Source organism: Mustelus asterias, chromosome 4, assembly GCF_964213995.1.
Source record: "Mustelus asterias chromosome 4, sMusAst1.hap1.1, whole genome shotgun sequence".
In the NCBI taxonomy this organism is placed as follows: domain Eukaryota; kingdom Metazoa; phylum Chordata; class Chondrichthyes; order Carcharhiniformes; family Triakidae; genus Mustelus; species Mustelus asterias.
Genome location: NC_135804.1, coordinates 17,817,316 through 17,878,263, shown reverse-complemented (window position 1 = coordinate 17,878,263; position 60,948 = coordinate 17,817,316). Strand labels below are relative to the sequence as shown.

The 60,948-nt window shown below is 44.9% G+C and overlaps 1 protein-coding gene across 7 annotated transcripts; it reads right to left on the bottom strand.

Annotated features, from left to right (window-relative positions):
* Positions 1–604: 604 nt before the first annotated feature.
* meak7 (MTOR associated protein, eak-7 homolog) lies at positions 605–50,596 on the bottom strand. 7 transcript variants are annotated; one of them, XM_078210613.1, is made up of 9 exons: positions 50,410–50,549; positions 36,372–36,567; positions 32,493–32,556; positions 29,712–29,945; positions 26,945–27,089; positions 22,307–22,750; positions 14,776–14,894; positions 8,124–8,303; positions 605–1,610 (listed from the first exon to the last, which is right to left on the bottom strand). In XM_078210613.1, exons 4-9 carry the CDS (start codon positions 29,925–29,927, stop codon positions 1,494–1,496), a joined length of 1,221 nt encoding a protein of 406 aa, XP_078066739.1. In that variant the 5' UTR covers positions 29,928–29,945; positions 32,493–32,556; positions 36,372–36,567; positions 50,410–50,549; the 3' UTR covers positions 605–1,493. The 7 variants fall into 7 exon arrangements, with proteins under 7 accessions (XP_078066739.1, XP_078066734.1, XP_078066741.1 ...); XM_078210608.1 differs by lacking the exon at positions 32,493–32,556 and having other exon boundaries at positions 50,410–50,564; XM_078210615.1 differs by lacking the exon at positions 32,493–32,556 and having other exon boundaries at positions 22,559–22,750; positions 50,410–50,560.
* Positions 50,597–60,948: the final 10,352 nt, after the last annotated feature.

Genomic DNA, 60,948 nt, shown 5'->3' with positions numbered 1-60,948 from the left:
AGGAGAACAGTCTCAACCTCTACGTTCAAATTCAAACCAACTCAGTGCTTTGTTTATATTTCCTTCCTCTCTCTACTGAGAAAATTGCCCTTCAATTCCAACAAGCACAAGGATGGGCAGGCACCATTTGAAATACAAGGAAAGTTTTAACTTGAGGGTGTAGTTTAATCTAATGAGACCTAATTATCAGGTGAAGCAAACAAACCATTAATAACTTTTATTCCTTGTCAGCACCAACCTGAACCTCTCCCTTAATCTTTACTGGCATGTTGCTGACTCTTGGATTCCCGATGAGCAGTAGGTAGAGCAAAATGAGGGAAACAAAAGGAAAGCTGCAGATATCCAACACAATGAGCTAGTTTACAGGCAAGTGGCAAGCGAGTTGAAGTGGCATTTAACAGATACTCCCTAATAATAAGATATATGAGAGTTGACAAAGTCTAGATGACTGTAAACTCTTGAGTTCATTAAAGATAGATGAGACTGCCCGATTAAACCAATAAATGAGGCATCATTCAAAATCTATAAAAGTTTTGTGCCATAAAATTCAGGTAATTTTTAACAGGGTGGCCTGGGCTCTTCAACACTCAGCCTGGATACAGTCTCTTTAAACACAGAACTTTATTGAGAAATCTGTAGGGAAGCACCACAATTTTACTTGAACAATTGACATCATAGGAAAATTTATATACATTGAAAAATACAATCATTCTGCAGCAGTATTAAACAATGCAAACTTTGCAGTTACTAATGCTGCATAAACAAGAGTGTTAAAATTGCCAACATCTAAATCCATGTGAAAACGCAGACTACTTTTAGAGAAAAATAAAAGCCTTATCTGAAACTGAATCACTTCCAATATCAAAATACTGTGGTTGCTGGAGACCCGAACTTGCTGTTTTGTGCTTCATTTTCTATATATCCTCCTGTCTAAGGTAAGTATCTCTTTGGTATGAACTGTCCATGGTTCTGCCTCCAAAAATGAAACAGCGCTGGTAACTGCAACTTAGCAACTGCAGGTCACGTAATTTATTTATAAAAACCTAAATAAACTGTTCAGTGCTTGGCTATGGATAAAAGTACAGAGCTAAATACATCAACTCCAGTAAAATTCCTCCTTGTAACAAAAAGTGAATCTTACCTATTTCTTTTCTAATGAACATGGAGTGTTACGGAAATAAGTGTCAGAGTAATTAGCCTGATACTTGTTTTTGCCCCACCAAAAAGTGGAAAATGGCCCAGGGATCAGCTGAAGGTGCACACCCCCTTGACTTTGTATTAGGCAAATCTTTTATTGTGATAAACGTGTTTAATTAGTATTCCACATGGAAAAACAGAAAATTCTGTCCTCATCTGCTGATTTACTAAGGGTTTGCCCTGATACCAGAGACTTGAACAATTGCGTCCTCTTTTTAAGGAATAAGGGTGACATTTATAAAGGCTTTACATTAAACTTTACTGGCTATTCTATGCTTTCACGTTGAGAAGCCACTTCATTTCTCCCCTTCTTCATTTGGATCTCGCAGTCCATCACTCATCCGCATTTTTCCAATCATGTGTAGCAAGGCTTGAGCTTCAGGTTCAGAATCGAGTACGCTCTTGGGTGAAGACTGGAAGTGAAAAGCACAACACTGTAGCACTTGAATTCAAGTATTTCAGCTGCAAGCTGCTTTACGTCTGATCGACAACACACATCATTGATAATGTAAATTAGGTTGTTCCATTTAATACAATTAAGCCTATCCACAAAGTTAAACCTTGATTTCAAAATAAATGGTGTAATCTTATGGAAAAAAAGTCTTAGGCTACGATCTTACCAGCTTATCCCCCTGGTCAATCAGCGAGGCGAGCCGGTAAGATAAGGCGCGAGGTGAAAAGTCAGAATCGCACCCTGTTTTTTGCCTCTTGTGATCTTACCGACACCGATTTGCCGGCGAAATCAGCTTTGCACCCAGAAAGGGCGCAAAGCCAATCTCAATATTCATGACATTATTTAAATGTCATTAGTCAGTCCAGGAAGAACCTCGACCAACGAGGTGGTTAAGGTAAGTGAGCCAGGACATTAGGGTCTGGGACTTGTTAATGACATGTAAACCATGTCATTCCAATTTTGACGGCAAAACAAGGCCGGTAAGATCAGGGCAGGGGAAAAACCAGACATGCCTCTGATTCTTTGTCTCCTGCCCAATCTTGCCACCTCACCTCTCCGAATATCGGGCGGGATGAGGTTGTGAGATTGCACCCAAAATCTTTACTGCCAGTTTTCATAACCATTATAGAAGAATGCCAGGAAAAATATTAGTCGATCATAAATATTTTTATTTAAGCCAATGAATGTTGGCAGCTGAACAATTTGTTTGCCAATCCACAGATGCTGCCTGATCTGCTGTGTATTATTTTTATCCATCAATAAATAATGATTCTGTCAGATTTGGCAACTCCTTTTAAGTTTCATCACTTTGAAGATTTAGCAGAAAGGAATTTATTTGAACTGTTTCCCCCACCTATTTCCTTAAAATGTTCAAAAATCAAAGTGCTGCCACTTAGAGCCAGATCTAGGTTATTAGATGCATAAGGAGCAGACAGCAAGCATTCTTGAATCAATCTAAGGGTTGGAAAATTTGTTTTGATTGCAATTTCCCAAGGACATATTTTTATGCAATAATTGTTATAAAGATCTGAGCAAACAGGTTGGATCAGATTCTAAATACTGCAGTCATGCCCAGATGTGACTTGATTTATTATTGTCACATGTATTAACATACAGTGAAAAGTATTGTTTCTTGCACGCTATACAGACAAAGCATGCCATTCATAGAGAAGGAAACGAGACAGTGCAGAATGTAGAGTTACAGTCATAGCTAGGGTGTAGCGAAAGATCAACTTAATGCAATGTAGGTCCATTCAAAAGTTTGATGGCAGCAGGAAAGAAGCTGTTCTTGAGTCAGTTCGTACATGACCTCAGACTTTTGTATCTTTTTCCTAACGGAAGAAGGTGGAAGAGAGAATGTCCGGGGTGCGTGCAGTCTTTAATTATGCTGGCTGCCTTGTCGAGGCAGCGGGAACTGTAGACAGAGACAATGGATGGGAAGCTGGTTTGCATGATGGATTGGGCTACATTCACGCCCTTTTGTAGTTTCTTGCTGTCTTTGGGCAGAGCAGGAGCCATACCAAGCTGTGATACCATCAGAAAGAATGCTTTCTATGGTGCATCTGTAAAAGTTGGTGAGAGTCGTAGCTGACATGCCAAATTTCCTTAATCTTCTGAGAAAGTAGAGGCATTGGTGGGCTGGGTCGGATTGTGGTTGGTGCAGATTTGATGAGCCGAATGGCCTTCTCCTGCAATGTTGGATTCTAAGGATGGACTAATGCCTAAAGACTGTAGAGTTTCCAGAACGGGTACATAATGAACTTACCAACAAAAGGATGTTACAGTTGCACAGTGGTTAGCACTGCTGCCTCACAGCGCCAGGGAGCCGGGTTCAATTCCAGCCTTGGATTACTGTCTGTGTGGAGTTTGCATGTTCTCTCCGTGTCTGTGTGGATTTCCTCCGGGTGCTCCGGTTTCTTCCCACACTCCAAAGATGTGCGGGTTAGGTTGATTGGCCATGCTAAATTGGCCCTTAGTGTCAGGGGGACTGAGTGTAAATGTGAGGGGTTACGGGAATAGGGCCTGGATGGGATTGTGGTCGGTGCAGATTTGATAGGCTGAATGGCCCCCTTCTGTACTGCAGGGATTCTAATCTATGAAAATCTTTACAAACTGGGCAGAAATAGGCTGTTAAGGTGATTGCTGCAAAGCATGTGAATTTTGGCATCTAGACTATAGACTTTGGCACATCGATGGCTTCAGAGTGCAGCCCACGATACAAAAGAATCATAGAAACCCCACACTGCAGAAGGAAGCAATTCGACCCATCGAGTCTACACCGACCACATCCCACCCAGGCCCTATTCCCATAACCCTGATCCCCATTACCCTGGCTAGTCACCCTGACACAAAGGGCCAATTCACCATGGCCAATCAACCTAACCCGCACATTCTGGACTGTGGGAGGAAACCGGAGCATGCGGAGGAAACCCACGCAGACACGGGGAGAATGTGCAAACTCCACACAGTCACCCAAGGCTAGAATTGAACCCAGGTCCCTGGCACTGTGAGGCAGCAGTGCTAGGCACTGTGCCACCGTGCCGCCCATCACTAAGGAGAAGGTTCTGGGGAAACTGAAAGATCTGAAGGTGGATAAGTCACCTGGACCAGATGGAATACACCCCAGGGTTCTAAAAGAGATAGCTGAGGAAATTGAGGAGCATTGGTGGTGATCTTTCAGCAATCACTGGAAGCAGGGAGGGTTCCAAAGGACTGGAAAGTAGCTAATGTAGCATCGCTGTTTAAGAAGGGAGGGAGGCAGCAGATGGGAAATTATACACTGTTAGCCTGACTTCAGTCATCGGCAAGATTTTATAATCCATTATTAAAGGTGAGATCGCAGAGTACTTGGAAGTGCATGATAAAATAGGACTGAGTCAGCACAGCTTCGTCAAGGGGAGGTCATGTCTGCCAAATCTGTTAGAGTTCTTTGAGGAGGTAACATGGAAGTTAGATAAAGGAGAACCAGTGGACGTGATTTATTTAGATTTCCAAAAGGCCTTTGACAAGGTGCCGCAAAGGAGACTGTTAAATAAAAGCCCATAGCGTTAAGGGTAAGATCCTGGCCTGGATAGAGAATTGGCTGACTGGCAGAAGGCAAAGAGTGGGATAAAGGGGACTTTTTCAGGATGGCAGCCAGTGACTAGTGGTGTGCCTCAGGGATCGGTGCTGGGACCACAACTTTTCACAATATACATTAACGATTTGGAGGAAGGAACTGAAGGCACAGTTGCTAAGTTTGCAGATGATACAAAGATATGTAGAGCGACAGTTGTATTGAGGAAGCAGGGGGCTGCAGAAGGACTTGGACAGGTTAGGAGAGTGGGCAAAGAAGTGGCAGATGGAATACAATGTGGAAAAGTGTGAGGTTATGCACTCTGGAAAGAGGAATGGAGGCATAGACTATTTTCTAAATGGGGAAATGCTTAGGAAATCAGAAACACAAAGGCACTTGGGAGTCATCGTTCAAGATTCTCTCCAGGTTAACATGCAGGTTCAGTTGGCAGTTAGGAAGGCAAATGCAATGTTAGCATTCATGTCGAGAGGGCTAGAATACAAGAGCAGGGATGTACTTCTGGGGCTGTATAAGGCTCTGGTCAGACCCCATTTGGAGTATTGTGAGCAGTTTTGGGCCCTATGTCTGAGAAAGAATGTGCTGGCCTTGGAAAGGGTCCAGAGGAGGTTCACAAGAATGATCCCTGGAATGAAGAGTTGTCATATGAGGAACGGATGAGGACTCTGGGTCTGTACTCATTGGAGTTTAGAAGGATGAGGGGGGATCTTATTGAAACTTACAGGATACTGCGAGGCCTGGATAGAGTGGACGTGGAGAGGATGTTTCCACTAGTACGAAAAACTAGAACCAGACAGCACAACCTCAGGCTGAAGGGGCAACCCTTCAAAACAGAGATGAGGAGGAATTTCTTCAGCCAGAGAGTGGTGAATCTGTGGAACTCTTTGCCGCAGAAGGCTGTGGAGGCTAGGTCATTGAGTGTCTTTAAGACAGAGATAGATAGGTCCTTGATTAATAAGGGGATCAGGGGTTATGGGGAAAAGGCAGGAGAATGGGGATGAGAAAAATATCAGCCATGATTGAATGGCAGAGCAGACTCGATGGGCCGAGTGGCCTAATTCTGCTCCTGGGTCTTATGGTCTTATTTTGTTGGCTGTTGCTCGCACAGGTTTGCCGCATTCTACTGATTTCCTTCCGCGTAGATTTTTTACTGAAGTGATAAGCACATAAAGCAAGGACAAGTGAAGTGAGATGCATGCTGATTGCACACAACATCAACTGGAAGAACTGTGCATTTCCTTTGCATTCAAAGTGTAAATATTTCTTTTGTTTTTATGATTTGAAGTTGATGATAGTTCTACTAATATATAAATGATTAAGTATTTCCTATAACTCGTTATTAAATAGTTGGCATCTGTTGAATGTATTTGATTGTATTCATGGGGTCATGGTTAGTGAACAAACCAGGTTTCAATCTTGTGGCCCACTGAGATGAAGGAAGGGCATTCATGCTGCCTAGGTTGCCCATCACTACTCTGGTGAATACCAAATTAAATATAGACCAAGATGAAGGTGCCTCACAGCCATCCGTGAATTCACACCCCTCATTGTTTAAGGATGGACCAATGCCTAAAGACTGTAGAGTTTCCAGACTGCCTGTCTCCATGTTTCATACTGGACAAAAGGGAAGATCAAAACCCAATGGTGACTATCAATTTCCCATTGTTTCACAATGGTCACCCCCTTCCAAACTAGTCTGGGTGGGCCTCAGAAATGCTAACCTAGTGATCATGCATTTGACACTGGTTTCTGGATTGTACCCTTATTACCCCAGGACCCAGCAGATCCATCAGTCGCCAGCCAGTCTCAGAATCAGATTCTGAAACTAGCTGCTAGTTATCAAACAGCCAAATACTTAACACCAATGCCAGTTTCAAAGATTATCTCAGAAGCAACTTCCTAGATATTTGACGGCAAAAAGCTTTCACAACCTGCTGTGAATCCTTTGTTTTACAAGACCATTATTTCAATGACCATTGATTGAGTCCATTCAAGCAATCATAGGCCTACAACATGAGAGATTGGAGAACGTAAAAGAGACCAAATTAACTGTAATCTGTAAAAATGCACTATCTTTATCTATATATTTGTGTCCTGTGTGTGTCCGTGAGCGTGTATGCTTGAGACCAGGTGCGTGTCTCAAGTTGAATGCTGTAAATTCGAAAAAAGCTTCTTTAATATGGTTAATATTTGGTAGCAAATATATATTTGTTGTAAATAATATTCTTTATTTTAAAATCACAAAAGCTTGCTACTGAATTATTTAATTGGAATGCACACTCCCAAGGTTAAAAGTCACAACTATTTCCACACTGATAATGTACTGATATTATATGTTGATTGTGGATAGTAAAAGAACACGTATATTCTGCCTACGTCAATACTCATGATGGAAGTAGGTATTGTTAGTTTGCTTCAGATTTCTAAAGTTGTTGGCAATAGCAATGTACAGCTTAATGACAAGAAGGCTCTCACAACCAGATGTCACAGGATAATGGCTAGATACTGTTTTCTCTTCCTTGTTTCTTCTGCCCTGTCATATCCCATTGATATTTGTGAAATTGCAAGTAAATCCCTAGAGCACTACGCTGCTGGGGCAACATCATGCAGATGTGTTCCCTTTGGAAAGAAAGGAAAAGAGTGCTACATTCCCTTGAAATGGTTTTCTGTACTCACACCGCTGAAACAAATGAAATACATAATGAAGCTTCTGAGTATCAAGGACAACATATAGTTCTAGAGGACATCTCTATCCATACCTTTAATATGGTAAAGTCGGGAGATACAAAAATAGGAATTCCAGTCTAGGAGATTTTATGGGATGTGGGCATTGCTGGCTGGGCCAGCATTTATTGTCCATCCTTAACTGCCCTCCATTTCTGAGGGTATTTGAGAGTCAACCACATTGCTGTGGCTCTGGAGTCACATGTAGGCCAGACCAGGTAAGGACGGCAGATTTCCTTCTCTAAAGGACATTAGTGAACCAGATGGGTTTTTACGACAATCGACAATGGCTTCATGGTCATCACCAGTCTTTTTAATTCCAGATTTTTATTCAATTCATATTTCATCATCTGCCGTGGTGGGATTCAAACCCGGTCCCCAGAGCATTACACTGGGTCACTGGATTACTTGTCCAGTGACAATACCACTACACCACCACAAATTTGCTACTTCATTTTATCACATTTTGACTGAACATATGCTGAAATGTAATGGGATGATAAATTAACTGAATTATGTCCACTTGAACACCACTTGACTGGCACAAACTAATCTTCAGTCTTACTCATTAAGTTAATCTCTTCAAATTAAAATTGTGACGGCATTAACAATAATTCAAACTGGACATCAGTCAGTAATGTGCGGATTTTTTTTAAAAGATGGATGAGAACTTACCACTAGATCTTCAGGAGGGTTCCCTACCCTCCACAGCTCCATTGTGTCAATGATAAAATGTTCCTGGGCAGATAACTGAGGGCTATTATAAGTCGTGCACCGTGGCTTTGCTTTGCTGTGTCCTCCGCCATAATCACTATCAATCCACAATCCAAAATAGTAAAACTGCCCTCCCATGCCCTGTGAAAGTATTGCAAAAGAATGTCAGTTTTATAATCATTGGGGTGAATTTTACCGTTCTGCCCACCACGAGAATTGTAGTGAGCAAGGAGTAGACCATGGAAACGACCTTTGACCTCAGGTGGGATTTTCCGTTTCGGGGCGAGCGCGGCCGGAAAATCCCGCCCATTATCTCCACTTCAATTGTAATATTTGAGATCACATAGAAACTTATAAAATTCTAACAGGGGAGATTCAGAAAGAATGTTCCTGATGGTGGGAGAGTCCAGAACGAGGGGTCATAGTTTGAGGATAAGGGGTAAACCTTTTAGAACTGAGGTGAGGAGAAATTTCTTCACCCAGAGGGTGGTGAATGTGTGGAATTCACTGCCACAGTAGTTGAGGCCAAAACATTGTCCGATTTCAAGAAGAAATTAAATATAGCTATTGGGGCTAAAGAAATATGGGGGAAGGGGGGGGGGTGATCAGAATATTGAATTCGATGATCAGCCATGATCAAAATGAATGGTGGAGCAGACTCGAAGGGCCGAATGGCCTATTCCTGCTTCTAGTTTCTCTGTTAATATTAATGTCACTTGTTGTCATAGAATATTTATAATGCATTGTTTCTAATTAGTTGGTAGCTTTTGTTTATCAAAAAAGACAGCCTACAGCCATTTCAGAGCTAATTCCATTTGCGTTTAACTCACATACAGTCTGCATAGAGGGAGGCATAGAGGTTTACAGCATGGAAACAGGCCCTTCGGCCCAACTTGTCCATGCCGCCCTTTTTTTTAAACCCCTCAGCTAATCCCAATTGCCCGCATTTGGCCCATATCCCTCTATACCCATCTTACCCATGTAACTGTCTAAATGCTTGTTAAAAGACAAAATTGTACCCGCCTCTACTACTACCTCTGGCAGCTTATTCCAGACACTCACCACCCTCTGTGTGAAAAAATCGCCCCTTTGGGACTTTTGTATCTCTCCCCTCTCACCTTAAACCTATGCCCTCTAGTTTTAGACTCCCCTACCTTTGGGAAAAGATATTGACTATCTAGCTGATCTGTGCCCCTCATTATTTTATAAAACTCTATAAGATCACCCCTCAGCCTTCTACACTCCAGAGAAAAAAGTCCCAGTCTATCCAGACTCTCATAACTCAAACCAAGAAGTCCCGTTAGCATCCTAGTAAATCTCTTCTGCATTCTTTCTAGTTTAATAATATCCTTTCTATAATAGGGTGACCAGAACTGTACACAGCATTCCAAGTGTGGCCTTACCAATGTCTTGTACAACTTCAACAAGACGTCCCAACTCCTGTATTCAATGTTCTGACATAACCAATGAAACCAAGCATGCTGAATGCATTCTTCACCACTCTGTCCACCTGTGACTCCACTTTCAAGGAGCTATGAACATGTACCCCTAGATCTCTTTGTTCTGTAACTCTCCCCAATGCCCTACCATTAACTGAGTAAGTACTGCCCTGGTTCGATCTACCAAAATATGTCATCTCCCATTTATCTAAATTAAACTCCATCTGCCATTCATCAGCCCACTGGCCCAATTGATCAAGATCCCGTTGCAATTGGAGATAACTTTCTTCACTGTCCACCATGCCATTAATCTTGGTCTGATCTGCAAACTTACTAACCATGCCTCCTATATTCTCATCCAAATCATTAATATAAATGACAAATAACAGTGGTCCCAACACTAATCCCTGAGGCATACCGCTGGTCACAGGCCTCCAGTTTGAAAAACAACCCCCTACAACTATCCTCTGGCTTCTGTCAAGAAGCCAATTTTGTATCCATTTAGATACCTCACCCTGGATCCCATGAGATTTAACCTTATGCAACAACCTACCATGCGGTACCTTGTCAAAGGCCTTGCTAAAGTCCATGTAGACAACATTAAGTGCACTGCCCTCACCTACCTTCTTGGTTACCCCTTCAAAAAACTCAATCAAATTTGTGAGACATAATTTTCCACTCACAGAATGTCGCTGTTCACCAAGGTTTGACTTTGGAAGACTGCATTTGTATAGCAAATTTATCTCATTGCTCAAATATTCCAAATGACTCCAAGTACGGATGAATAGTGTGGCAGACAAACGTAACCAGTGAATTAGTTCTTAATGTTTGATCAACAAGAAACATTGTCCATGGCACAGTTTAACAACTCCCAACAAAGCAATATTGTGCTGAAGTGTCAGTTCAGGTGGTAAACGTTAAGAAAATAAGGAAGACATTTATTTATACAGCGTGTTCCACAATCTCAGGACATCGTGAACTGCATTACAGCCAATTAACTCATTTTGATGTATAGTCTCTGTTGTAATATAGGAAATGTGGCATCCAATTTTCACACTGCAGCCTCCCACAACCAGAAATAAATGATCAGATTATCTGTTTCTGGTGTTGGTTCAGAGGTAAATATTGGCCAGTTCAGTGGGAGATCTCTCCTGCTCTCCTTCAAATAGTGCCACAGGATATTTCACATCCATTTGGGGCAGCACAGTGGTTAGCACTGCTGCCTCACAGCGCCAGGGACCCGGGTTCAATTCCAGCCTTGGGTCACTGTCTGTGTGGAGTTTGCACATTCTCCCCGTGTCTGCGTGGGTTTTCTCCGGGTACTCCGGTTTCCTCCCACTCTCCGAAGATATGCATGCGGGTTAGGGTGGATTGGCCATGGTTAATTGCCGCTTAGTGTCAGGGGAACTAACAGGGTAAATACATGAGGTTATGGGGATGGGGCCTGGGTGGGATTGTTGTTGGTGCCGAATGGCCTCCTTCTGCATTGTAGGGTTTCTATGATTCTATGATCCATCACCTCCAACAGTGCAGCAATTGGGCTGTACTGCAATGAAGCATCAGTGTAAATTGTAAACTCATATTTTTGGATTGGGACTACAAGCTTTTGACTGAGTCAGTGCTACCAGAATAGTTAAAACATGACACAAAGCTGAGAACAAAGGACAAAGAATTACAGCACAGAAACAGGCCCTTTGGCCCTCCAAGCCTCCAGAAATTCCAATAGTGCAGGAAGCAGGCTAGTGTCACAAGTTAGAACAAAGACAGAAAATGTCAGAGACACTGGGGGCGAGGGGCACTCCAGCGGAGGCTGTTTCACAGGCTCCCCGCTGGGTGCCAAGGCCTCCGTGCATCTCTGGCAGCCGGATTTCTGGCGCCATCAGCTCCGGAAATCGGCGTGAATCTGCATAATGTATGAAGGCCCTCATTACCATATATTTTAAATCTCATTAGTGGGCCCAGGACTGAAATCTCCAGACCCGCTAACCTCTCCCACTTGCGGGGAGCAGGCAGCCCGACCCCACTGGAGTGAAAGAGGGGCAATCAAGGCCCCCCCAGAGGGTCATGACCCGGGGAGGGGGGGGGGGGCCTGGACATTGCCACTTTGGCAGTGCCAGCCTGGCCCCTTGGATCTGCCCAAGGAGCACAGTGGCAATGCCAAGGAGGCATCTTGGCACTGCCCATCAGGCAGTGCCAAGGGGGAGGGGCCTGATGCGGGGTGATCTGTGAGGGGTGAAGGGTCCCGCTGCCACTCTGCACTTTGAGCTGAGTGACAGAGGGACGGAGGCAAGCGATCAGGGCTGGCCATCGGGGTTGGGGAAGCGGGGGGGGGAGAAATGGGGAGATTGGGTTGTGGGGGGGTTGTTCAAGGCTGGCCCAGGCATAGAATCATAGAATTCCTACTGTACAGAAGGAGGCCATCTAGCCCATCGAATCTGCACCAACAACAATCCCACCCAGTCTCTATCCCCGTAACCCCCACCTATATACCCCACTAATTCCCCCGAAACTAGAGTCAATTTAGCATAGCCAATCAACCCTAACCTGCACATCTTTGGACTGTGGGAGGAAACCGGAGCACCCGGAGGAAATACATGCAGACAAGGGGAGAATGTGCAAGCTCCACATAGACAGTGACCCAAGCCGAGAATTGAACCCAGGTCCTTGGCGCTGTGAGGCAGCAGTGCTAACCATTGTGTCACCGTGCCGCCCCCATGTTCGGTGGTGCCAGCAATGCGAGGGTCGCAGGGCTGGCCAGTGATCGGGAGGCCGGCAGACAGGGGCCACTGAGCATGCGCCGATCTCGGCACTGACAGATCAGCACATGTGCAGTGGCCCGCTCAGCACTATGCTGCCAGCCTCTCCAGCGGGAATAGGCCTCGTCCCTAGCTTTTTGGACAGGTTTATGCTAGTGCACTCTGCAGTGCACAGAGTGTGGGAGTGAGAGAAAACCACAGGATTTACTCCAGTGTTTACGCGAATTCCACACTTAGAATTTGTTTTGGGAGAATCGCCCCCACTGAGTGGGCCTGTCAACATATTGGATATTAATGATCAGTCAACATCACAGGAATGGGCCTTCACTCAGGATAGTGTTCATATCTGAAACATCATCTGTTTCCTTCACATCGATGCCTCAAACACACTTTAGTCTCAATGATTACCAACATCTTCTGCTTATTGAAAAGAACAGAGTATAGTGGCCTCTCTGCTGCCCTCTGTGTTGGGGAGGTGTAAATTCAGTTAGTTCAATAATGGCTCTGAGCTGTGAATCCACATGGTTTTTCTTGGTACAATACACAAAGATATTAATGTTTGCCGAACTTCAATTTTTTTTCCACCACTGTTCGGATTCCCAGTTACAAGTGGTTTGTGGTAAAGATGGTTGGTTTCAATCCCTCTTCAAATCCAGAGGCCATTAATCCTCTATATCTATGTACCATGTGATGCTACATATTATGCAGGGAGAAGAGGGATATTTTGTTTCAGTGTATTGGAATTGACGTACTCTTGTAATATAAGAACATAAGAAATAGGAGCTGAAGTAGGCCAAAAGGCCCTTGAAACTTATTCCGCCATTCAATAAAGGTATAGCTGATCTTCAACCTCAGCTCCATGCACTTTGCTGACCAATCTCTACATCCCTTGATTCCTTTAACCTGATAAAATCTTGGAATTCAAAGTCCAACAGGTTTATTTGGAATTACGAGCTTTCGAAGTGCTGCTCCTTCATCGGGTGAGTGATGCTCATTACTCATCTGATGAAGGAGCAGCGCTCCGAAAGCTCATGATTCCAAATAAACCTGTTGGACTTAAACCTGGTGTTGTGAGACTTTTTACTGTGCCCAGTCCAACGCTGGCATCTCCACATCAAGATTTTATCAATAGCAGTCTTAAATCAACTTGGCAATTGAGAATACTACTCTAATCTGTGTACAATGTGCACAAAAGGTGCCACCTAGCATGGTTCAGATGAGCTGGTTGTCAGAAGGAAAACCACACGTTTAGGATAGAAAGTATTACTATTGTGTTGTTAATTACAAGGCTGGAAATAAAGACTTGCAATTGCGTTTTTCACGACCACCGGCCATCTCCAACTTCTTCAGTGACTGAAATACTTTTGAATCATCGTCACTGCTGTCATGTAGGGCAGCCAATTTGTGCACAACAGGCTCTCACCAATGGCAAAATGATAATGGTCGGGTAGTCTAATTTCGGGATGCTGATTGAGGGCTAAATATTGCCAGGAGACTAGGGAAAACACCCCAGCTCTTCTGCAAAATAGTGCCACGGGAGCTTCTGTACCCAACCGAGACAGGGCCTCAGTTTAACACCTCATCCAAACTGTGGCATCTCGGACAGTGCAGCACTCCCTCAGTGGGGGATGAACCTAGAACCTTGAGACACAGAGGCAAGGGTGCTACAAACTGAGGCACAGCTAACACACAATCTTCTGAACCATTGGAATCAGGAAAAATCAGCTGTTTTCTCTGACTTTAAAGTTTAATTGGAAGTTTAAAAATTAATTCCTGTGAAATTGTTGAAAGGTTTAATGTAAATTGCATCTTGGTTGACTTCATTTGCAGTAGAATCTTCATTGCTACTTGTTTAGGTCCTCAGATCTGGAGATGCTTTTGGAAGGCAAGTGGACATTGCTTCCCTTGCAAATAGTTCAGTCACTTCCACTGGTGGTGTATGAGCACCTTACTAGAAAAGCCTCTACTCTGTTTTTTTATTGCTTAACCAATTGCAGCAATACTGTTTGCTGTCATGAGCCAGTTTAAGGCAAGTAGGCCTTTAAATTCTAATTGGATGCAACAATGGCATATAGGAAAGGTCTTGAGTGAAGGACCAAGAGTGCAATTCTGGCCATAATGCGTATAATAACATACACTGAGGAAAAATCATTACCAAGTGTAAGGAAATGAGGTATTTGGGAAGCTTAGAGAGCCTTAGCCCCAACAGTCTCTCACAAAGTATGTTAAGGGGTAACCTGATGGACATCAAAGCATGAGGTTCTCCTAAAATGCCCCTCAGAACAATAAGTGCTTACACACTAGTGATCACACATCAAGTTGTAACGGAGAACAGACTTTAATATATTGAGCTCAAATTACAGAAAGTGCTATGCTCACACATCACTTATTACTTAATTAGAATGGTTCAATACTCACAAGTCCGTTTGGCATTGTCTGTTGGCCGTTATTCAGATACATGTAGTGGTCATTGTAACCTGTACAGGTGTAGATCCCAAGTTGTGGACTGAGAGTAAACAAAAAACATTTGCTGTCCCCTGGGGGAAAAAAATTAAGAGAACAAAAAAAGTATTATTTTCTGTTGCTCAGAAAAGAATGAACTTACATTTCTACAACAACACATCACATTCTCGGGTGATCTAAAAAGTATTTAATAAGTGACAGATTGCTTTTTGAAATATAGTCATTGTTGGCATGTGGGGAAACATGACAACAATTTGTACACAGCAAGATTCCAAAATAGCTAAGAAATGAATTGAGTGGATAATCGGTTTTGAAATTAGCCACAAAACGTATGGCACAACACCAGAAGAACTACATGCTCTTCTAATATTATTGTGGTATCTGAGCAACACCTCTGACAGCATTAGACCCTGACTGAAATGTCAGCTAAATGATGTGCTCAAATCAGTGACAGAACTTATTTTCCATTTGTGGGACATGGGCATCGCTGGCTGTCCATCCCTAGTTACCCTTGGAAGGCAGTTGAGAGTCAACCACATTGCTGTGGCTCTGGAGTCACATGTAGGTCAGACCAGGTAAGGACAGCAGATTTCCTTCCCTAAAGGACATTAGTGAACCAGATGGGATTTTCCCACAATCGACAATGGTTTCACGGTCATCAGTAGATTCTTAATTCCCGATATTTTTTATATTGAATTCCAATTGCAGCATCTACTGTGGATTCGAACCCGGGTCTCCAGAACAATAGCTGGATTAATAGTCGAGGGGTAATGCCACCAGGCCATCACCTCTCCTTGAACCTCTAGCAGATTAAAAATGAGAAAAGGGTGGACTGGGAGAGCAGACTGGTAGGTAGGACAGCTGAGGAACAATGGAGGATTTTAAAGGAGATCTTTTTCAGTACTCAGCAAAAATATATTCCGGTGATAAAGAAGGACCGTAAGAAAAGGGATAGCCAGCCGTGGATAACGAAGGAAATAAAGGAGAGTATTAAATTAAAAACCGATGCGTACAGAGTGGCCAAAAATAGTGGAGACTTGGAAGATTGGGAAAGCTTTAAAAAACAACAAAGAATGACTAAGAAAGCAATAAAGAAAGGAAAGATAGATTATGAAACTAAACTAGCTCTAAACATAAAAAATAATAGTAAAAGTTTTTACAAATATATAAAAAGGAATAGAGTGGCAAGAGTGAATGTTGGACCCTTGGAGGACGAGAGGGGGGATTTAATAGTGGAAAACGAGGAAATGGCTGAGACTTTAAATAGGTTTTTTGTGTCGGTCTTCACAGTGAAAGACACAAATAGTTTACCGAATATTAACGATCAAGTGTTGGTAGGAGGAGAGGTACTCAATACAATTATTGTTACTAGAGAGGCAGTGCTTGGTAGACTAATGGGACTGAAGGTGGACAAGTCCCCGGGCCCGAATGGAATGCATCCCAGGGTACTGAAAGAAATGTCAGAGGTAATAGCGGATGCGTTAGTGGTTATTTATCAAAGTTCACTGGACTCTGGGGTAGTGCCAGCTGATTGGAAAACGGCTACTGTTACACCGCTGTTTAAAAAAGGAAGTAGACAAAAGGCGGGTAACTACATGCCGGTTAGCTTAACGTCTGTAGCTGGGAAAATGCTGAAGTCCATCATTAAAGAAGAAATAGCCGGCCATCTGGATAAGAATGGTTCGATCAAGCAGACGCAGCATGGATTCATGAGAGGAAAGTCGTGTTTGACGAACTTACTGGATTTTTATGGAGATGTGACTAGTGCGGTTGATGGAGGGGAACCGGTAGATGTGGTGTTTTTGGATTTCCAAAAGGCATTCGATAAGGTGCCTCACAAAAGGTTGCTGCAGAAGATTGGGGCACACGGAGTTGGGGGTAGGGTGTTAGCGTGGATTGGGGATTGGCTATCCAACAGGAAACAGAGAGTTAGAATAAATGGGTGCTTTTCTGGTTGGCAGATGGTAACTAGTGGCGTGCCGCAGGGATCGGCACTGGGGCCTCAACTGTTTACTATTTACATAGATGATCTGGAGGAGGGGACTGAGTGCAGGGTAACAAAGTTTGCTGATGACACGAAGATAAGTGGGAAAGTGAATTGCGTGGAGGAAGCGGAAGGTCTGCAGAGAGATTTGAATAGGCTGAGTGAGTGGGCGAGGATCTGGCAGATGGAGTATAACATTGGCAAATGCGAGGTTATTCACTTTGGAAGAAATAATAGCAAATTGGATTATTATTTAAATGGAAAAAAATTACAACATGCTATTGTGCAAAGGGACCTGGGGGTCCTTGTGCATGAGTCGCGAAAACTCAGTCTGCAAGTACAACAGGTGATCAAGAAGCCAAATGGGATGTTGGCATTTATCGCGAGGGGGATAGAATATAAAAGCAGAGAAGTCTTGCTGCATCTGTACAAGGCATTGGTGAGGCCGCAGCTGGAATACTGTGTGCAGTTTTGGTCCCCTTACTTGCGAAAGGATATATTGGCCTTGGAGGGAGTGCAGAGAAGGTTCACCAGGTTGATACCAGAGATGAGTGGTGTAGATTATGAGGAGAGATTGAGCAGATTAGGTTTGTACTCGTTGGAGTTTAGAAGGCGGAGGGGTGATCTTATAGAGGCATATAAGATAATGAAGAGGCTGGATAGGGTAGAAGTGGAGAGATTCTTCACACTTAGAAAGGAAGCTAGAACTAGAGGGCACAGCCTCAAAATAAAGGGGGGTCAGTTTAGGACAGAGTTGAGGAGGAACTTCTTCTCTCAGAGGGTGGTGAATCTCTGGAATTCTCTGCCCACTGAAGTGGTGGAGGCTACCTCGTTGAATATGTTTAAGTCACGGATAGATGGATTTCTGATCGGAAGGGGAATTAAGGGTTATGGGGAGCAGGCGGGTAAGTGGAACTGATTCACTTCAGATCAGCCATGATCTTATTGAATGGCGGGGCAGGCTCGAGGGGCTAGATGGCCTACTCCTGCTCCTATTTCTTATGTTCTTAATGATTAAATTATTGATTCAGACAATAATACTGATTTTGGGCAGGGGCGATTATGCTATTGAGAAAAGGATTTGCATCAGGAAAGAAAAGGAATTTACACAGTCTCGACACAATGAAAGGGAAAGCTAAGCTCAGCAGCTGGGTCACAGAAATTATTATTTTTGCTGCAGTCTAACTGGGTTTGTTACCAGAATTCGCTGACCGGTGGCTCAATTGTCCCTTGCATCTGATTATATTTCCAGTCAGTTTTAAATTTCCCATGCTCGATGGAGCCACCTGAGTGGCTCAGGTCCCAGCGCTTGGGGAATTTGAAATTCAAATCTACCCAAGCTGTAGAAGGACAACCCCAGCCAGGACTGGTTTATTACAGGGAAAACTTTAAGAAAAGTGGTGTGGTAAGTCAAAGGATCGAGATTGAAGTGAGCAGGCAGGAAGAATTGAACATTGCTGCCTCACAGTGCCAGGGACCCAGATTCAATTCCGGTCTCAGGTGACTATCTGTGTGGAGTTTGTACATCCTCCCCGTGTCTGCATGGGTTTCCTCCGGGTGCCCCGATTTTCTCTCACAGTCCAAAGATATGCAGGTTAGGAGGATTATATGGTTAGGGGGAAAATATGTGGGGTTATGTAGATAGGTCCTGGGTAAGATGCTCTGTCGGAGTGTTGGTGCAGACTCGATGGGCCGAATGGCCTCCTTCTGCACTGTAGGGATTCTATGAACTGGTGACAGGTAATGTTTCACTGCTTATTGTCAATATGACTGTGAGGGTCATGAATGAATAATCCTCAGCAAATAAGGCCTCACCAACATGAATTTTTGCTGCTGGTAAAGTGCTTCTCTCAATCGGAAAACGGGGGCCAATTTATTATATGACTAACTGGCAACTTGCTCTGTATTTGCACTGGCAGATACCTATGTCTCAGATAAGAGGGAAGAAAAAGAATTTTATGGAAATATGATGCCTCCAAGGAATAATGTGGAGATGCCGGCGTTGGACTGGAACGGGCACATTAAGGAGTCTCACAACACCAGGTTAAAGTCCAACAGGTTTATTTGGAGAGAGTGACCTCATCACCTGATGAAGGAGCAGCGCTCTGAAAGCTTGTGATTCCAAATAAACCTGTTGGACTTTAACCTGGTGTTGTGAGACTTCTTACTTCAAGGAATAAGGCCCCGTAAATAATAAAATATCGTTAATCTTAGAAATCTTAGATCATAGAAACCCTACAGCACAGAAAGAGGCCATTCGGCCCATCGAATCTGCACCGACCACAATCCCACTCAGGCCCTACCCCCATATCCCTACATATTTACCCACTAATCCCTCTAACCTATACATCTCAGGACACTAAGGGGCAATTTTAGTGTGGCCAATCAACCTAACCCACACATCTTTGGACTGTGGGAGGAAACCGGAGCACCCAGAGGAAACCCACGCAGACACGAGGAGAATGTGCAAACTCCACACAGACAGTGACCCAAGCCGGGAATCGAACCCAGGTCCCTGGAGCTATGAAGCAGCAGTGCTAACCACTGTGCTACCGTGCCGCCTGTTAACTTAATCTGTTAACTTTTTTGTGAAGAGTAATAGAAAATGTCATGGTTACGACCTGGAATCTATAGCTGAAAGGATAGTGGATGCAGATTCATTCATGGCCTTTAAGAAGGGAGTTGGTTGAGAACCTATATTGAAAACAGGTTGCAAGGCTAAGGGGACAGTATAGTAAGGGGAACAGTCGAGGGCCAGAATTTTCTAACCATTCACACCAGTGGCAATCTCCGGTCCCGCTGTAGTAAATGGAGATTTGGCTGAGTGCCAAATTCTCCGTCCCTGCTTGCAGTGGCGGCGGGGCTTGATCGGTCAGAAAATTCTGGCCCAGTTCTCCACAAACCATGACAGTTGCAGGATTTTCCATCCCCCTGCAGTGTGTTTTGAGATGATGGGGGCAGCCCGCCATTAGCCTGTGGCGGAATTTCCAGTCCTGCCTTTGTCAATAGGTTTTCTCATTGTTTGCACCCTCCCGCCACCAGGGGGACCCACAGTGGGGAGTCGGGGTCAGCAGGAACGACGGGAAAATTTCAGCCCGGGAGTTCACAAGGTTGTATTGCCTGCCCGATACCAGGGTTAAGGAAATCTCATGGCTGGGGAACAAACTTGGCAAAGTGGGGGAGATCCAGTTATTGGGGTTCAACTGGGAAGCAACAACAGAAGTAGAGCTAGGAATGATGTTGATTTGATTTATTGTCACATTAACACACAGTGAAAAGTATTGTTTCTTGCGCACTATACAGACAAAGCATACCGTACATAGAGAAGGAAAGGGGACAGTGCAGAATGTAGTGTTACAGTCATAGCTAGGCTGTAGAGAAAGATCAACTTAATGCAAGATAGGTCCATTCAAAAGTGTGATGGCAGCAGAGAAGAAACTGTTCTTGAGTCGGTTGATATGTGACCTCAAACTTTTGTATCTTTTTCCTGGCAGAAGAAGGATGAGAGAATGTCTGGGGTGCGTGATGTTCAACTGAGAGAACTTGAGGAGTCAAGTAAAACACAAAACCTCAAAAGGTATCCATCTCTGGCATGTTAGCTCAGCATCAACTGGCACAGGATCAAGCATAGTGAAATGCTTGACTCAAAGAGTGCGAAGAAAGAGCTTCAATTCATGGAGCACTGACACTACGGAAAAAGGGAGCTGTACCTATGGAATAGGCTCAAAGCAAACCAGGTTGGAATTGGTGTTCTAGTAGGACTTTGGGAGGGGGTGTGCGCGTGGGGCTTAAGTAAAGGGAGATTTAGAAATCTAAAGAGAAATAGACAATGAAACAGTGTAGCGATTTGGGTAAAGACAAACAGAGTGGAACAGGTAGGAACAGAGAGTTCAGTGGTGATAGTGGAACAGCAAATAAGGCTCATGCAAATAATAGCAGTAATAAAAAATAAAATTAAAGGCTCTTTATCAGAATGCACAATTAGATGATGTGATCAAAGTAAATTAGGTCGATAGTGTCTGGCATTTTGAAGAATGGGAGTTGATTTCATTTCAAACACCAGATTCTGAAGGGGTGCTTGACAGGGTAGACACTGAGGTTGTTTCCCTGGATTAGGAAGTTGAACACTGGGGCACAGTTTCAGGATAAGGGGCCTTTCATTTGGGACTCCGATGAGGAGAAATCACTTCACTCGAGGGATTGTGAACCTTTGGATTATCCACAACCCTCTTTTGGTCTACGAGGCAATAGGGGAGAGAGGAAGGAGGCGGGGAAGTTGATTTGAAGCCAAAGATCAGCCATGATGGTATCGAAGGACAGCACGGTGACACAGTGGTTAGCACTGCTCCCTCACCAGGGATCCGGGTTCTATTCCAGCCTTAGGTGACTGTGTGGAGTTTGCACGTTCTCCCCGTGTCTGCGAGTTTCCTCCGGGTGGCTCCGGTTTCCTCCTACAGTCCGAAGGACCTGCGGGTTAGGTTGATTGGCCATGCTAAATTGCCCCTTAGTGTCAGGGAGATTGGTAGGGTAAATATGTGGGGTTATGGGGTTAGTGCCTGGGTGAGATTGTCGTCGGTGCAGACTCAATGGGCTGAATGGCCTCCTTCTGCACTGTAAGGATTCTATGAATGGCATGTCGAGTCCATGTTCTCCTGCTCCCATTTCCTATTTTCCTATAGTTAAGAAAGCCCACCAACATCTCTACTTTTTCAGGAGGCTAAGGAAATTTCGCATGTCCGCTATGACTCTCACCAATGTTTACAGATGCACCATAGAAAGCATCCTTTCCATTTGCATCACAGCTTGGTATGGCTCCTGCTCTGACCAAGACTGCAAGAAACTACAAAGGGTTGTGAACGCAGCCCAGTCCATCACACAAACCACCCTCCCATCCAGACTTCCCGCTGCCTTGGAAAAACAGCCAGCATAATCAAGGACCCCAAACACCACTGACATACTCTCATCCACCTTCTTCCGTCAGGAAAAAGACACAATAGTCTGAAATCACGTACCAAATCACGAATCAAGAACAGCTTCCTTCCTGCTGCCATCAGATTTTTTAATGGACATCCCATATATTAAGCTGATCTTTCTCTACACCGTAACTATGACTGTAACACTATATTCTGCACTCTCTCCTTTCCTTCTTCTCTATGTACTGTATGAACCGTATGCTTTTCTGTATAGCGCGCAAGAAACAATACTTTTCACTGTATCTTAATACCTGTGACAATAATAAATCAAATCAAATCCTGACGGGTGGGGTTGTGAGACTAGCCAACTTGCTCTTACAAAGAGCTGGCATAGACTCAACAGGCTGAGCTGCCTACTTTTATGCAGTAACCATTCTATGTCTATCCTATATACATTTTTAAGAGTCTTCAGGGTCTGATAGGCAGTTCCAGTTGACACTGGAGCCAATGGTCAGAGATTGAAAGCTGCTGTACAAATACAGCATCAGAAGAACAAAGGCTGCATGTTGCAGCATCCACGCTATTTTACCTTGAAACTGTGGCCTCGCGTCCCAACTGTGGGAGGCAAAGCCACCAAAGACGTATCCATCTGAATCCTTTATAACCAATAATGATGGTCCCTTGTGGAGAATCAGACTGCAAAAGCGAGTGAAACTTTCCCCATGGAACTGAGAGGAGAACAACATCTGCCACTGGTCCTGACGCTCTGAGGGCAGGTAGGTGTTGAGATACAGGACAGATGGGATGTCAAAAATAGTGAAAACCCCGCTATATTTTATACCCAAGCACTGCGGCAGCAGATGTTTTGTGCCAAAGAGTTCACCATTGCACTCAGAATTTATAATCCGAAGGCTCAGAACAACAAATATATGGAGAAAAGCAGAAATATGGGAGACTCGATAGATCCAGTCCTTCAGTTCAGAGTGTCCGTATTCAGCATTCAGAACATTGTCTGTAGTCTGGTCTTGACTATCTGTCCAAAAGGAAAGACAAATAATCAATGATTAAATCAGGTTCACAATGGAGATCATTCCTACTAGACTACTTTGATAACAAACAGACAAAGGTTGGATTTCATAGGCTCGTACAGCTCACGCCACACCCCTCCCACCCCGACTAAGAAGTCAGCCGGAAACTAACTGACGAACAAAAGGTCCACCCTGAAGCAATAATATGCTGCAGGCAACAGCAAGGAAAATGGGACCTCCACCCTTCATCAGGAGACAGCCCTGCTTCTGGGAACCATCAATCCGTCAAAGGGCAGCACGGTGGCACAGTGGTTAGCACTGCTGCCTCACAGAACCAGGGACCCTGCTTCGATTCCAGCCTCGGGTCACTGTCTATGTGGAGTTTGCACTTTCTCCCCGTATCTGCATGGGTTTCCTCCAGTCAGTCATCTCAGTTCCAGGACATCACTGCAGGGGTTCCTCAGCGTTGTGTCCTAAGCTCAAAATTGGGATGGTGGCTAATGCCATTCGTGACTCTTCAGATACTGAAGCAGTCCATGTCCAAATGCAGCAAGACCACAGACCAAAGATGTGCAGGTAGATGCACTGGCCGTGCTAAATTGCCTATTAATGTCCCAAGATGTGTAGGTTAGGGGGATTAGCGGGGTAAATATGTGGGTTTACGGGGATAGAGCCTGGGTGAGATTGTTGTTGGGGTAGGCTCGATGGACCGAATGGCCTCCTTCTGCACTGTAGGGATTCAATGATTCGATGAATCTAATCGGCTGGCAGCTCTCGCAGTCCTGGCGGTTCCAGAGCTCAATTGTGGGCACGACCAGGACTGCAAACAGTCCCAAGATGAAGACCCCAGCGCATCCTGGATTCAGGTAAGTCAGTAAATATTGGGTGAGCAGGTGTGGGTTTTGCTGTGCACATGGGGAGGAACGGTGGGGGATAGCTATCTTGGAGGGGGAGTGTGTTGCCCCCGTTTGGCAAGGGCAACTACCCCTCTAACACCATGAAAATTATATGCACCTTCTTTCCTGCCTTTTAAAAATGTTTGAGAAAGGATAGGCTAATCACTCTGCCCAGACTACGCCAATCCTGTTATGGCATGAACAGCATAATATTGGGGTCAACTGGCTTGTTAACAAGCTCAACTTACCCTTAATTTTTTATAGATATATATATATATAGCAGGCAGGCTAGATGCAGGTGATGTTACTGAGATACTTGAATAGGCGGTGTATAAAATCATGAATGGTTCTTTTTTTAAAAATTCATTTATGATCAGCATTTATTGCCCACCCCTGGTTGCCTTCTTGAATGGTCCACATAGTGTAGGTACACCCACAGTGCCATCAGGAAGGGAGTTCCAGGATTTTGACCCAATGACAGTGAAGGAACAGCAATATATTTCCAAGTCAGGATGGTGGGTGACTTGGAGGGGAAACTTCCAGGTGGTGGTGCTTCCAGGTATCTGCTGCCCTTGTCTTTCCAGATGGTGGCAGTCGTGGGTTTGAAAGGTGCTGCCTAAGGAACCTTGGTGAGTTCCTGGAGTGCATCTTGTAGATGGTACACATGGCTGCCACTGTTCGTCAGTGGTGGAGGGAGTGAATGTTTGCAGAAGGGGCACCAATCAAGCGGACTGATTTGGCCTGGATGGTGTCAAGCTTCATGAGTGTTATTAGAGCCGTGCAAGTGGGGAGTATTCCATCACACTCCTGACTTGTGCCTTGTAGATGATGGTGGACAGAATTTAGGGGTCAGAAGGTGAGGTACTCACCACAGGATTCCTAGCTTCTGTCCTACTCCTGTAGCCATAATATTTATATGGCCAGTCCACTTCCGTTTTTGGTCAATAGTAATCCCCAGAATGTTGATCATGGAGGAGTCAGCAATGGTAATGCCATTGAATATCATGGGGCGATGGTTAGATTCTCTCTTGTTGGAGATCGTCATTGCCTGGCACTTGTGTGGTGCTAATGTTATTTGTCACATGTCAACCCAAACCGGATATTGTCCAGGTCTTGCTGCATTTGGACACGGACTGCTTCAGTATCTGAAGAGTGGCGAATAGCATTAGCCAACATTCCAATTTTGAGCTCAGGACAGTACCCTGAGAAACTCCTGCAGCGATGTCCTGGAACTGAGATGACTGACCTCCGTACTCTGATAAAATAAGAGGAAACTGTATTCAGAATTTGGGGATGCAATGGCATTATAGTGGTATTAATACTAGATTATTTATCCCGAAACTCAGCTAAAGCTCTGGGGACCCAGGTTCAAATCCCGCCACGGCAGACGGTGGAATTTGAATTCAGTTAAAAAATAAATCTGGAATTAAGAATCTACTGATGACCATGAAACCATTGTTTATTGTCGGAAAAACCCATCTGGTTCATGAATGTCCTTTGGGGAAGGAAATCCTTACCTGCGCCGGCCTACATGTGACTCCAGAGCCACAGCAATGTGGTTGACTCTCAAATGCCCTCAAGCAACGAGGGATGGGCAATAAATAGGGGACGGAGTGTAGGGTAACGAAGTTTGCAGACGACACAAAGATAAGTGGAAAAGTGAATCGTGTGGAGGACGGAGAAGATCTGCAGAGAGATTTGGACAGGCTGAGTGAGTGGGCGATGATATGGCAAATGGAGTATAACGTTGATAAATGCGAGGTTATACACTTTGGAGGAAATAATAACAAATGGGATTACTATCTCAATGGAAACAAATTAAAACATGCTACTGTGCAAAGGGACCTGGGGGTCCTTGTGCATGAGACGCAAAAGCCCAGTCTGCAGGTACAACAGGTGATCAAGAATGCAAATGGGATGTTGGCCTATATCGCGAGGGGGATAGAATATAAAAGCAGGAATGTCTTGATGCACCTGTACAGGGCATTGGTGAGGCCACAGCTGGAATACTGTGTGCAGTATTGGTCCCCTTATATGAGGAAGGATATATTGGCATTGGAGGGAGTGCAGAGAAGGTTCACCAGGTTGATACCGGAGATGAGGGGTTTGGATTATGAGGAGAGGCTGAGGAGATTGGGTTTGTACTCGTTGGAGTTTAGAAGGATGAGGGGGGATCTTATGGAGACTTATAAGATAATGCGGGGGCTGGATAGGGTGGAGGCGGAGAGATTCTTTCCACTTAGTAAGGAAGTTAAAACTAGAGGACACAGCCTCAAAATAAAGGGGGGTCGGTTTAAGACAGAGTTGAGAAGGAACTTCTTCTCCCAGAGGGTGGTGAATCTCTGGAATTCTCTGCCCACTGAGGTGGTGGAGGCTACCTCGCTGAATATGTTTAAAGCGCGGATGGATGGATTCCTGATCGGTAAGGGAATTAAGGGTTATGGGGATCAGGCGGGTAAGTGGTACTGATCCACGTCAGATCAGCCATGATCTTATTGAATGGCGGGGAAGGCTTGAGGGGCTAGATGGCCTACTCCTGCTCCTATTTCTTATGTTCTTATGTTCTTAAATGCTGGCCAGCCAGCAAAGCCCATGACCCATGACCAGAGTTCTCGGAGGTAACCCACACGGACACGGGAGAATGTGCAAACTCCACACAGACAGTCACCCAAGGCCAGAATTGAACCCAGGTCCCTGGCACTGTGAGGCAGCAGTGCTAACCACTGTGCCGCCCTATGATGGAGGGATTAAGGGAGATGGTAGTGAGTTAGATCTGGCTATCATCTGCATAACTATGAAAACTAATGAAGTTGCTTTCGGATGATGTCACCAACGGGGCAGCATGTAGATAGAAATAGGGGGAAGCCAAGGATTAGATCCTTGGTACGGGAGCAGGAGGAGCTATTGGAAATGCTTCTCTGGTTACAATTAGTGAGGGAAGAATGGAACCAGCAATTCCATTCAGCTGGACAACAGCGGAGAGATGTTGAAGGAGGATGGTGTGGACAAGTGTTACAAAAGGCTGCAGATAGATTGAGAATGATGAGGTTTACCTTTGTCACACAGAAAAGACAAAATTAAGATTTTTTAACAAAGCAACACTCAAAAATGAGTGTTTGCATACTTTTATCTTTTTCATTTTGGGCCAAGTAGTCAAAATTCCCCCAAACTTTCCACACAGCTATTGCTTATAAACACCAAGGCCATCTGTGAGGCGGAGTTGGTAATTCTTGACAGTCGCATTTTATTCCAGCTATAAGCCAGTTGGTAAAGGAGAGTTATTGGCCAACAGCAGTTTAGTACCTTTAGGCTTTAACTGAGATATCAGAATGGTAGCCAGACGTAACGTGCCTGAAAGCGCATCTGCAGTTTTCTCCAAAATCCAATCCCTCAGCATGTTCTCACTTTGCAATAAGTGGATCACTGTCGTAATCAGATCTTCTGTGAACTACATGGAGAGAGACAACAAATACAAATATAAAAGAGTACATAAGTTCAGAACGAGATAACAAAGTAAACTGTTAAACAGCGGGGGACAGCTGCAGCATTACAATAGATCTCAATCTCGGGGATGGCTGAAGATAAAAGCAAGGCAAAAATTAATTAGACGTCCCAATCTTGACTGCAATCCCAATAATCCCTGACCAAAATAGGGGGTCTACGGATATGACTGAACAACACTTGCTGCCTAGGCTGACTAGTGGCTATCTGAGCAAGGTGCTGCTATAACAAGTTGAGTAATAATAAAAGAAAAACAAGGTGTCTCATCCACCTGGTGCGGAGGAGGAGAGCAGACAGAAGACCTCCTCGTGTGAATGTTCCTAGGCCTGGCTAAGCCGGCTATTATTAACAAATCTAGGCAGCTGGAAGTCAAGGGAGTCATTCAGGCTGGCTTTCTGTGGATGGCCCGGTGGGACAGTAGTTAGCACTGCTGCCTCACAGCGCCAGAGACACGGGTTCGATTCCCAGCTTGGGTCACTGTCTGTGTGGAGTCTGCACGTTCTCCCTTTGTCTGCATGGGTTTCCTCCGGGTATTCCTGTTTCCTCCCACAGTCCGAAAGACATGCTGGCAAGGTGCATTGGCCAAGCAAAATTCTCCCTCAGTGTGCCCGAACAGGCGCCGGAGTGTGGCAACTCGGGGATTTTCACAGTAAATGCATTGCAGTGTTAATGTAAGCCTATTTGCGACACTAATAAAATAAACTTAAATTCTCTCCCACAAATTCTCCCTCAGTGTATCCGAACAGGCGCTGGAGTGTGGTGACTCGGGGCAGCGTCCACACCAGGGTGTGGAGCACGCAGTGTGCATGGTCCGTTCAAGGCTTTCAGGGACCGGGGTACTGGAGTGCTTTGTTAACCCTGGGAATGTCACTTTAATTTAAATTATTAAATTCCTTTAAAGTTTTCACTTGCTTTGGTACAGTGGATGAATGGTGCCCCTTTCAAATGGGGCATTTAATTAGTAATGGGTGCTGCAAATGAGGTACAATAAAAAATGTCCCTGCTGCCTGAGGAATCAGTTCACAGTCCAAGATACGGCCTTCAATGAAACAGGGACAATAAGGGAACCAAGCAGTCACTTTCCTTGGGTACCTACTGCTATCATATCAATTCAGCACCCATATATTACCAGGGTGAGTAGTTTTGGGCCCCTTATCTAAGGAAGGATGTGCTGGCCTTGGAAGGGTCACAAGAATAATCCCTGGAATGAAAAGCTCGTCATATGAGGAATGGTTGAGGACTCTGGGTCTGTACTCATTGGAGTTTAGAAGGATGAGGGGGGATCTTATTGAAACTTACAGGATACTGCGAGGCATTGATAGAGTGGAGAGGATGTTTCCACTAGTAGGAAAAACTAGATCAAGAGGGCACAACCTCAGGCTGAAGGGACAGAGATGAGGAGGAATTTCTTCAGCCAGAGAGTGGTGAATCTGTGGAACTCTTTGCCGCAAAAGGCTATGGAGGCCAGGTCATTGAGTGTCTTTAAGACAGAGATAGATAGGCTCTTGATTAATAAGGGGATCAGGGGTCATGTGGAAAAGGCAGGAGAATGGGGATGAGAAAAATATCAGCCATGATTGAATGGCGGAGCAGATTCGATGGGCCGAGTGGCCTAATTCTGCTCCTGTGTCTTATGGGTGATTGTTACTCAGAGCAGATCTTGTAAGATCATCTTCCAAAGGTTTACAAAAAATTCATTAAGCGGAACAAGTTGCCAAAACCAAGTTTTTTTTAGAAATGTCAGGGAAGGTCATAATCAAAAGAGCCAAGTCCTGCAAATTGTAAAGTTACAGTTCAAACAAGCTAGAGTAACTGTTTATGGAGCTCAGTGGTTCCAATGGAGGCTGACTGAGTTCAGCGAGAGGTTAAATAATAGACCTGAAGCTTGGTTTGAGGTATGAAGATGCGCAAATCTCATGGTCAAAATGGGAAAATCAAGGAATGCAATCTCAGGATCCCTTTTTGTCTTTAGATGCAATCCCCTGCATTCAAATAAAAAACAAGATCCTCGAGGAACAGAGTTAAAAACTTTGCAGAGAAGAGCCCTTCACAAAATTCAAGGTCACACGATGGTTGCTTCACAGCTCCAGGGACCTGGGTTCGATTCCCGGCTTGTGTCACTGTCTGTGTGGAGTTTGCACATTCTCCCCATGTCTGCATAGGATTCCTCCGGGTGCTCCAACTTCCTCCCACAGTCCAAAGATGTGCAGGTTAGGTTGATTGGCCATGCTAAATTGCCCCTTAGTGTCCCGGGATGTGTATGTTAGAGGGAATAGCAGGGTAAATATGTAGAGTTTCAGGGATAGGGCCTGGGTGGGATTGTTGTCGGTACAGATTTGATGGGCCAAATGGCCTCCTTCTGCACTGTAGGGTTTCTATGATTCTATGAAAATCGAAAGACTTCATAGGCTGAAGACAGTTAAAGGTTTCTATCCTCATCCCAGACCAAGTGTTTCCATTTGCACCTTCAATCACATTAAATCAGAAGCTCTACAATGAGGGGACAAAGAGTACATTTCATAAATGGGATATTGTATACCTTCACTGAAAGATAGACGAGTGCCTTTACCTCTTTGATTTGCCTTCCTTTTACAGGGCCATCAGGATCTGGGGAAACCATTCGTTGAAGAACAAGAGCCTTTTCTTCAGCCGTGCCTCGCATGACATAGGAAAGAAATGAAATAAACTGTTTCTTGCTTATGGTGCCACTGAGGCCTTCTGATCTTCTTATAGGATCAACACTTCTCAGTCCGTTGTAGAGTCGAATGGTCATGGGGCCCAGCATTGCTTTATGTACAAATGCCTGAGGAAGAGCAAGGCAAGGTCACCCAGCATTGTATAACATGCTCCTAAACTGCTTCCAACTCAACTCTCACTTTCAGTCATCATTGAGATATGCAGTAGAATCCTGCAGAGCAGAGGGAGGCCATTCAGCCCATCGAGTCTACACCAACCACAATTCCACCCAGGCCCTATCCCCATGCATTTACCCTAGCTGATCTCCCTGATACTAAGGGGCAATTTAGCATGACCAATTCACCCAACCCGCATATCTTTGGACTGTGGGAGGAAACTGGAGCACCTGGAGGAAACCCATGCAGACATGGGGAGAATGTGCAAACTCCACACAGACAGTGGCCCAAGCTGGGAATCGAACCAGGTCCCTGGTGCTGTGAGACAGCAGTGCTAACCACTGTGCCACCATGCAGCACAAGTAGCTTTCTAGAAGTAACCAGCATTTTTCAGTCCGTTCTTCGGGGATCTGATCTTTTTGATTTGATTTATTATTGTCACATGTCTTGGTATTGTATTGTTTCCTGCATGCTATACAGACAAGGCATACATTTATAGAGAAGGAAAGGAGAAAGTGCAGAATGTAGTGTTACAGTCATAGCTAGGGTGTAGAGAAAGATCAACGTGGTGTGAGGTAAGTCCATTCAAAAATCTCTGACGGCAGCAGGGAAGAAGCTGTTCTTGAGTCGGTTGGTACGTGACCTCAGACTTTTGTATCATTTTCGCCCAAGGTATATAAAATTTTAAAAGGGATTGATAAAGTAAATGTCAACCAAATGTTTCCTCTTATGGGGCAATCGAAATCAAGAGGTCACAGGTATAGGTTGAGAGGCAGTCGATATAAAACTGAGATGAGGAGGAATTACTTCTCGCAGATGGTGAATTTGTGGAACTCGCTGTTGCATAGCGCGGTGATTCAGTAAATGGTTTCAAGAGGGAAATAGAGAGATTTCTAATAAAAAAAGAGGGAAAAAGGGATACGGGGCACAGTTGGGGAGATTTGAGACTGGGAGAGATCAGCCATGATCTGATTGAATGGCAGAGCAGGCTCGAAGGGCTTAATTAGCCTACATCTGCTCCTAATTTCTATGTTCCTTTCTAATGAGGAATTGCAACGAATCGCAGAGCAAGGAGGCAAAATCATTTCAGTTTCTATCAATAGCTAGGGGACAACTTCCCTCAAAGCAAGTTACCAACATCACCTCCAGTGCCGTTGAGAAGCGGGCAAGTTGAGGCAAGTTGCAGCAATAGTCCATTGGTGGATCTCCAAATGTCAGCTCCTGTTGATGCACATGGAACTAGTGACCTTGAAGAAGTGGACATTCTAGTTCCTCCCAGTACAGTCCAGAATCCCTGCCCTGACCAAGAGCTGCCATAATTATGCCTTTGGGTGGCATGGTGGCACAGTGGTTAGCACTGCTGCCTCAGAGCGCCAGGGACCTGGGTTCAATTCCAGCCTCAGGTCACTCTCTGTGTGGAGTTTGCACATTCCCCCCCCGTGTCTGCATGGGGAGAATGTGGAAATTCTGGGTGCTCCGGTTTCCTCCCACAGTCCAAAGATTTGTGGGTTAGGTGGATTGGCCGTGCTAAATTGCCCCTTAGTGTCAGGGGACTAGCAGGGTAAATATATAAGGTTGCGGGGATAGTTCCTCGGTGGGATTCTTGTCGCTGCAGGCTTGATGGACCAACTGGCCTCCTTCTGCACTCTAGGGATTCCATGATTCGAGAAAGTCCCAGCCTATAATATCTGGCATAATTCTACAAGTGAAATTCAATTTGAACAAAAGCATATGTTTAAACGAAAGCCCCTGCTTTCCTATTGGCTGTTTGGAGAGGGGGTGGGGCATCTCCATCAGAGCGGGGCTTCTGCTCTGGGAAGCGAAACCTCCCTTACCCCAGCTAATCTGCCCCAGAGTTAGTTGTGTGCTGGAATTGAGTTCCCTTGCTCCCTGGTGGGGTAGCCTAGCCCAGAATTAGTAACAGTAGGTCACTGGAGGCCACCCCAAAAAGTTAAACAAAAAAGATGAACTGCAATTTCTTGATGTTTTCATCGAATCCTACAGGAGGCCAATCGACCCATCGAGTCTGCACCGACCACAATCCCACCCAGGCCCTATCCCCATAACCCCATGCATTTACAATAGCTAGACTCTGACACTAGGGGGCAATTTAGCATGGCCAATGCACCTAACCCGCACATCTTTGGAGTGTGGAAGGAAACCAGAGCACCCGGAGGAAACCCACGCAGACACGGGGATAACGTGCAAACTCCATACAGACAATGACCCAAGCCGGGATTCGAACCCGGGTTCCTGGCACTGTGAGGCAGCGGTCCAAACACTGTACCACCATGCCACCCTTATGAGTGGTGAGCCATGGCACATGCCTTCACGGTCAGCGGCATCTCTCTTTTTGGCTCCCTGGTGGTTCCTGAATGCTGGAAAGCAAAACCCCTGCATCTAACTCCATGGCAGAGAAAATGACAGGAAACACAGCAAGGAAAACATGTTCCTCATTTTAATCTCATTAGTACATGCTCACAAGCCACTGAACATACCTTCCAGAAAAGGAGACAGATGGCAGTGGAGGAGGCAGAAACTAGTCAGTGTGTGAACCAAATCCTGATTACAAGAAAACAAAACATGAAGCCTGCAAGCTTAAATTTAAATTTTACATAATTAGTATTATGCACACATCTTGGTTAGCCTGGGAGGCAAAGTATACTGATTATGCTAAGTTGCAAGAAATGCCCTATAATAAAACTGTGGGGCCCATTCCCTTCAATTCCTTTTGCTCAACTTACTTAAGCAAGTTCACTCAAATGTTTACGCAATTAAGTGCTGTACGAATTGTGGCCATGACCTTGTTTGGCTGTTCTATTACTGGTGTAAAATTATATCTTGTAGCTGGTGACATCAGTACTGATAAATTTAAAAGAAACTATTCCATTTATGTAAAAGGTTGAGAAGTCCACAGACTTGTCAATGAATTTTGATCTATAAAGTTCCAAAGTCTCACTTTTTCACAAGAGTCCCATTTCTGGAAGAGGGAATATAATAGCTTTAGAATTCGTGAAGACGATATCTGTTTAAACTCCAGCCTTCTTTATTCATTCGTGGACGTGGGATTCACTGGCTAGCCAGCATTTGTTGCCCATCCCTAGTTACCCTGGTTCAGAAGGCAGTTGCGTATCAGCCACATTGCTGTGGCTCTGGAGTCACATGTGGATATCTCGGCACTCTACACCAGCATCCCCCACGACAACGGCATTGCTGCAACTGCCTCAGTACTCAACGCCGACAACTGCCAATCTCCAGATGCAATTCTACAACTCATCTGCTTCATCCTGGACTACAACATCTTCATCTTCAACAACCAGTTCTTCATCCAGATACATGGAACAGCCATGGGAACCAAATTCGCACCTCAATATGCCAACATCTTTATGCACAGGTTCGAACAAGATCTCTTCACCGCACGGGACCTTCAACCAATGCTGTACACTAAATACATCAATGACATTTTCTTCCTTTGGACTCATGGTGAACAATCACTGAAGCAACTATATGATGACATCAACAAGTTTCATCCCACCATCAGACTCACCATGGACTACTCTCCGGAATCGGTTGCATTCCTGGACACACGCATCCCCATCGAGGACGGTCACCTCAGCACTTCACTGTACAGCAAGCCCACGGTTAACCTCACGATGCTCCACTTCTCCAGCTTCCACCCTAAACACGTTAAAGAAGCCATCCCCTATGGATAAGCTCTCCGTATACACAGGATCTGCTCAGATGAGGAGGATCGCAACAGACACCTACAGACACTAAAAGACACCCTCATAAGAACAGGATATGGCGCTCCACTCATCGATCGACTGTTCCGACCCACCACAGCGAAAAACCGCACCGACTTCCTCAGAAGACAAACACGGGACACAGCAGACAGAGTACCCTACGTCATCCAGTACTTCTCCGGAGCAGAGAAGCAACGACATCTTCTCCGGAGCCTTCAATATGGTATCGATGAAGACGAACATCTTGCCAAGACCATCCCCACATCCCCACTTCTTGCCTTCAAACAACCGCACGACCTCAAACAGACCATTGTCCGCAGCAAGCTACCCAGCCTTCAGGAGAACAGTGACCAGGACACCACACAACCCTGCCACAGCAACCTCTGCAAGACGTGCCGGATCATTGACACGGATGCCATCATCTCAAGTGAGAACACCATCCATCAAGTACACGATACATACTCTTGTGACTCGGCCAATGTTGTCTACCTGATACGCTGCAGGAAAGGATGTCCTGAGGCATGGTACCTTGGGGAGACCATGCAGACGCTATGACAACGGATGAATGAACACCGCTCAACAATCACCAGGCAGGAGTGTTCCCTTCCAGTCAGAGAACACTTCAGCAGTCACGGGCATTCAGCCTCTGATCTTTGGGTAAGCTTTCTCCAAGGTGGCCTTCACAACACATGACAATGCAGAATTGCTGAGCAGAAACTGCCAAGTTCCGCACACATGAGGACGGCCTCAACCAGGATCTTGGGTTCATGTCACACTATCTATAACCCCCACGACTTGCCTGGGCTTGCAAAATCTCACCAACTGTCCTGGCTGGAGACAATACACACCTCTTTAACCTGTGCTTTGCCCTCTCACCACTCACATTGTCTGTACCTTGAAGACTTGATTACCTGTAAAGACTTGCATTCCAACCATTATCTTGTAAATTGAGTTTGTGTCTGTATATGCTCTGTTTGTGAACACAAGTCTTCACTCACCTAGTGAAGGAGCAGCGCTCCGAAAGCTTGTGCTGCCAAATAAACCTGTTGGACTTTAACCTGGTGTTGAGACTTCTTACTGTGCTTACCCCAGTCCAACGCCGGCATCTCCACATCGTCCCATGTAGGCCAGACCAGTTAAGGACGGCAGATTTCCTTCCCTAAAGGACATTAGTGATCCAGATGGGTTTTTCCAACAATGGTTTCATTGTTATCAGTAGATTCTTAATTCCAGATATTTTCTTTTTATTAAATTCAAATTCCACCATCTGCTGTGGCGTGTTTTGAACCCGGGTCCCCAGAACATTAGCTGAGTTTCTGGATTAATAGTCCAGTGATAATACCACTAGGCTATCACCTCCCCCTTGCGTTAATCCAACAGGATTTGAGCTAGCAGCTATATTGTTCAAAGAGAAGGTCCTCTACTAGCAGAAAACTAGAGGGGAGTAACTTCATATGGGTGATACCGGAAAAACGTTATCACAGGAAAAACTTATTTTTTTTTAAAAACGAAGCATCTGTGCATCCTTTTCCTCCTAAATGAACCCAGGTTCCATTTCCCAACAGAAAGCAATCAAACAAAATGGAGGCTCCATCCCAGTATTCAGAATTCAAAACCTCACAGATTCAGTCAACTCCGAGAATCCTCTTTGGGACGTTATGGATTTGTTGATCAATCATGTGCCTCATTGTCAAGGTAGACGTGTGTCAGCCTCTCAGCCTATCCATGTGGGCCAGTAATGCAACTTCTCTGTATAGATCATGAGGCAACATTGTGGAAGGCCAGAAAGTCTAAAAATAACTGACAATTGCATCATCATCCAGCAAAAACCCACCCTGCAGCACAAGCATATGGGACAATAAGCAAAAGTGGTTCTATAATAAAAACAGGAGCTTCTCTTTAAAATGTTTCATCAGAGCAAAACATCAGAAAAGGAGAAGAGGCAGAAAGAAGAAGGTTTAAGATTTTACAAACAAAAGAGGAAATTTGCATGTTAGCTACGATTCTCACCAACTTTTACAGATGCACCATAGAAAGCATTCTGTCCGGTTGTATCACAGCCTGGTATGGCTCCTGCTCTGCCCAAGACCGCAAGAAACTACAAAAGATCATGAATGTAGCCCAGTCCATCACACAAACCAGCCTTCCATCCACTGACTCTGTCAACACATCCTGCTGCTTCGGCTAAGCAGCCAGCATAATCAAGGACACCACACACCCTGGACATTCTCTCTTCCACCTTCTTCCGTTGGGAAGAAGATACAAAAGTCTGAGGTCATGTACCAACCGATTCAAGATCAGCTTCTTCCCTGCTGCCATCAGACTTTTGAATGGACCTACTTCCCGTTAAGTTGATCTTTCCCTACACCCTAGCTATGACTGTAACATTACATTCTGCACTCTCTCATTTCCTTCTCCATGAACAATATGCTTTTAATGTATTGCGTGCAAGAAACAATACTTTTCACTGTATGTTAATACATGTGACAATAATAAATCAAATCAAAATCAACTTTTGATACAGCTTTGTCTCCGTTAATACATAGTTTGAACGTTTTGCAGGGAAACCAAAGACAAATTTCTATTTTACCATTATAAATCTTCATCATTGCAGCTCATGAGTTAAATGCTTACCTTTAACAGGGGCAGAGTAATTTGTTTCTGAACAGCTTTGCCCCATTTTGAGAAGTCACTGGTATTAGGGGCAAATATAGCGTCAAAAACGTTATCCAGAATCGTTCGCTCATCGGGAGAAAATTGACATCTCCAGCTTCCATGGCTTTCTACGTTCCCCATCTTCTCTTGCAGATAACTGCAGGGTCCCTAAAACCTGTCAATAACATTTGGAAAAATCATTCAGCACCAAACTGTTTTCAATTAAGCGCACATACTGATTTATGAATGGGAAAGGATATTTTGTTGGGGGGGGGGGGTAGGGCAGAGAGGGAGAGAGAGATTAACTAATTTCAAAAGTTCACTATGTACGCAAAGAAAAGAGTCACAGGACTTAAATACACCGTGGGGGAAGAAAGACACTGTGCAGCTTTTCACATCTGAGACTTCAAATTACTTCACCAGACATTCTTTTGTTTGGCTTTAGAGTTTAAAGTTTACTTTTACTAGTATCACAAGTAGGCTTACATTAACATTGCAATGAAGTTCCTGTGAAAATCCTCTAGTCGCCACATTCTGGCGCCTGTGCGGGTACACTGAGGGAGAATTTAGCATGGCCAGTGCACCTAACCAGCACGCCTTTCAGACTGTGGGGGGAAACCAGAGCACCCGGAGGAAACCCACTCAGACATGGGGAGAATATGCAGACTCCGCACAGACAGCGACCCAAGCTAGGAATCGAACCTGGGTCCCTGGCGCTGTGAGGCAGCAGTGCTAACCATTGTGCCACCGTGCCCCCCTATACACGAGTGTACATATACACTTCTTCCTTACATTTTTACTCTTGGTGAAGAAGCACCAGAGGGCTTTCCTGTACATTTTTGCAATAAAACAAAACATCAGACAATACCATCAACCAGAATTGTTTAAACTCCTTTCACATCCTGAAGATGTCAGGAAGTGATTCACATTATTTAATTACTTTTGAAATGTAGTTGTCACTGTTGTCTTATAGACAAATGTTGCAGTTCATGAATAAGAACATAAGAAATAGGAGCAGGAGTAGGCCATCTGGCCCCTCAAGCCTGCTCCGCCATTCAATAAGATCATGGCTGATCTGATAGTGGGTTCAGTTCCACTTACCCGCCCGCTCCCCATAACCGTTAATTCCCTTAATGGTTAAAAATCTATCTATCTGTGACTTAAACACATTTAACGAGGTAGCCTCTACTGCTTCATTGGGCAGAGAATTCCAAAGATTCACTCCCCTCTGGAGAAGAAGTTCCTTCTCAACTCTGTTCTAAATTGACTCCCTGGTATTTTGAGGCTATGTCCCCTAGTTCTTGTTTCCATTGTAAGTGGAAATAACCTCGCTGCTTCTACCCTGTCTAGCCACTTCATTATCTTATATGTCTCTATAAGATCTCCCCTCAACCTTCTAAACTCCAATGAGTACAGGCCCAGTCTACTCAATCTCTCCTCATAAGCTAACCCCCTCATCTCTGGAATCAACCTGGTGAACCTTCTCTGTACCCCCTCCAAAGCTAATATATCCTTTCTTAAATAAGGGGACCAAAATTGTACACAGTACTCTAGGTGTGGCCTCACCAGTACCCTGTACAGTTGCAGCATGACCTCCCTGCTTTTATACTCCATCCCTCTCGCGATAAAGGCCAACATTCCATTTGCCTTCTTGATTACCTGCTGCACCTACAAACTGAGTTTTTGTGATTCATGCACAAGGACCCCCAGGTCCCTCTGCACAGTAGCATGTTGTAATTTTTCACCGTTTAAATAATAGTCCATTTTACTATTATTCCTTCCAAAGTGGATAACCTCACACTTACCAACGTTATACACCATCTGCCAGATCCTCGCCCACTCACTTAGCCTATTGTTCCACAGGAGCAGGCTGAGGGTAAGGGAGTGTGTTTCTGCATTTGATTTATTTATTTTACAGTTAAATTTGTGTTAAAAATCTGAGGTTTTTTGTCCAAAACAGGAAGTAGGCCCAGGAGAAGCCTGGGAAGGTTTTTGGAGGGTTTAAAAGCAGGCCGCACTTTTGAGCGGGCAGCGGAGGGAGTGGGGAGTAGAGTGTGAACTGTAAGGGCTTTGGCTCACAGGGCTTCGGCGAGGACACGCAGAGGCAGGGTAGGGTTTCACTTTTAAATTACACCAACTTATACAAGGTAAACTGGTATGGAGGGATATGTAATGTGCTGTTTCTGCATGATGTGGGAGCAAGTGGATCCCAAGGTGGACCCCAGGGACCATGTCTGCAGTAAGTGCTGGTTGCTGGAGGATCTCCAGCTCAAGGTAGATGAACTGGACTCTGAGCTACAGACACTGAGGCTTATCAGGAAAGGGGGGAGCTATCTGGATAATGTGTATAAAGAGAAAGTCACGCCCCTTAGACTGACTAACTTAGCTGCGGGTCAGGGACAACAGGGAGTGGCTGCGGGTGAGGCAGGCAGTGGGAGGAAGAAGGCAGGCCGTGGGGGGAAGAAGGCAGGCCGTGGGGGGAAGAAGGCGGGCAGTGGGGGGGGAAGAAAGGAAGTAGTTTGCGGGAGGTAAAGTCCCAAGAACCTCAGCCCTTAGATCTGTGCAACAGATTTGAGGTTCTTGCCACCAGTGTAGATGGGAAAAATGACTGCGAGAAGGACGAGCAAACTGTCGGCAGTACCAGGGTGCAGGGTGCTGCTGCAACGGAGAGATCAAAGAGAAATGTAGTAGTAATTGGGGATAGTGTAGTTAAGGGCATAGACACTGTTCTCTGTGACCAGGAGAAGCAATACCATAGGTTGTGTTGCCTGCCTGGTGCTCGGGTCCAGGATGTATCATCTGGGCTGCAGAGGAATCTGGAGTGGGAGGGTGAAAATTCAGTTGTCGTGGTCCATGTAGGTGCCAATGACATAGACAAAACAGGAACTAAGGATCTACAGAGGGAGTACGAAGAGCTGGGGAACAAATTAAAAAGCAGAACCAACAAGGTGGTAATCTCTGGATTACTACCTGAGCCATGCGCAAATTGGCGCAAGGTTAATAGGATTAAGGAGACGAATGCGTGGCTCAAGGATTGGTGTGGGAGGAATGGGTTCGAATTCATGGGGCATTGGCACCAGTATTTGGGCAGATGGGACCTGTATAGATGGGATCGTCTCCGTTTGAACTGTGCTGCGACCAGAGTCCTAGCGAATCGTATCACTAGGGCTGTAGATAGGGCTTTAAACTAATTTATGGGGGGGGCGGGGGGCAGAGGTAAGAGGAATTACGAAATCAATGGTAGAGGAGAGGGAGCGAGTGCAAGTGAATGAGGGCATTCAAGTAGTTAAAGGAGTAGAGGGCGAGGGAGAGGTTGATAGCATTTCATCAAATCGGGTCCAGATAAAAGCTGGAATAAAGACACTTTGCCTGAATGCACGAAGCATTCGGAACAAAGTTAATGAGTTGATGGTGCAAATCAACACAAATGGGTACGATCTAGTGGCCATTACAGAAACGTGGCTGCAGGGAGACCAGGACTGGGAGATGAATATCCAGGGGTATCAGGCATTTAGGAAGAATAGACAGGAAGGAAAAGGTGGTGGGGTAGCTCTGTTAATAAAAGATAATATCAGGGTAGTAGTGAGGGATGACATAGGCTCGAAGGAACAAAACGTGGAATCATTATGGGTAGAGATAAGGAATAGTAGGGGGAGAAAGACACTAGTAGGCGTGGTCTATAGGCCCCCAAATAATAATGTTGACGTGGGGAGGGCTATAAACAAGCAAATAATGGATGCGTGCAAAAACGGAACGGCAATAATCATGAGGGACTTCAACCTGCATATTGATTGGCTGACTCAAGTTGGAAGGGGTGGGATGGCGGTAGAGTTCTTAGAATGCTGTCAGGATAGTTACCTTGAACAGTATGTTACAGAACCGACGAGGGAACGAGTTATCTTAGATCTGGTAATGTGTAACGAGGTAGGTAGAATTAAGGATGTTCTTGTGAAGGACCCTCTTGGGTCAAGTGATCACAATATGGTCAAATTTCTGGTACAAATGGAAGAGGAGAAAGTCGGGTCCCATACCAGTGTGCTCTGTTTGAACAGAGGGAAGTACGATAGGATGAGGGCTGAATTGGCTAAGGTGGACTGGGAGAGCAGACTGGTAGGTAGGACAGCTAAGGAACAGTGGAGGATTTTTAAGGAGATCCTTTTCCGTACTCAGCAACAATATATTCCGGTGATAAAGAAGATCTGTCAGAAAAGGGATAACCAGCCGTGGATAACGAAGGAAATTCAGGAGAGTATTAAATTAAAGACCGATGCGTACAGAGTGGCCAAAAATAGTGGAGAATTGGAAGATTGGGAAAGTTTTAAGAAACAACAAAGAACGACTAAGAAAGCAATAAAGAAAGGAAAGATAGGTTATGAAGCTAGGCTAGCTCTAAATATAAAAAATGATAGTAAAAGCTTTTACAAATATATAAAAAGGAATAGAGTGGCAAGAGTGAATGTTGGACCTTGGAGGACGAGACGGGGGATTTAATAGTGGGAAATGAGGAAATGGCTGGAACTTTAAATACGTTTTTTGTGTCGGTCTTCATGGTGGAAGACACAAATAGTTCACCGAATATTAACTATAGACGGTTGGTAGGAGGAGAGGTACTCAATACAATTAATGTTACCAGGGAGACAGTGCTTGGTAGACTAACGGGACTGAAGGTGGACAAGTCCCTGGGCCCGGATGGAATGCATCCCAGGGTACTGAAAGAAATGTCAGGGGTAAAAACGGATGCGTTAGTGGTTATTTATCAAAATTCGTTGGATTCTGGGGTAGTGCCAGCGGATTGGAAAACGGCTAATGTTACGCCGCTGTTTAAAAAAGGAAATAGACAAAAGGTGGGTAACTACAGGCCGGTTAGCTTAACATCTGTAGTTGGGAAAATGCTGGAATCCATCATTAAAGAAGAAATAGCAGGCCATCTGGATAAGAATGGTTCCATTAAGCAGACGCAGCATGGATTCATGAGGGGAAAGTCGTGCTTGACGAACTTGTTGGATTTTTATGAAGATGTGACTAGTGCGGTTGACGGAGGGGAACCGGTGGATGCGGTGTTTTTGGATTTCCAAAAGGCGTTTGATAAGGTGCCTCACAAAAGGTTGCTGAAGAAGATTGGGTCACACGGAGTTGGGGATAGGGTGTTAGCGTGGATTGGGGATTGGCTATCCAACAGGAAGCAGAGAGTCGGAATGAATGGGTGTTTTTCTGGTTGACAGATGGTAACTAGTGGCGTGCCGCAGGGATCGGTTATGGGGCCTCAACTATTTAGCATTTATATGGACGATCTGGAGGAGGGGACTGAGTGTAGGGTAACAAAGTTTGCAGACGACACAAAGATAAGTGGAAAAGTGAATCGTGTGGAGGGCGTAGAAGGTCTGCAGAGAGATTTGGACAGGCTGAGTGAGTGGGCGAGGATCTGGCAGATGGAGTATAACGTTGACAAATGCGAGGTTATTCACTTTGGAGGAAATAATAGCAAATTGGATTATTATCTAAATGGAAAAAAATTGCAACATGCTACTGTGCAAAGGGACTTGGGGGGTCCTTGTGCATGAGACGCAAAAACCCAGTCTGCAGGTGCAACAGGTGATCAAGAAGGCAAATGGGATGTTGGCCTATATCGCAAGGGGGATAGAATATAAAAGCAGAGATGTCTTGCTGCATCTGTACAGGGCATTGGTGAGGCCGCAGCTGGAATATTGTGTGCAGTATTGGTCCCCTTATTTGCGGAAGGATATATTGGCCTTGGAGGGAGTGCAGAGAAGGTTCACCAGGTTGATACCAGAGATGAGGGGGTGTTGATTATGAGGAGAGACTGAGCAGATTGGGTTTGTACTCATTGGAATTTAGAAGGCTGAGGGGGGATCTTATAGAGACCTATAAGATAATGAAGGGGCTGGATAGGGTAGAAGTGGAGAGATTCTTTCCACTTAGAAAGGAAGCTAGAACTAGAGGGCACAGCCTCAAAATAAAAGAGGGTCAGTTTAGGACAGAGTTGAGGAGGAACTTCTTCTCTCAGAGGGTGGTGAACCTCTGGAATTCTCTGCCCACTGAAGTGGTGGAGGCTACCTCGTTGAATATGTTTAAATCACGGATAGATGGATTCCTGATCGGTAAGGGAATTAGGGGTTATGGGGATCAGGCGGGTAAGTGGAACTGATCCACTTCGGATCAGCCATGATCTTATTGAAGTGCGGGGCAGGCTCGAGGGGCTAGATGGCCTACTCCTGCTCCTATTTCTTATGTTCTTATGTTCTATCCAAATCTGTCTGCAGACTCTCTGTGTCCTCCACACAATTTGCTTTCCCACTCATCTTTGAGTCATCCGCAAACTTTGTTACCCTACACTCGGTCCCCTCCTCCAGATCGTCTATGTATATGCACAGGAAGGCCACACAACAGACAGCAATGAGATGACTGAGCTGTTAATCTGTGTTTTGGCTTTGAGTGCTTGAGGGATAAATGTTGACCAAGACACTGAAAATAACACTGCTCATTTTCTGTTCATCATGGGTTGCAAGGTGGCACCATGGTTAGCACTGCAGTCTCACAGCGCCAGGGTCTTGGGTTCAATTCCAGCCTTGGGTGACTGAGTGGAGTTTGCACATTCTCCCCGTGTCTGCGTGGGTTTCCTCCGGGTGCTCAGGTTTCCTCCCAGCGATGTGCAGGTTAGGTGGATTGGCCATGCTAAATTGTCCCTTAGTGTCCAAAGATGTATAGGTTAGATGAATTAGCCACGGTAAATGTGTGGGGTGGTGGGCCCGGGTAAGATACTCTATCAGAGAGTTGGTTGAGACTCCTTGGGCTGAATGGCCCCTTCTGCACGATAGAGATTCTATGATTCAAAGGGTAAAAGTCATTGTGGGATCATTAACTTCTATCTAAGCTAGCAGACTAGGTTAACACCTCATCCAAATGAGTTCTGACAACGCAGCACTCCATCAGCACCGCACCATAATGCAAGTGCAGACCTAGTTTTTTCAAAATCAGAGTAGAATTGAATGCTCAGCCATCTAGCTCAGCGGTGACCATCGCTACCACTGACTGATCCCAGAAATCAAAATTAGCCAAGCCTTGGGGCTCAAATTATCACAAAATATTGATTCCATCTGCGCAATTGCAATTTCCTAATACAGTGTACTAACAAATGTCCTTTCTAGGACAGATGTAATCATCTCATGTCAGACAGTCAATATTATCTGATACAGAGCAACTGTGCTGGCGATCTGAAACAATAAGACAGAACATGCTGGAAATGTGCCGTGGGTGAGATTTTAACTCAATCAAAGTCCACTCATCGACACAGAGTTAAAAATGAAGGTGAATATGCCAGTCAAGCATCTGCCAAAATATTCAAGGTTTAGGGTCTGGATCCAGAATAACATATTTTCAATTATCTCCACAAATCCTGACTGATGTTCTTTGGTGTTTCCAGTATTTTCTAATTTGTATTCTAATCCCTGATATTAGTTAGCCTTCTCTTCGTTGATATTGTTAATGTTCTTCCCTTTGCCTCCCTCTCTTCTTTAAACCTGCCACCATCACCTCTCCCCTCAAAAGAGGATAACCCTTGACCCCCAGTGTCCTTGCAAATCCATTGGGGATAACCCTTGACACCCAGTGTCCTTGCAAATCCCTTGGGGATAACCCTTGACCCCCAATGTCCTTGCAAATCCCTTGGGGATAACCCTTGACACCCAGTGTCCTTGCAAATCCCTTGGGGATAACCCTTGACACCCAGTGTCCTTGCAAATCCCTTGGGGATAACCCTTGACCCCCAATGTCCTTGCAAATCCCTTGGGAATAACCCTTGACCCCAGTGTCCCTGCAAATCCCTTGGGGATAACCTTTGACCCCAGTGTTCTTACCCTCCCATTTCCAACCTCCCTGATCTCTCCAAAGTCTCTGTCCACGTTGTCATCTTCCAAGTCTGTGCTCATCTTTTCCCGCTATTCCAGAGCTACGTTTCTGACTACAAATCTTGTCATCACTAAAACCAGCCACTTCTACCTCTGCAACATCACTCGACTCCACCCCTGCCTTAACGCATCTGCTGCTGAAACCTTCACTTGTGTCTTGGTTACCTCTAGCTTTGACCATTTGCAACGTAGTCCTGTCTGGCCTCTCACAATCGCTCCTCCGTAAATGGGAGATTGTATGAAGTTCTGCTGCCCAGATCCTTACTGGTACTAAGTCCCATTCACCAGTCCTTGCTGACCAAACTTCGCCTCTGGCAAGTGAAGCCTCGATTTTAAAATTCTCATCCTTGTTTTTAAATCCCTCCACCACCTCACGTCACTTTGTCGCTGTAATCTCCTCCAACCCACAACCCTTTTGAGAGAGCTATGCTCCTCTTAATTCTGGCCTCTGATCTTAATTGCTCCACAACTGGTGACCAAGCCTTCAGCTGCCTAGTCCTTGTGCTTGGTAATTCTGTCCTTAAATCTCTCCACCTCTTTACCTCCTTTCCTTCCTAGCGAGACACTCCTTCAAATCTACCTCTTCCCTTATTACACTCCAATGAAGCGCCTTGGGACATTTCGTTTTGTTAAAGCTGCCATATAGTTGTTCGTGTTCTTCCTGTTGTCATAAGGTATTGGCTTTATAATATTACTTTAGTCAAACTAAACCAGAAGAGGGTAGTCGGCAGGGAGCAGAGCAACAATGGGGTGGCATGGTGGCACAGTAGTTAGCACTGCTGCCTCACAGAGCCAGGGACCCGGGTTCAATTCCCGGCTTGGGTCACTATCTGTTCGGAGTCTGCACATTCTTCCTGTGTCTGCGTGGGTTTCTCCGGTGCTCTGGTTTCCTACCACAGTCCGAAAGACATGCTGGTTAGGTGCATTGGCCATGCTAAATTCTCCAGTGTACCCGAACAGGCGCCAGAGTGCGGCGACTAGGGGATTTTCACAGTAACTTCATTGCAGTGTGAATGTAAGCCTACTTGTGACACTAATAAATAGACTTCATAACACTCAATATTAACTTTTACCTGGCTTGGAAGAAAGGGTTAGCCTGTTTACATTGTACATTGTGGCCAACTTACATTCTTCCCTACCCGATTCACAGAGGTGAAGAGTATTTGGCCAATGAACTATGGCATGCAATGAATTTGTTTCTATTCATACGAACTGGAAAAATATCTTCCATGTAAGATGCAGAGCGAAGAATCAAACCGCTTTATACTTACTGCAATAAGGCTGCATTCACAATCAGTTACTTAACCCCCTTCAATCAAAAATTCCAGCATAAAATGCTTACAAAAACATGATCCAAAAAAAAAACTCCTGACTGATCACATTTCCAATTTTGGAAAGAAAGCTCAGTCTTTCACTTCACATTGCTCTCAGCTTCTGAATCACAGCTGTGCCTGTTTCTAAAAGTCCTTTCTTCATTGATAGGGCCTCAGTGGTCCCCGGTAGGTCATAATCGTTAGATGGTGGGACACTCCGTTGCCATGGTAGCCATAAAGCTTGGTGAGTACATTTATTGCCTATGTTTCAACAGGGGGAAAAAAAGCTGTTGTTCAAACTTTCTGGCCATTTAACCCTTCAAGGTAAGCTAAATATAATGGAAACTTGGTATTCACGCCTATGACTATCAGACAAAAAAAAGGACCTTCACCCAAATCATTAACCCATCCTTTTTGCAGCGCTTGCTGTTTTTATTATTGCCGAGGTCGACATTTCCCTTTTTACAACATCAAGAAAAGACAGAATCTCCATGGCTGCCTGTGTAATTACTCCACATGGTGTCAAGAAACAGCTGAACACACACTAGATACAGCAAAGGTTATGGCCCCGATAACATTCCAGGTGTGATGCTAAAGATCATCTCCAGAACTCACTGTGCCACTAGCCAACCTATCCCAGTACACCCACAACACTGGCATCTACACAGCAGTGCAAAAGTTTGCACAGCTATGTCCTGTCCACAAGAAAGGACAAACATAATCCAGCAAACTACCACCCCATCAGTCTACAAAAGCTGCCAATGGCAGTGTTATCATCAAGCAACATTTACCCAGCAATAACTTGTTCACCAAAGCTCAGTTTGGGTTCCTCCACGGCCACTTGGCTCCAGATCTCACTACAGCCATGGTCCAAACATGGACAAAACAGCTGAAATCCGGAGGTGAGCAAAGACCGGCTGCCCTTGACACCAAGGTAGATTTGACCAAGTGTGGCATCAAGGAACCCTGGCAAATTTCAGCAACTGGAATCAGGGGGAAGAGCCCTCCATTTAGCACAAAGGAAAATGGTCGTGCTGGTTGGAAATGAGTCATCTTTGTCCCCTTACTGTTCTTGGCCCAACCATCTTCAACTGCTTTATCAATGACCCTTCCTCCATCACTAGCCCACCCCTCCCTCCCCCGCCCCCGATCCGATGCAGACACAATGGGCCAAATGGCCTACTTCTGTGCTGTAACAATTCTGTGACCTTAACTGGATCATAAGGTCAGAATCGGGGATGTTCATTGATGATTGCAGTGTTCAATATAATTTGTAACTCCTCAGATTCTGAAACAGTCCATTCCCATATGCAGAAAGAACCTGGACAACAGTCAAGCTGGGGCTGATAAATGCAGAGCTCCATACAAGGGAAGAGACTGTCTAATCACCTTCGCTTGACATTCAACAGAATTACCATTGCCGAATTCTCACCATCAACAGACACGACAACAATATTTCTTCTGCAATGAATGGTTAGGATTTGGAATGCACTACCCGATGGGCAGGTAGAAAAGACTCAATGGTCGTCTTCAAACAAAATTGGCTAAACACTTGAAGGAGAAAGGGCATTGCAGGGATTAGGAAAGAACAGGGGAGTGGGGCTAAATCAGTCGCTCTTTGAAAGAGCAAGAGCTGATTAGACAGACGAATGGCCTCCAGTGTTGTATTATTCAATGATTGAATGCTGGCAGTCACTATTGATCAGAATCTTAACTGGGTGACCCACATAATACTGTAGCTACAAGGGCATGTCAGAGGCTGGAATTCTGTAACAAACAATTGCAGATGTCAGAGCAGCTTTCTTGAAGGTCAACCCGCGGGAAGCGACTGGCCCGGATGGGGTACCCGGACGAGCACTCAGATCCTGCGCAGATCAGCTGGCGGGGGTATTCACAGATATCTTCAATCCCTCTTTACAACAATCTGAGGTCCCTATCTACTTCAAGAAGACGACCATCATCCCGGTACCTAAGAAAAACCAAGCAGCGTGTCTTAATGACTATTGGCCTGTGGCTCTGACATCATTATGAAGTGCTTCGAAATGTTAGTCATGGCACGAATCAATTCCAGCCTTCCGGACTACCTGGATCCACTACAGTTTGCCTATGGCTGCAACAGGTCCACAGCAAATGCCATTTCCCTGGCCCTGCACTCAACCCTGGAACACCTAGATAACAAGGACACCTATGTCAGACTCCTATTTATTGACTACAGCTCAGCCTTCAACATTATTATTTCCACAAAACTCATCTCCAAACTCCATGGCCTGGGCCTTGGCACCTCCCTCTGTAACAGGATCCTGAACTTCCTAACTCACAGATCACAATGAGTAAGGATAGGCAACAACACTTTCTCCATGATCATCCTCAACACCGGTGCCCCACAAGGCTGTGTTCTCCCTACTATACTCCTTATACACCTATGACTGTGTGGCAAATTCCCCCCAATTCGATTTTCAAGTTTGCTGACAACACCATCATAGTGGGTCGGATCTCAAACAATGATGAGACAGAGTACAGGAATGAGATAGAGAATCTGGTGAACTGGTGCAACAACAATAATCTGTCCCTCAATGTCAACAAAACAAAGGAGACTGTCATTGACTCAGGATGCGTAAAGGAGAACATGCCCCTGTCTACATCAACGGGGATGAAGTAGAAAGGGTCGAGAGCTTCATGTTTTTGGGTGTTCAGATCACCAACAACCTGTTCTGGTCCCCCCATGCCGACACTATAGTTAAGAAAGCCCACCAACACCTCTACTTTCTCAGAAGACCAAGGAAATTTGGCATGTCAGCTATGACTCTCCCCAACCTTTAGAGATGCACCATAGAAAGCATTCTTTTTGGTTGTATCACAGCTTGGTATGGCTCCTGCTCTGCCCAAGACCACAAGGAACTGCAAAAGGTTGTGAATGTAGCCCAATCCATCACGCAAATCAGCCTCCTATACATTGACTGTCTACACTTCCCGTCGCCTCGGCAAAGCACCCAGCATAATTAAGGATCTCACACATCCTGAACATTCTCTTTTCCAGCTTCTTCCTTTGGGATAATGATACAAATGTCTGAGGTCACGTACCAACTGACTCAAGAACAGCTTCTTCCCTACTGCTGTCGGACTTTTGAATGGATTTACCTTGCATTAAGTTGATCTTTCTCTACACCCTAGCTATGACTGTAACACTACATTCTGCACTCTCTCGTTTCCTTCTTTATAAACAGTATGCTTTGTCAGTAAAGCGCGCAAGAAACAATACTTTTCACTATATGTTAAGACATGTGACAATAATAAATCAAATCAAATCAAACAATTCACTTTGACTCCTCAAAGCGTCCACAGTGCAAGTCTGGAGTGTGATGGTACTTGCTTGGATGAGTGCAGTTCCAGAAAGTTTCAAGACACTCAACACCATCCAGGACACAGCAGCTTAATAATTTGCACATTCATTCCATTGACCTCCAGTGGACCAAGGCTGAAGTCTGCCCCATTTACAAGATGCATGGCAGTAACTCATTCAGGCTCCTTCAACAACACCTTCCCAACTCACAGCCTCCAATACCTCAAAGGGCAACAGGCTCATGGGAACACCACCACCCACCTGCATGCCACACACCAACCTGTCATGGAAATACATGCTCACTGGGTCAGAACCTCCTACCTAACAGCACTGTGGGTGCACCTGCACCACACAGGCTGCAGCAGTTCAAGAAGGCCGTTCACCACCACCTTCTGAAGGGCAACTAGGAGTGGGCAGCAGTGACAATCATTCATAGAATCTACAGTGCAGAAGGAGATCATTTGGCCCATTGAGCTTGCACTGACAACAATCCCACCCAGGTCCTGTCCTATCCCCGTAACCCCACATATTTACCCTCCTAAGATCCCTGACATTAAGGGGCAATTTAGCATGGCCAATCAACCTAACCTGCACATATTTGGACTGAGAGAAGAAACTGGAGCACCCAGAGGAAGCCCATGCAGACATGGGGAGAATGTGCAAATTCTACACAGTCACCTGAGGCCGGAATTGAACCCGGGTCCCTGGCACTGTGAGGCAACAGTGCTAACCACTGTGCCACCCAAACAACTTCATGAACAGCTAAAGAAAATTTCCATTTATATAGCACATTTGTAGGAGAAAATATCTCAAGGTGTTTCAGACATGTGTGATCAGTCAAGATTGGACATCGAGTTACATCAGGAGATATTAGGGCAGGTGACTAACGCTTGGTCAAAGAGCTACATTTTAAGGAGTGTCAGGCAAGGAGAAAGAGCAGGAATATTGAATTCCAAAGCCGTGGGGTTTAAGAGTCTAAAATTTAGACTGAATTTGGCAAATTTAGTTGCCAAGGGATGAGCTAATAATAATCAGAGATGTTGAAGAGGGCAGAATTTGAGGAATGCAGAGTTGCAGAGCAGGAGGTTACAGAGGCAGAAGGTAGCCAGGCCATGGAGGAATTTGAAGAGCAGAATGGTTTAGGTTTATGGTGTTGCTGGGTCTCAAGCCAAGGTCGAACACAGGGGCTGATGGGTGAATGGGGTTGGGTGCCAGTTGGAAAATGGGCAACAGAATTTTGGAGCGTGCTCAGATAGCCAGAAGGTGGAAGGCTGGATAAGTGGCTGAGAATAAGCAAGTGTTTCACATTCTGGTGGAAACCTGATAAGGAGTGATGTTAGAAAAATTACACAGCAGTCAGTAACATTCCCCACACTGGGCCAATTCCCTGGAGTAATAAGCTTTTCTTATTCAATCAGCTCTGCGGAAACCATACTTACGGTGCTGGTGCTTTGAGCTGAATGACGTTCCTCAAACCAGAGGCTGCTCTGTCTGTCGGAGGTAGAGAGGAGTGGTTTCTAAAGCAAGCATACCGACACAATGTGATCGCACCAACCTGGGTACAGTGTTTACCAAAAGCACAGTAAAAGGAACCAAACCTGAAATTTAACGGAAGGTGCAGAAACTGACAACCACCAGAACCTATCCAAACTCAAGAGAGCGATTTCTATTTTTAAAGCTGCAACCATTCGCTGGTAAGCCTTTAGGAGGCGGGCAGTTCGTCCGAGCTGTTGTTCTTGCCCAAGGCTGCAGTGTTGGGAGTTGAAACATTGAGTAATACAGTACAACACTATCTCTGTTACAACCCACACCAGCATTTTCACAGATACCTGGTATCGTCCTTGATGATCTAATCATTGGAACAGTTTGGGATATTGTTCATTGAATTCTGTCTGTACAACAGGGTTAGTATTCAAGTGGACTGATGAGTTCTGAGCAAATATTTCAGGGCCACATTTCCCACTGCAGTCAAGACTGAAGTGATGTGTACATAACCTGTTCTGTCTGTTTTTTGTTTTGAATGAGACAGCATGGCAAAATTAAACATAAAGGAGTTTCTGATCTTTCCAAACTTAAGTGTGAGTACTACCAACATTTGGGAGCCAGAAGACAACCAGAACACATAACATATTTTCCCAAATTTGTGGTCAAAATATATTATGGTGATGTTCCCAAATGTTTTAAAAAATAAAAAGAGGCTTAATGATGCTGGTATGCAACAAGCACTCCCAAGGTCTTCCAATTATGCGCTGCACATCCATCATTTGGGGAGCCACTGCTTCATGTGGTATCATGGACCCGGGTTCGATTCCTGGCTTGGGTCACTGCCTGTGCGCAGTCTGCATGCTCTCCCCGTGTCAGTGTGGGTTTCCTCCGGGTGCTCCGGTTTCCTCCCACAGTCGGGGTTATGGAGAAAAGGTAGGAGAATGGGGATGAGAAAAATATCAGCCATAATTGAATGGCGGAGCAGACTCGATGGGCCAAGTGGCCTAATCCTACTCCTATGTCTTATGGTCTTATGGTCTAAAGGCATGCTGGTTAGGTGCATTGGCCATGCTAAATTCTCCCTCAGTGTACCCAACCAGGCTCCGAAGTGTGGCAACTAGGGGATTTTCACAGCAACTTCATTCCAGTGTTAATGTAAGCTTACTTGTGACACTAATAAATAAACTTTAAACTTAGTTTTATAGGCACTAAAGATTGTACTGTTACTCCCTAATATATTGTCATAGGTTAATTGTTATTTTATTATATACTAATGATACAATGTCAGTGTACCCGAGCAGGCTCCAGAATGTGGTGACTAGGGGGTTTCCGCAGCAACTTCATTGCAGTGTTAATGTAAGTCTACTTGTGTCAATAATAGTAAACTTTAAAAATCCTTTAACTGAAATCCATTGATCTTTGGGTCCCTGTGTGCTAAATTAATAGTCTGTGAAGTTTGTAACATTTAAGGTAGAGAGTATTCTATTGTTTACTATCAATTTCTGCTTAGTAACAAGGGTGGGAGTCTGTGGGAGTGTTTTGATAGGTCATCAGATCAGTTTAAGTACCAGTGAACAGCTCCTTGAGGCAGTCAATTTAAGTCAGTCTGCCAGCCAACAAGACCAGAGGTGTAAAGCTTAGGTGGATTCACCATGCTAAATTGTCCCTTCATGTCCCAATGTGTGTAGGCTAAAATGATTTGCCATGATAAATGTGTAGGGTTACAGGAATAGGGTGGGGAAGAGGGCCTGGGTAAGATACTCTGTCAGAGAGTCAGTGCAGACTCGATGGGCCAAATGGCCTCTTCGGCATTGTGGGGGGTGGGGGGTGGAGAGGCAGGTAGACTTTAAATAAAGAGGGTCGCTGGAGCAAAGGTACCCCTGTGGAACAGTGATGTTCTGCTTTGCATGTCCATAGGTCTGAAAATGTGTTTGTAAGCTAGTGTTGAGCGTACTTGGGAATCTAGGGAGAAGGAATCTTGGAAGGAGAGACTGAAACCTTGTGAGGTGGATCATTGTTAAAGACTTCTGAGAGAGAGTGACTTTTGGAGAGAAGTCCAAGGGGTGATCTATAAAGGTAGAGATTGGAAACCATTGTGAGGAAGCTGAACTTTCAGTGAGGTTGATTAATTTACCATGGGACTAACAGCTGGGTGATTTGTTGAGAAATCCGTGGAATCTGTCTTGGTTGCATCTGTCATTTACTCTGTAGTGTGGTGTGTCCAACACATATAATTCACATGTATCTCATACCCTGAATGTTAGAGTATAAGATACATATTGGCTGGAGTTTTCTGGCCGTTCAATCTCCACCCCGCTGCAAACGAGGATGGAGAATTTGGTGCTCAGCCAAATCTCCATTCACTCTAGCGGGACCAGAAAGTCCCACTGCCTTGAACAGCTGGAAAATTCTACCCATTGTAAATTGTTTCATCTTTCTGAGCTTGTATAGTAAAGTTTGTTTTTGTTTGTTCAAATCCCATGGAATCATGTGACTTTATTCCAAAAGCAGGTGTCTTGAATCTTAATCTTTATCTACTTCAAGCAAAATGTTATTGATTCCTAACTGGATCTTCCCCCACATCACCCACATCCACATTTTGTGGTCAGTGCAGACTTGATGGGCCGAATGGCCTCCTTCTGCACTGTAGGATTCTATCCCAGGGTCTGGCCAAGGAGAGTATACAATATCACAGGAATGTAATGTATAATGATACTGCTCTCCCTTACCCAAGAGATTAATTGTACAATTGTATAACCTCGTGGTTAGATGTAGCTCAAAGAACAAAGAACAAAGAACAGTACAGCACAGGAAACAGGCCCTTCGGCCCTCCAAGCCTGTGCCGCTCCTTGGTCCAACTAGACCAATCGTTTGTATCCCTCCATTCCCAGGCTGCTCATGTGACTATCCAGGTAAGTCTTAAACGATGTCAGCGTGCCTGCCTCCACCACCCTACTTGGCAGCGCTTTCCAGGCCCCCACCACCCTCTGTGTAAAAAACGTCCCTCTGATGTCCGAGTTATACTTCGCCCCTCTCAGCTTGAGCCCGTGACCCCTCGTGATCGTCACCTCCGACCTGGGAAAAAGCTTCCCACTGTTCACCCTATCTATACCCTTCATAATCTTGTATACCTCTATTAGATCTCCCCTCATTCTCCGTCTTTCCAAGGAGAACAACCCCAGTCTACCCAATCTCTCCTCATAGCTAAGACCCTCCATACCAGGCAACATCCTGGTAAACCTTCTCTGCACTCTCTCCAATGCCTCCATGTCCTTCTGGTAGTGCGGCGACCAGAACTGGACGCAATACTCCAAATGTGGCCTAACCAGCGTTCTATACAGCTGCATCATCAGACTCCAGCTTTTATACTCTATACCCCGTCCTATAAAGGCAAGCATACCATATGCCTTCTTCACCACCTTCTCCACCTGTGTTGCCACCTTCAAGGATTTGTGGACTTGCACACCTAGGTCCCTCTGTGTTTCTATACTCACAGTAAGATGTGTTCCAATAAAGTTGTTATTTTCCTTACCTCAGTGGACTCTGTAAATATTCTGCGTTAGCTCAACATTACATAATGCATAATACTAAATTAAATGGCATTAACTTGTCGACTGTGGTATGTTAATGGTGCTTACAAGGGGGAGATATGAAACAATCTCAGTGTAAAAGGTGAGGAAAAGATTTGAGTCATTGGGCGGAATTTTCCTGTCCTGCCCACCACGGACATCATAGCAGGCGGGACACGGACTATGCAAAGGTCTGTTGACCCCGAGTAGGATCTTCTGGCCTCAGGGGCGAGCGCAGCCAGAAAATCCTGCCCACTGAGTTAATCGGGTAGACTGAGTGGTTGGCAAAGACTTGATGTTGGTGGCATCCTGATCAACAGAAGTATGGAAGCTAATCTCAGCAGTAGGTAAATGGTGAAGTCTCGAAGAATGTTGGCTGCTGCATGGGTAAGTTAAAGTTAATCCATTCAATTTTGGTTGAAAGTTAAATTATTCTTGAGAATAAACATGGTGAGGAGAATGAAATCATAGAAACCATCGAAAATTACAGCTCAGAAACAGGCCTTTTGGCCCTTCCTGTCTGTGCCGAACCATTTTTTGCCTAGTCCCACTGACCTGCACTTGGACCATATCCCTCCACACCCCTCTCATCCATGAACCCATCCAAGTTTTTCCTAAATGTTAAAAGTGCATTTACCACTTTATCCGGCAGTTCATTCCACACTCCCACCACTCTCTGCGTCCTTTCACCCTTAACCCATGCCCTCTGGTTTTTTTCTCCCCTAGCCTCAGCGGAAAAAGCCTGCGTACATTCACTCTATCTATACCCATCAAAATCTTATACACCTCTATCAAATCTCCCCTCAATCTTCTACGCTCCAGGGAATAAAGTCCCAACCTATTCAATCTCTCTCTGTAACTCAGCTTCTCAAGTCCCAGCAACATCCTTGTGAACCTTCTCTGCACTCTTTCAACCTTATTTACATCTTTCCTGTAACTAGGTGACCAAAACTGTACACAATACTCCAAATTCGGCCTCACCAATGCCTTATATAACCTTACCATAACACTCCAACTTTTATACTCGATACTCCAATTTATAAAGGCCAATGTACCAAAGGCACTCTTTACGACCCTATCCACCTGTGATGTCACTTTTAGGGAATTCTGTACCTGTATTCCCAGATCCCTCTGTTCAACTGCACTCTTCAGAGTCCTACCATTTACCCTGTACGTTCTACTTTGGTTTGTCCTTCCAATGTGCAATATCTCACACTTGTCTGCGTTAAATTCCATTTGCCATTTTTCAGCCCATTTTTCTAGTTGGTCCAAATCCCTCTGCAAGCTTTGAAAACCTTCCTCACTGTCCAATGATACAAAGATCAGATGAACTTAGGGCCTGATTTTACCAAAACTTCATGCCCAATCGCGGTAAAGTTGGGCGTCGGGCTTTTAACGCGATCTGCACCCGAATCCGAGCAGATCGCACCTTTACCGACACCCGATTCGGGAGCGGGCCGGACCCACGCCCGAATCGATTTAATGAACCGCGCGCCCAACTCTACCGCCAAATCCCACTTTACCGTCTCCTGGCCCGATCCGCGTCCGCGCTGTAACCGACCTGCAAAATAAAAGTCTGAAGTCGCCGCTGCAGCTTCCGAAGAGCGGGGTCGGAGACTGCAACGGCTCTCTGACCCAGGTCATCCTCTGGTCGGGACGGGAGGGGGGTGGGAGGAGAGGGGGTGTGACGTCTCATCCTCTGGTTGGGGTGGGGGGGGGCGGAGGGGGGAGTCGACTGCCAGTTTGCGGCCGATCCCTCCTGGCACCATCACTGGTACACTACCAGTCACAGATTACTCTTCCCTGCAGGGGTAAGAGAGCGGGAGAGATGGCTGTGGCTGGTAGTGTACCAGTGATGGTGTATCCCTTTACACTGTGGAATCAGCCACTGTGGAATCGGCTGGTTCTGCTTCAAAATCTTAGCGAGGAATCGCTTCATCCTGAAGGTTTTGTGGGGTGGCATAGCCGCACGTCCACTCCGGCAGGACGTATCGGCCGCAGACTGGCAGCCAACCCCCCCCTCCCCGACCCGAGGATGAGACGTCACACCCCCTCTCCCCCCCCCTCCCCGCAGGGGATGATCGGTCACACCCCCTCCCTTCCCACCCCTCCCAGGGGATGATCGGTCACACCTCCTCTCCCTCCTCTTCCACCACCGCCCCCACCCCCCCCCCCAATCAGAGGATGACTGTCAGAAAGCCGCTCTCTCCGCGTTCTGCTTTTTTTTTTCCCGAGCCCGGGCGCACTCTGTCAGATTTTTTTCGAACTGCGCATGCGCAGTTCAGAGCTCCAATCGGTCCACCAGCGCTAAGCCCCGCCCACAGCGCGAAACGGACCGGAGCCAGCAAAACACGTATGGGCGCGCTGGAAAGAGGATTCCAGGCGTGGATCTATTTGACGCCCAGATTCGGCACTTAGGCTCAAAATGGTAAAATTCCCCCCTTAGTAACACTACAAAGGATGGTCAAATATCAGTAAATAGGAAGAAACATTAGTTCTAGCAGCACAAATCACTTCAGGACAGTTTTTTAAAGCAAAATAATTATTTCCTTCAAATGTCCTGCAGGCACTAGATGTCCTAAATTGTCAAAAATTGTATAATTATGTCAAAATGATTACGTAATTGAGTCACTTAGAGCACCCAGCAGTGAGCAGCAACCATTGAGAGCCCAAATCAGATATTCTGACATGTGTGATGCACAAATTTCTGAAATCCATTCTCAGTGGGAAAGCTCTTCAGTGGGAATGGGAAGTTGAAAAATGACCCAATTTACACATTGTCCCTTCTGTTGCTCCACCTCCCAAACCTCCTCCTTAAAACCTATCTGCTTGACAAAACTTTTAATTACCCTTCCAAAGAAAACTTCACCTTTGACCTGGCATGTATTTTCTTGGCCATACATCTGTGTGAAAAATCCGTAGGCATTCTTCTACATTTAAGATGCAATTCTCAAGCACCCTGTGCATTGCCTTGACAAAATCTTGCCTTCCGATCTGACCTGAGCCACTGATAGTCTGTAACTCAACATTACCAGATACAGCAGTGACAAGCATTAACTTCCCTTCTGACTTGACCTGCCTGGCCTCTGTGTAAATATTTTTCACAGGACGGATGCAGATGAGAAGTCTGAAAGGCGTATATTATCAATGAGAAAAATACCAACATTCCCCGCCCCACCATGACAAACAAATTCTTGTTTACATGAAGCCAGGGTTTTTTGTTACCACCTTGACAACAGCTTCATTTATACAACATCTCTAATATAGCAAAACCACATAATAAAGACTATTACTCATGTCAATAACTCATTGTGTGATAAATGTTCCCTTTAGTACTTTAACTCAGTCTGCTGTTGTTTTAATGTTACAACTTAGTTTGAAGTAGTGACCCTTTTTTTGTATTTAACACATTATATGCTTTAATAAGATCACCTTTCAAGGCTAACAATGTGCACATTATTTCCTAATATCTTGGTCTTCTGATGCTAGAGACAAATTTGTGACTCTTTTGATTATTGCCTGTAGCGCTTGAATGTATTCCCAGTTTCTCAAGATCAGAATTGAATGCAACGGCCAAAATAGGGTGTGACCATTGCACTATGCTGTTTACACAATAGAGTTTGCATTTGATATCCTCAGAGTGAATATTGAACTGTTTGTAGTATAGCGTTCATCATTCTATTTAATATGTTGATACTGTTAAAATCTCAGGATCATACAGTGCAGAAGAGACCCTTTGGCCCATTGAATCTGCACCAATATGCGAAAAACATCTGAACTCTCACCTTTTCCCATCTACAGCACTTGGCCCATACCCTTGATGTGCCAAGGGCTCATCCAGGTACTTTTTAAGGGATGTGAGGCAACCTGCCTCTACCACCCTCCCAGGCAACGCATTCCAGACCATCACCCTCTGGGTAAAAGGTTTTTCCTCACATCCCCCCTATACCTCCTGCCCATCACCTTGAACCTATGTCCCCTCGTGATTGACTCTTCAACTAAGGGTAACAGCTGCTCCCTATCCACTCTGCCCATGTTTCTCATAATCTTGTACACTTCGATCAGGTCACCTCTCAATCTTCTCTACTCCAACGAAAGCAACCCAAGCCTACCCAACCTCTCTTCATAAGTTAAATGTTCCATCCCAGGCAGCATCCTGGTAAATCTCCTCGGCAACCCCACAGTGCAATCACATCCTTTCTATAATGTGGTGACCAGAACTGCACACAGTACTCTAGCTGTGGCCTCATCAAAGTTCCATACCACTTCCCTACTTTTGTAATCTATGCCTCGGGCGGCCTTCGCGACACACGACAGCGCAGAGTCGCGGAGCAGAAACTGATAGCCAGGTTCCGCACACACAAGGACGGCCTCAACCGGGATATTGGGTTTATGTCACACTATTTCACATAAATATTTCTGCTTTTTTCCTCCTGAGTCTTTATCATGCGATCCTAGAATCAGAATTTATGTCACACTATTTGTAACTCCCACAGTTGCGTGGACCTGCAGAGTTTCACTGGCTGTCTTGTCTGGAGACAATACACATCTTTTTAGCCTGTCTTGATGCTCTCTCCACTCCCATTGTTTTGTTTCTTAAAGACTGGATTAGTTGTAAGTATTCGCATTCCAACCATTATTCATGTAAATTGAGTCTGTGTCTTATAAGTTCTGTTTGTGAACAGAATTCCCACTCACCTGAAGAAGGGGCTCAGAGCCTCGAAAGCTTGTGTGGCTTTTGCTACCAAATAAACCTGTTGGACTTTAACCTGGTGTTGTTAAACTTCTTACTGTGTTTACCCCAGTCCAACGCCGGCATCTCCACATCTCGATTGATAAAGGCAAGTGTCCCATATGTATTTTCATCACCCTACTAACATGCCTTTCTGTCCTCAGAGATCTATGGACAAACAGGCCAAGTCCCTTTGTTCCACAGAACTTCCTAGTGTCAAGCTGTTCATTGAATACTCCCTTGTCAAATAACTCCATCCAAAGTGTATCACCTCACACTTTTCAGGGTTAAATTCCTTCTGCCACTCATCTGCCCATTCGACCATTACGTCTATATCTTTCTGTAGCCCAAGACACTCAGCCTCACTAAACACCCGGCCAATCCTTGTGTCATCCGCAAACTTACTAATCCTACTCCCCCCCCCTCCCCCCCTCCTTGCACCCTCCCCCCAACCCCAAATAATCATCTATGTTGTTTATATAAATGACGGATAATAGGGGACCCAACACAGATCCTTGTGGTCCGTCACTGGACACTGGCTTCCAGTCACTAAAGCAGCCTTCTGTCATCACCCTCTATCTCCTACAACTGAGCCAATTTTGAATCCACTTTATCAAATTATCCTGTATCCCATGTGCATTTATCTTCTTTACAAATCTCCCATGTGGGACCTTGTCAAAGGCTTTGTCGAAATCTATATAAACTACATCGACTGCACTACCCTCATCTACACATCTGGTCACCACCTCAAAAAATGGCCAGAGTGGAATTGAAAATTTAGTTCAGAGCCCTGAAAGAATCAGGCATGTTCAGCATCCCTTTCCCTGGCTGTCTGGCTAAAATTGAAAATTATTTGGCAGCAAAGTGGATATGAATTTGTATTCCGCTGAGTGCTCGTGCAGAGAAGAAAACACTTAACCAGCGATTCATTGTTTGATTTTTAGCATTTTCTCAACTGAAGCTTACAAAGTTGTCTTTGAAAAATAATGGTAAGCTATATGGACTCATGGCAGGTTCTTACAAACCATCTCTGGATCTGGCATCAGGTTTAACAATTAGTTTACTGAGACTTGGAATGAGTGATCTTGGAAACAATGCTGTCAGCTGAAATTTGAGAGGTGGAAATCAATAATTTAATTATATAATGGTGATCTAGCTGGACAGTAATTTCCAATCGCTACAAAAGTGTACTTTACAGCTCAGCAAGAGGCGTTTACATGGGAAATGTTAAGTGACCTTGAAAGGGCTGGTCGAAGTGACTTGTTTTTCAATGTGGTTTTAATGATTTGTTTCATGTGATATTTAAGTCACAATTGGAACATTGATCAGCAAGGCGCAGTGTACCATTATTGAGAGGTGTTGCGATATCATGATTCGGTGATAATTTACTGTATTAAAGATGTTCATATCAAAAACCTGGACATCTATTGTGGTCATAGAAAGATTGAAACTAGAAGCAGGAGGAGGCCATTCAGCCCTTTGAGCCTGTTCTGCCATTCATTTTGATCATGGCTGATAATCGAATTCAATATCCTGATCGCCCCTTTCACCCATATCCTTTGATTCCTTTAGCCCTAAGAGCTATTTCTAATTTCTTCTTGAAATCAGACAATGTTTTGGCCTTAACTACTTTCTGTGGTAGTGAATTCCACACATTCACCACCTCTGGCTGAAGAAATTTCTCCTCATCTCAGTTCAAACTATAACCCCGAGTTCTGGGCTCCCACACCATTGTGAACATTCTTTCTGAATCTACCCTGTCTAATTCTGTTCGAATTTTATAAGTTTCTATGAGATCCCCTCTCACTCTTCTAAACTCCAGTGAATATAATCCTAACCAACTTAGTCTCTCCTCAAAAAGTGAAGTAAAGTTTATTTATTAGTCACAAGTAAGGCTTACATTAACACTGCAATGAAGTTACTGTGAAATTCCCCTAGTTGCCACAGTCTGGCACCTGTTTGGGTCAATGCACCTAACCAGCATGTCTTTCAGAATGTGGGAGGAAACCAGAGGAAACCCACGCAGACACGGGGGGAACATGCAAACTCCACACAGACAGTGACCCAAGCCGGGAATCGAACCTGGGTCCCTGGCGCTGTGAAACGGCAGAGCTAACCAATGCTCTACTGTGCCGCCCAATATGACAGACCTGCCATCCCAGGAACCAGCCTGGTAAACCTTCGCTGTACTC

Bases quoted from the DNA above. Each gene is read 5' to 3' on its own strand.
- meak7 (XM_078210608.1), bottom strand. From the start codon at position 36,533: ATGGGGAACGTAGAAAGCCATGGAAGCTGGAGATGTCAATTTTCTCCC. The intron at 14,895-22,306 runs GTAAAATAGCGT...TTTTTCCCCCAG, and splicing joins CGCGAGGCCACAGTTTCAAG to GGGACAGCAAATGTTTTTTG. The intron at 1,611-8,123 runs GTAAGTTCTCAT...TTTCACTTCCAG, and splicing joins ACCCTCCTGAAGATCTAGTG to TCTTCACCCAAGAGCGTACT.